The 50,768-nt window shown below is 41.1% G+C and overlaps 1 protein-coding gene across 1 annotated transcript; it reads right to left on the bottom strand.

Annotated features, from left to right (window-relative positions):
- Positions 1-13,002: 13,002 nt before the first annotated feature.
- LOC125917205 (integrin alpha-X-like) lies at positions 13,003-47,152 on the bottom strand. The gene is made up of 16 exons (XM_049623456.1): positions 42,740-47,152; positions 42,451-42,608; positions 42,154-42,308; positions 41,110-41,241; positions 40,947-41,020; positions 40,590-40,731; positions 22,401-22,517; positions 22,233-22,312; positions 22,059-22,142; positions 20,029-20,107; positions 19,811-19,918; positions 19,610-19,693; positions 19,289-19,402; positions 19,024-19,125; positions 18,650-18,760; positions 13,003-16,924 (listed from the first exon to the last, which is right to left on the bottom strand). Exons 1-16 carry the CDS (start codon positions 43,120-43,122, stop codon positions 16,826-16,828), a joined length of 2,022 nt encoding a protein of 673 aa, XP_049479413.1. The 5' UTR covers positions 43,123-47,152; the 3' UTR covers positions 13,003-16,825.
- Positions 47,153-50,768: the final 3,616 nt, after the last annotated feature.

Here is a 50,768-nt window from a genome sequence, read left to right as displayed (position 1 = left end):
AAACAACACTCAGATACCATCTCACGCCAGTCAGAGTGGCTAAAATGAACAAATCAGGAGACTATAGATGCTGGAGAGGATGTGGAGAAACGGGAACCCTCTTGCACTGTTGGTGGAAATGCAAACTGGTGCAGCCGTTCTGGGAAACAGTGTGGAGGTTCCTCAAAAAATTAAAAATAGACCTACCCTATGACCCAGCAATAGCACTGCTAGGAATTTACCCAAGGGATACCGGAGTGCTGATGCATAGGAGCACTTGTACCTCAATGTTTATAGCAGCACTTTCAACAATAGCCAAATTATGGAAAGAGCCTAAATGTCCATCAACCGATGAATGGATAAAGAAATTATGGTTTATATACACAATGGAATACTACGTGGCAATGAGAAAGAATGAAATATGGCCCTTTGTAGCAACGTGGATGGAACTGGAGAGTGTTATGCTAAGTGAAATAAGTCCTACAGAGAAAGACAGATACCATATGTTTTCACTCTTATGTGGATCCTGAGAAACTTACCAGAAGACCATGAGGGAGGGGAAGGAACAACAAAAAAAAGAAAGGTTGGAGAGGGAAGGATCCAAACATAAGAGACTTTTAAAAACTGGGAACAAACTGAGGGTTGATGTGGGGTGGGAGGTTGGGGAGGGTGGGTAGTGGGTGTTGGGGAGGGCACCTGTTGGGATGAGCACTGGGTGTTGTATGGAAACCAATTTGACAATAAATTTCATATTAAAAAAACAATAACTTTTCCTAAGCCTGTTGATCAGAACAAAATTCAGGCTTTCACACCAAAGCTTGATGAATGTGTTAATGATTATTACAATCAACTCCAAATTGTCTTTAAGTAAAATTCTGATCTTCTTTTAGATGTTGAATCCACCTAGGTAGCATTTAACTCTATGTTTATCAGAGGGTTAAGCTTTTCTCTTTTAGTTAAAGAGGAGCAGAATGGAATGGGAAGTAACCCACTCCAAATATACTTAATATGGCAAACCAACTCACGCCCTACATGAGGCAACTAGAAGAAAGGTTGCTAAAATTCTCAATGTTCAACTCCAGAAAATGAAGACCCTTGAACAAAACCAAATAGCCTTTCTGCTATTATTGAATTTAAAAAAAGAGAGAGATTGTTACAAATTTTTTTTTAATTTTTTTTCAACATTTTTTATTTATTTTTGGGACAGAGAGAGACAGAGCATGAACGGGGGAGGGGCAGAGAGAGAGGGAGACACAGAATCGGAAACAGGCTCCAGGCTCCAGGCTCCAGGCTCCAGGCTCCGAGCCATCAGCCCAGAGCCTGATGCGGGGCTCGAACTCACGGACCGCGAGATCGTGACCTGGCTGAAGTCGGACGCTTAACCGACTGCGCCACCCAGGCGCCCCGAGATTGTTACAAATTTAAATGTTCCATGCATCCTCAGCCCTCTGGTCAGTCTTTCCAAAGCCCTCTGAATTGCCAGTGACAAGGCCCAGGGAACTACAAAGGCTCTTCCCAATCCTTCTTCTTAATCAGCTCAGAAAAAACACTTTTCAGATTGGTAATTAATCTCTCCCTGTCCTTATTGACATCAGACCTACACTCTCAGCGCTTAACACCCCTGATATAAAGCAGTCCCTGTCTTGGAGCACTAAAACAGCTCAAATACTGGGGGTGTCTAATAAGCATCAATAGTTTCCTGCCTCTGAGCGTATTTTCTTTTATCTAGGCCCCTTGAGAGACACCCATCCTTTTTTCTCCTTTGTTCTTATGCCCTTGTTCATTTATCGGACCAAGATTTCTTAGAAAAGTATCATAGCAAAATCTCTCCCAAAAGGGGGAAATCATTCCAGAACTTGACAGTTGTAACCAAAATAGCCAACTAGGGGAATTAAATGACCATTCGACATCTTTTGTTTGTTCTGTCTCTGACAGCACTATTGCTGAGTCTGCGGACACTGATTATTTATTCTTATTAGATCTGATACCATCCTCTTTATGCAAGAAAATCCTCAACTTATATGGGCAGAATCTACACTGCATCTCCCATCAGGATTTAAATAGATCCTTTAAAGCCTCCTCCCATAATAATCAATACCTTATAAAGAAGTCCTTCAAGGCATCAGGCCCATTATAAAAGATTATAAAGCTCAGGGTCTAATTACCCCTTCCAATGGTCCCTGCAACACCTCTGTTTTACCTGTGAGAAAACCCCATGGCCACGGATGGAGGTTTCTCCAAGACCTCTGAGCAATAAATACAAATAACCACAGTTATCCCTCAGTACCCTAAAGTTCATAACTCCCGTGTGCTAACATCCATTCCCACTGAGAGCAAACTCTTCACTATAATTGTTTTATGCAGTGCATTTTTAGTATTCCAGTTGATAAAGATAACCAATATATTTTTTGTCTTTTACAGGAAAGAACAGAAATACACCTGGACAATAATGCCCCGGGGATTCACAGAGAGTCCTTCCCACCTTTACAAATCTTAAAAGCTGATTTAGATGATATAAAGTCTTCTACAGTCTCTAATTTATTACGGTATACAGATGATTTGCTTCTCCCTTCCCCTTCCTCAAACCTCTTCACAGAAAAGTTCTTGGCCTTAAAGGACACAAAGTCTCCAAAGAAAGATTACAGTTTACTCAGGCTCAGGTTAGATACTTAGGGAATTGGATCTCAAAACAAGGACTGCATTTGATCCAGAAGAAACTCCTCACAACTGCTTAATACTGACAGGTTACCTTTTCAATCCCAATGAAAATTTACAGATAACTCCTCTAACCAATACAGGTTGTTCATAGTTTCCTGATGGTTCTTATTTAAAGGATAAAAATGGTAAATATTGTCCTGGGTATGCTATTGCAACTCTCTTTGAAGTCATTGCAGTCATTGCAGCACTTTTACCTTTGGCTATTACAGCTGAATTATACACCCTTACTCAAGCTTATACTTTAGCCAAGGATAAAACCACAAATATTTATTTTTTTTAAACTTTTAAAAAATAGCTTTATTGAAAGAGGATTGACAACTAATAAACTACACGTATTTAAAATAAATAACTTGATAAATGTATTTGGTCATCTTACCCATTAAGTGTGCAAACCACAAATATTTATACTGATAGTCAGTATGCCTCTGGAGTAGCTCATGATTTTCAAATATTATAGAAACAATGAGGTTTCTTTACCCCCAATGGGGATAAGATTTAAAATGGCTCCTATGTACAACATTTATTAGATGTCATACTTTCGCATGTGGCTCTAGCTGTTATTAAGGTTCTGGGGTATTCCAGACTCAACTCCATAGATGCCAACAGAAGCCACCTCACTGATATATGTACCAAAAATGCTGCTTATAATGAGACCAATAGCCAAATCTCTGTCACGTTCCAAAGGGATGTTCTCCCAAATGATAAGTTTTGGGAAAATTGACCAGAAAAAAATTGGGGAAACATGACCACAGAAAAGGAGAAGCAATATTGGAAATTTATTAATTTTTGGTTTGATAAAAAGAGAAAGAGAGAGAGAGAGAGAGAGAGAGAGAGAGAACTCTGGTTTCAGCCAAATAACAATCTGGTCATTCCAGTAATTCTAAAATTCTCAATACTTGTAATTGTAACATGCATTAAGCCATTGGTGTACTGACAAAATGACAGCATTCGTGGACCCATATTGGTGGAGAACAGTTAATAAGACCATAAGAAGGGCCTACCTTACTTGTCCCACTTGTCCAAAGTATAATCCAGGAAAAGCTGTTCATACGGATGGATTTCATACAACTTCTCCATCTCGTAGTTTGTATGTTTTCTCACTGGACCAAATCTTTTCCTTCGTGGATAGGCTTGCATCTCTTCCGTGGCTAAAATTCTGTTAGAAGAAATTATCCCTACCTGGGGAACCCCTCTAAAACTTCATGGTGATCAGGGAACCCATTTTACTGGTCAGGGGGTTTGACAAGTTTGTGCTGTTTGGCCAGTTTTACAACACTTTCACTGTGCAGTGATAAAGGTATCTTCTGTTACATTGCTGAGGTGACTTTGAAAATCACCTAAGGGTAGGGGCTAGTTGCCAGTAGGTACAACAATGTGTTCGGAACTTTCAGGTCCACCCTGAAATAACAACATCCCGGGAAGGAAGAGGGGCTAGGGTTAAACCAATCACCAACAGCCAATGATTTGATCATGCCTATGTAACAATGCCTCCAGAAAAACCCAAAGGGGTGGGTTTGGAGAGCTTTTAGTTGGTAAACACACAGAAATTTAGGGAGAGTGATGAAGTTGGAGGTGGTATAGAAGCTCTCACCTTTTCCCAAACCTTACCACATGTATTTCTCCTGTCTCACTATTCTTCTTCATATCTTTTATAATCAATTGGTTACCTGGAAAGTAAAATGTTTTTATGAGTTTTGTGATCTGCTCTAGCAAATTAACCCAATGGGGGCGGGTTGCTGAAACCTCCAGTCTATAGTCTGTTGGTCAGAAGCACAAATGATAAACCGGACCTACAGTTGGCATCTGAAATGGCAGTAGAGGGCAGTCTTGTAGGACTGAATCCTTAATCTGTGGAATCTCCAGGTAGATAGTGTCAAATTGAGTTGAATTGTAGGGCACACAGTTGGTGTTGAAGAATTGCTCATTTGTGGGAAAACATCACACACAAACTTCATTGGGATTGGGATGCTCAGAACCATTATAGCTACACTTAAAAAAAAATTAAGCAACACATTTAATAATTTTTTCAAATCAGTGTGAAGGAGGATGTGTTTCCCATCTTTCACCAGAATGATTTCTGCCTGCCTCAGTAATGGAAATCATGCCCGCAGGTCCACACAACTTAATTTCCACATCTAGTGTGTGTGTGTGTGGGGGGGGGGGGTTGGTCCCTACTTTTTATTTGATTAAACGAGAAAATCCTGATGAAAATTATAAGTCAACAGGATAGTAGCATGTGTTGACAGCTGTGTATATTTCTATATTTTCAGATAAAATGTAAACCCTAAGTTATGGAGAAGTCTCTCAGATCGCTTTCAGAATTTTCTTAGGCTTTAAGTCAATGAGAATTCCAAAGAGAGAAGTTTGGGTGCTGAGATTCAAGGATAGTAGCAAATGGATTCCTAGCCCTGTCTTTGATTGCATTTGATCAAAGATTCTATGCTGTGCTGCACCATTTGGATGTGTGTTAAAATACGTCTAACAATGCATCACTTGTTTCTTTGTCTTTCTTTGATGAGTAAAGAACATCTTAAAGTCAGGGGGAAAGTTTGTAACACAATTTGGTCTTAAGAAATTCCCAAAGCTTTTCCTTAATATTTAAAATTGTGCTGTTTTGGTCCTAGCGGGACAGGTTTAGTCTCTTTAATATGTGGAACAATATATTGCTAAGATGTGAAGCTTGAAAAAACTACTTGAAATTTTAAAACTGGACCTACAAGTTATCTTCTGACTCTGATAAAATGCTTTAAGCCGCATTAATTTTTAAATCCCATATGATTACAATGGAATACTACTCAGCAATAAAAAGGAAAGAAGTATTGATACCGACAACAATATGGACGAATCTCAAAATAAAATCTTGCCTTTTGCAACAACGTGGATGGAACTAGAGTGTATTGTGCTAAGCAAAGTAAGTCAGTCAGAGAAAGACAAATACCATGTGATTTCACTCATATGTGGAATTTAAGAAACAAAACAGATCAACATAAGGGAAGGAAGAAAAAACAAGATGAAACAGAGAGGGAGGCAAACCATAAGAGACTCTTAAATACAGGGAACAAACTCAGGGTTGCTGGAGAGAAGGTGGGGAGGGGGGTATCTGCTAACTGGGTGACAGCATTAAGGAGAGAGGTTGTTGGGACGAGCACTAGGTGTTATATGAGCGGTGAATCACTGGGTTTTACTCCTAAAACCAATACTACACTGTACGTTAACTAATTTCAATATAAATAAATAAACAAACAAATAAATAAATAAAGGTAATTACCTTGAGTGAAAGAAGCCTAATGAAAAATAACAAATTCTATGTGATATGATGTATAGAAAGTCTTTTTAAAATGCAAACTAACATATAGTAACAGAAATAAGATCAGTGGTTGCCTGAGGATGGAAGAGAGAGGATTAAAAAGAGGCACAAGGTTGCAAAACTGGATACCCACATCTAAAAGCTTGAAGCTGGCCCCTTACCATTGCCTAAGTGGCCTTAAAAGGGGTGAACTTGATGGGGAGTGTGCTCTCAGAGCCAAAGATTGGCTGGAATAAATGAAGACCATGGTGCAAGGTCTTTTCCCCTTCTGACATACTATCATCCTTTGATTGTATTATATACTCAAATTTTGTCTGTCTATTGCTTTACAAACTAACCCTACTCAAGAATATTTCTTCAGCTAGCCTTAAGAAGAAAAAATATATTTTATTTAATAAACAAACATGTGCCCAGATGCAATGCCGAGGAGACAATTATTGTATATCTTTATAATTAGCTCAAAATGGCTCAAACATGTACAAAAAATAACTCAAATGGCTCAAAGACCTAAGTGAGTTAGTTAACCTACAACACCCTTTGAAAATAGGAGAAGCTGGATTCCTGAAAAATTCATTACATTGGATTTGGCAATCGTTTCATGGATATGACACCAAAAGAACAGACAACAACAACAAAAAATAGATAAATTGAACTTCATCAAAATTAATTCTGTGCATTGAAGGACACCATCAACAGAGTGAAAAGATGGAATAGGAGAAAATATTTGCAAATCATATATCTGATAAGGGGTTAATATCCAGAATATATAAAGAACTCTTACAGCTCAACAGCAATAACCACAATTTTTTAATGGGCAAAAGACATTAAATAAATATACATATATAATATATTTATAATATATATATTTAATATAATATATAGTATAAATATATTTAAAATTTATAATATATAAATATATATTATATATTTAATAAATTTAAATATATTTAAATACATTAAATTTTATATTATATTATATTATATTATATTATATTATTTGTATATAATATAATATATATTCCAAAGATATACAGATGGCTATAATATATATATTATATTATATTATATTATATTATATTATATCATATCATATTATATTATATTATATATATTCCAAAGATATACAGGTGGCTAACAAACACATGAAAAGATGTTCAACATCACTTAATCATTAGGGAAATGCAAATCAAAGCCACAATGAAAAACCACCTCACAACCATTAGGATGAACATTGTCTTTTTTAAAATAGAAAATAACAAGTTTGGGGAAGGATATGGAAAAGTTACAGCCCATGGGCACTATTAATGAAAATGTAAAGTGGTGTGGCTTCTATGGAAAGCGGTTTGGTGGTTCCTCAAATAATTAAAAATAGAATTGCCATATGACATAGGAATTCTACTTCTGCTATGTACCCAGAAGGTATTGAAAGCAGAATCTTGAAGAGATATTTGTACACTCATGTTCATAGAGATATTATTCACAATAGCCAAAGGATAGAAGCAATCCAAGTGTCCATCAATGGATAAATAAAATCCTAATGAAATCGTGCTTATTCAGCCTGAAAAAGAAAGAAATTCTGACATATGCTATAATGTGGATGAAACTTGAGGACGCTATGCTAAGTGAAATAAGCCAGGCACAGAAAGACAAACACTCTTTGATTCCACTTAGGTGAGGTACCTAAAATAGTCAAATTTATAGCGACACAAAGTAAGATGGTGGTTACTAAGAGCTGGGAGTTGATGGGAATAGGGAGTCATTGTTTGATGGATATAGAGGTTCAGTTTTGCAAGACAAAGAGAGTTCTGGAGAAGGATGGGAGGAATGGTTGCACAAAAATGGGAATGTGCTTGATACTACTGAACTATACACGTAAAAATGATTAAGATGACACATTCCATCTTATGTGTACTTTACCACAATTTAAAATAAAAATAAAAATTCATGGGACTGGGGGCGCCTGGGTGGCTCCGTAGGTTGAGCGTCCGACTTCAGCTCAGGTCATGATCTCATGGTCCGTGAGTTCGAGCCCCGCGTCGGGCTCTGTGCTGACAGCTCAGAGCCTGGAGTCTGCTTCACATTCTGTGTCTCCCTCTCTCTCTGCCCCTCCCCCATTCATGCTCTGTCTCTCTCTGTCTCAAAAATAAATAAACATAAAAAAAAAAATTCAAAGGACTGTATTTCTCCCTAACATTACTTTAGTGTGAAAGGAGTCTCCTACTAACGTATATTTCCATACAGCGCTGCAAAGATGAACACCAAGAGGCCATGATTTTATCAGATTTAAAATTTTCTCTCTCTCCTTCAGCACTTAATCAAGGTTAAAAGGTATATTGTTACAAACTGCACCATCCGCAACAAATAAAGTATATGTAGACCAACCTCTTTAGGGAAATGCTCCATCAGCAGTGATCCCACCCAGTTTTCTGCCACTCACAGGGTGAGCATTAATTGCAAACAAACAACCAAACCTCATTTTCTGTTACTTGGGTTTTCAGCAATAAACAAAAATTCATCAAGCACGTCTCCCTCATATATGCACTGCAAAGAACCTAGGGCTGATTCAGACTTTCAACATCATTGATTTAATCCAAGTATAAAGTGATGTGTCTATTCTGCCACACATGATTTAGTCATTGATATTCCACCATATACTTCTGAGACTATACAATGTCCAAGCTGTTCCTTGGTAAAGGGATTTTGGCCTTACCTTATTCTTCAGGCATAACATTTGCCAAATGCTCAGGGTAGCCTATTCAATAGCCATCAGTCCTGCTATTTCTTCCTGGCTAGCACAATTACTTCTATTATTAGGCTTCTAAAAGGCAGGTGACTACTCTCTCAGCACTCATGTAATCTAGGGATGGAACTTACTTGAATCAAGGTCCACAGGACCTAAGGGGGAATCTGAGGATCTACGGAAAAGATTTATTTCCCTAGTAATAAAGATGAGAGGAGAAACTGCATGGGTTTTCAAACTTGGGAATCGCCAGGATGAACTCTGAAAATTGCCCCTGTGCACAGAGGGTCAGGAGAGACTGAAGAAAGAGGTAGGCTGCTCCAGACTGGTAGGTGGCAGGGTTAATAAGCAAGAGATTGTTTTGGCAGCCACAGGACAAGTATATCTCCACACCCACCTGCCATGATTTAAGAGTTTGTGTACAGAGGAGGGAGTTAAGATGGAGGAGTTGTACAGGGACTCTGAGTTTGTCTTGTCCCTGAAACATGGCTGGATCAGCATCAAACCATTTTGAACACTTAGGAAACTTATCCAAGGATTAACACAACAATCTTGCATAATTTGAGTCACAGAACTTGACAGGTATGTGGTGTGAAGGGTGAGTTGGGGGAGAGAAATGCCACAAAGATGCGGAGGGTAGGGAGCTGTTTTTTTCAGAGAGAGGACGAGACAGAAAGAGAAAGAGGGGGAATGCAGTGTATCAGGATCGTGCAAGAAAATCACTCCACCCAATAGTGCCTGGAGAGAAAGTGAGAAAGTAAGAGTGAAAGCACTTGCAGGGGACTGGACAAGAAGGGTCCAGTGATGGGGATATAGGAGAGGGTTTCAATACCACCAGGTTTTGTTCTATTATTATTGTTCTATAAGCAGTGGAGTGCAGAGTCTTCAGGTTCAGAGCTTAGTGCCTGGCAGTGCTCTGGTAAGGAAATAGGTTGAATCCCCAGGAGCAGGCAGTGTAGTCTGAGGGGTCCAAGTGTCACATGGGAAGTGATTAGAGTGCATTTGATAGAGGCCATACATCCTCCCCTTGGGCAAAATCCTGGCGGACTCCTGAGAAGGACCACGTTTGCTGATATTGGGACAAAGACGTCAGAGTGTGGCAAAACTTGGTGCCAGCTGTGTGTTGCGATTTGCCATGAACTCTGAACCTCTGCCACTGCACGATCATGCAAATATTTTCTGGGACAAGCTGGCACCTGGCCATTGCTCCACAAGACCCTCCCCCAGAGAATCAGCACGGGTCTAAGATGCGGGTGGCTCTAAAGTGTGGGGTTTTGAAACACAGCCCCATCTGAGATAAAATTCTGGAGGGAGGTGCCACTTGGCAGGGAGACAGCTTGGACATGGAGAAGGTAGATGCGGGGAGTGGGTGGCGGTCTGAGACAAGCGAGGGGTGCTTGATCACAGATCAGTGAGAGCACAAAGTTCCTGTACCAGAGACTAGGGGGCTGAGTGAATCAAATTTCACCCTGAGCACATGTGGGCACATGTGCACCCACATGTGTACTAGCACACACAGATGCACCACAGTAGCTAAGCAGTGCCACCAAGTGGAAGATGGAGCTGTTACACCAAGTCCTTCCCAACTTCACCCTCTGAGCACATCCTCAGAAAACCAGCACAAATCCCTCCCACCTGCTTAGTCTAAGACTATAGTGTGCTTCAAAGTTTCAGTCCTAGGGGAAATTGGATGTAACTTCATTCAGGTCTCATTCTGTTTTTTTTTTTTTTAATAAAATTTATTGTGAAATTGGTTTCCATACAATACCCAGTGCTCATCCCAACAAGTGACCTCCTCAATGCCCGTCACCCACTTTCCCTCTCCCTCACCCCCCCATCAACCCTCAGTTTGTTTTCTGTATTTAAGAGTCTCTTATGGTTTGTAAATTCTGTTTGCTGGTTCATTTATTTGTTCATTTTCTTTATTTCTGTTTTTGCTTAAATTGTTTTCTTTTTTCTTTCTCTTCTTTCTTTCTTGGATATGGAAAGAGCAAATTCTTTTTTATTTTTATAAAAATTTTTAAATTTTTAAATTTTATTTTATTTCCTTTATTTTATTTTATTCTTTTCTTTTCTTTTCTTTTTCAATATATGAAATTTATTGTCAAATTGGTTTCCATACAACACCCAGTGCTCATCCCAACAGGTGCCCTCCTCAATACCCATCACGCACCCACCCCTCCCTCCTACCCCCATCCACCCTCAGTTTGTTCTCAGTTTTTAGGAGTCTCTTATGGTTTGGCTCCTTCCCTCTCTCTCTCTTTTTTTTTTTTTTTTCATTCACCTCTCCCATGGTCTTCGGTTAAGTTTCTCAGGATCCACATAAGAGTGAAGACATATGGTATCTGTCTTTCTCTGTATGACTTGTTTCACTTAGCATAACACTCTCCATTTCCATCAACGTTGCTGCAAAAGACCATATTTCATTCTTTCTCATGGCCACGTAGTATTCCATTGTGTATATAAACCACAATGTCTTTATCCATTCATCAGTTGATGGACATTTAGGCTCTTTCCATAATTTGGCTATTGTTGAAAGTACTGCTATAAACATTGGGGTACAAGTGTCCCCTATGCATCAGCAAGCCTGTATCCCTTGGGTAAATTCCTAGCAGTGCTATTGCTGGGTCATAGGGTAGATCTATTTTTAATTTTTTGAGGAACCTCCACACTGTTTTCAAGAGTGGAAACAGTTCCCATTTGTCCACATCCTCGCCAGTATCTGTATTCTCCCGATTTGTTCATTTTAGCCACTTTGACTGGCATGAGATGGTATCTGAGTGTGGTTTTGATTTGTATTTCCCTGATGAGGAGCGACGTTGAGCACCTTTTCATGTGCCTTTTGGCCATCTGGATGTCTTCTTTAGAGAAGTGTCTATTCATGTTTTCTGCCCATTTCTTCACTGCGTTATTTGTTTTTCGGGTGGGGAGTTTGGTGAGCTCTTTATAGATTTTGGATACTAGCCCTTTGTCCGATATGTCATTTGCAAATATCTTTTCTCATTCCGTTGGTTGCCTTTTAGTTTTGCTGATTGTTTCCTTTGTCGTGCAGAAGCTTTTTATCTTCATGAAATCCCAATAGTTCATTTTTGCTTTTAATTCCCTTGCCTTTGGGGATGTGTCAAGTAAGAAATTGCTGCGGTTGAGGTCAGAGAGGTTTTTTTCCTGCTTTCTCCTCTAGGGTTTTGATGGTTTCCTGTGTCACATTCAGGTCCTTTATCCATTTTGAGTTTGTTTTTGTGAATGGTGTAAGAAAGTGGTCTAGTTTCATCCTTCTGCATGTTGCTGTCCAGGAGACCTTCTTGACCATAATGATTTGTCCTCTGTATCCATCAAGGATGCTGAGGTGGGGCAGAAAACTCCTGAAAGTTACCATGTAACAAAATACATTTAGCTCCACTATAACTAGAGCCAACACTTTTTGTTTATTTCTGGGGAGCTATTGTAAGCTCAACATGAGGTCTCCAATTGCCTCCAATGGCTCTGACCTGGAGGCAGTCTTGTCCTGATTCCTATACCTGGAGAATAGGATGCATCAACCCTGAATATGACAATATTCTTGAGGCCTCTACTAGAGTAGACAGGGCTTCAAAGATGGTAGGGGACAGGTCTTAACTGGTGTCCAGGTTTTAAGGCACAGTATGCTGTTTCCTGAGGTTTCCAGTCTCTTTTCAGGTGTGGTCCTAGCAGCAGTGAGATCAAACCACATTTGTTTCTGGGTTATTTTTTGTCAGAGTCACTATGGTTATATTGGGATAGTCTTTTTGCTTTCTGAGTTCCCTCTCTGTCTTGGGTCTTTCCCATAAACTGTACCTGTTCCCAGGATTTGTCAGTTTTCCCCAGATCAGCAATAGATTGTCCAACATCATCAAAATATCTTGTCTTATGACTGGACTCTGCATGGATATCAGTGTCCCATACCAGGTGCACTGAGGGTGGACTGTGTTATCCTGGTTTTAGTTCCTGCAGTGAATGTCACCTAATCAGAGCTTTTAAAAACTGGTCAAAAACAGCCTGTCTCATTCCCAACTCCTTACGAATTTGTTGTAACTCCTCCATAGATCTATAGATTACCAGGATCCCACATGCCTAGGGAGATTCCCTTTCATTGGGCCAAGCCTCCCTGCAGGCTAGAATAATCCAATCTATAAGGGAATGAGTAACTTTAAACCCCTGAGCACCAGGCCAGCACTGCTGGAAGACTGTGTGTGTGTTGTCGTTGCTCATTTTCTCTGTCTCCTACCCGGTCAGAGAAATGCCATCACCCACCATATCCCATAGCTGCAGTAACCATGCCAGGATAGTTTCCCTGGTCTTTTCCTAAACTTAGCAGCTACACCAATAAGCTCAGGGGGAGTATATTCTCTCATCATGAATGTTTCCTGAACTGTGGGCTGCCCCACTGGCTGGGATTGCTGTTGCTCTGCTTTTGCTTTCCTGTGTATTAAGGATCAAACAGCACCAGGTGTTTCATTCATTTCACTGCTAATCACCATAAAATCGTCCTCCTCATTTTCCTCACTTTCCCAGGTATTCCACCTCTTTGTGTCCCAATCAGGCTTTGTCATAAGCACTTGGACCTTACTCCATTGCAGCTTGTCATCTCCTAGTTTGTAAAGAAGAATGCTAGGATCTCCAACTAATTATCCTGCTCTTGCATCCTGTCTTCCAGCCCTCAAAGCCAGCAGAGTAGTGGAAACCTGCCCATCTTTCTCTAACCTCAGCTCTTCTTCCAACTTTATAACACAAGTTTCAGCCTCTAGTTGGGTACTAATGGCCAGCCCACAGTAGAAGCCAGCCAACTACACAGCTGTGCATTTCTCTTCTCTGCTGCACTGCACTCTGCATGGTTCCTCAAACAAAAGTATCAGACCAGTCACCATTTAGGGAACATCCTTGTACTCATGCACTGGTCCACAAGCCTCTGACCTATGTCTCATCCCTCCCCACAAAAAGGTCACGAACAACTCCCAAGACCCATCTTTCAGTCTCTTGGCTGGCTAGCAAGTTGTTGGTTTGCAACCTCAGGTATTCCCAGAATGAAATTTGAAACCAGCCCCCATATGGAAAGCAGACAGAAAGAGGCAGGCTTTAGCAGGGTTAATAAGTGAGGGAAGTAAGAGGCCTGACTTGGGCAGCTTCAAGAAAAGTAGATCTTTACACTGGCCCACTAGAATCTTAAGTTTATATAGAGGCTTTAACTAGGTTCAGGTACATGTACCATCCAGATAGACTCAATAATGCATTGTTCTCTCAGGGCTGTGTCTTTCAAAATGGTTCCCACTTTGGAAATGGTAGGCAGAGTATACATTCCAAGGACAGGGCAGGGAGTGAGAAGCCTCTATATACCCAGAGCCAACCAATGGTCATGTCCTCTCGATGACCTCCTCCAACAAACCGCTCCTCTTGCTTTTAGGTGCTATTATCCAAGGACAAAATGCCTGGAACAATGGCAGTCATCTTGCAACAATGAGGGGCATGGTCTAAGACAAAAGCATCACAAGATGGCTGCATCTTAATGTCATTATCGAGGAACTGAATTAACCAATGACTATATCTGAACTTCATGTGGGAAGACTTTGGATTGTCCCCTGTTACTTATAGCCAAGAGCAACCTTCCAGCATAAACATTAACTTTATTGCTGCTTTTATAAGCTTCTTTGAAATTATGTGACTTGTACATACTTTTGCTGTAAGAGCAACTTTGATTTATGCCACTGTAGTTTTGCTGTCTTCTCTGTATTTAATGATAAAATTATTGCTTTGGGATGGGAAAGCAATATGTTGCAATCATTCTAAGAAGTCTCTGTTGCCTTGTCTGTGAGGTCATTATGTCATGTGTGAAAATGACACAAAAGCTTTGATAGCTTCAAGCCATCTAACAAAGTTTCATAATGGACAACACCCTAGGATAAAAAAGATATGTGATCCAATAAAATACAGTTTCAATGGTATAATATATTCTAGATATATTTAAATTTTGCTCAGAACCACTCATCCCACCATTTACACATCCCGATACTAAATGTGCACTGGAACCTCATTGATTTTGATGATATTATTCTAAGTTGAAGCAATTTACTTTTTTTTTGGAACCTCAACTTTTATGCTTCAAAGAAAAAATTTTAAGCCATTGATCCATTTTTATGATTTGGGGATATAACACAACACAACGGCAACCCTGAAAAATGTTAATAAAATTAATGTAAGCAATAATATGCACAGAAAATATGTGAAAATAACACCTGTTGCCTTCATTTTATTTTTAAAAATTTTTTAAACATTTATTTATTTTTTGAGAGACAGAGAGAGGCAGAGCATGAGCAGGGGAGGGGGAGAGAGAGACACACACACACACACAGAATCCTAAGCAGCCTCCAGGCTCTGAGCTGTTTGTTAGCACAGAGCCCGACACAGGGCTCGAACTCACGAACTGTGAGACCGTGACCTGAGCTGAAGTCGGAAGCTCAACTGACTGAGCGACCCCGGCGCCCCTGTTGCCTTCATTTTAGACAAGAGATTGCTGCAGTCCTTAGAGTCTAGGAACACCTTTAGGAACATAATTACTTAAGTATATGGCAGGATTTCCATGGAAGTCTATTCATGGAAAGGATTTCTATGAAGGGTTATTTTCCGGCTTCCCCTAAATCACTCATCAACTGCTTCACCCTTCTGTGTTTCTAATGCAACCATACACATGGCCCAAACACCTAAGGGGTGGCAGCAGCAGTGGGATCTCTCCAGGCAAGGAATGGCCTGCTATGTGTTGACCCCCAGCTCAGTGCCATGCACCACTTTGTGCTTTATGCTAAGATTGGTGGCATAATAGTAAGAATGGCCTTATTTGGGGCAGCAGGTCTCTGATATAAGACTTCAAAGTGCTCTCCAATCACTTACCATATGCAAACAATGTCCCCTTCACTACATCCTAGGATTTGTAAGAAACACCTGTGTGTTGATCCACTCTAATGACCTTTCCAGGTAAGCCCCTTCTTCATGCCCCTGTCACAGCCCCATCAGCCTCCCATCAGTGACAGCTTTGAGAATCGAGTGAGTAGATGAAGAAGTCAGGTTATCCAACATAAGAACATTAATAATCCTCACTCTATTTAACTTACTTGTCCTGGCCTCAGGCTTCAGGGCTGGCAGGTGTCCACCATGGTTAGGGGACACCATGGACTGACCACTATACATGACTCACATCCCTAAAAGGCCTTAATTTTATACCTTTGACATATTTTCCAATGAAGGTGCATGCATTGTTTTTGTGCAATGTGTTAAATTGTTAATGCAAACTTTAAAATACACAATTTTTAGAATAATGCTTTAGCGTTTCTTCATTCGCTATATTTGGAACCTAAAAAAAATGGAAGTATCCTGGGCATCTTGATCTCTTGAGAGATGCTGGAGCTAGTTGAGCCAGAGTGACATTGGGGCAATACCCCTGCTGGGGTTCTACTTCTCCCTCCAAGCCAGCAATGCTGACAAAGGCTGGAAGCCATGTTTACAAATTTCAATGTGTAGACATTTTATTCCCAATTCAGTTTCAAAATGCGGGCTGAAATTTCTGAGACAAAAAGCTGCTTTGACAGTATTTACTAGGAATGAGGATGATAGGAAGGCACAAAGCAACTCATGGTGTGTACATCAAAGCCCACCTTCTGGAAATTCAACTGGATTCCTAACTTCAAGTTGGAGAGTTCAGGAGTTATCCTATGTTAATAGGGAGCCACCAAAGATAGATGAGGATTGTGGCTTGTTTAGTATTGTATTTTAGAAAGATCATTGGTAGCTAGTGAAGAGAGACTGGAGCCTGAGGCTATTGTTCATGTACTTCTAGGTAAAAATCAAGGGCATGGTGAAAATCCTGTTCTGGGGTTTCCAGTTGCAGACTTGACAAAACAAATAGCCCTTCCCTGGCAAGAACTTTCAGTGAACACAATGCATCCTCCCAAAGGGAGAAAGCTGGCCTCCCTCACATGGAGCATTTCTCTCCCTGCTGGCCTAACTTAGCTGAGAGTAAGAGGGCCAGGAAACCTCTCAGAAGAGAACAGGTTCAAGGGAGAATAGGAGGTAATTTCTTATTGGGAAGCTTGAGGGTCTGGTGTCCCATTTTCTGGGATAGTCTGTCCATTTGCTTCCTCCATCATTTCCTTATACTGACGTTTGAAGAAGCCAACCTGTGGAGAGGAAGGAAAAGAGAATTAGGAAATCCAGTGGAAGAGAGGAAAAGAGATGATTGAGGAGGGAGAGGGATCACCATTGCTGGAGCCCCTACTATGTTCCAGCACTACACTAGAAACATTAGACACACTGTGTCATTTAGCCTTTACCAAAATTCTGTGAGTTGGATGAAATCACCTTCAGAATGAGAAGTCAAGACCCAGCATGGACCAGTCACTGCCTACAGTCACAGAAAGAATCAGTGGTAGTGTCAGCACCCAATCCAGTGCTGTGCTTTATTTTATAATTTGCTGTGAAGAGAAACATGTAGTGATAAAGAGGAGAGTGGAAAAGACAAGGAGAGCAATTAAAGGCAGTCTGACTAGAATTAACAACACAAGAAACAACAGATGTTAGCAACAATGCAGAGAAAGGGAAGCCATCCTAAACTGTTGGTGGGAGTGCAAACTGGTTCAGCCACTCTGGAAAACAGTATGGAGGTTACCCAAAATTTAAAAAAAAAACACACAACTACCCTCTAATCCAGCAATTGTGCTACTAGGTACTCAAGGATACAAAATACAGATTCAAGGGGCGCCTGGGTGGCTCAGTCAGTGAAGCATCTGACTCTTGACTTCGGCTCAGGTCATGATCTCACGGTTCATGAATTTGAGCCCCACATCGGGCTCCATGATGACAGCGTGGAGCCTGCTTGGGAGTCTGTCTTTCCTTCTCTCTCTCTCTCTCTCTCTCTGCCTCTTTCTGCTCTCTCTCTCTCTCTCTCTCTCTCAAAATAAATAAAAAACTTTAAAAAATTAAAATTGAAAGAAAAAACAAAAAGACAAAAAACAAAGGGATACATGCACCCCAATGTTTACAGCAGCATTATCACTAATAGTCAACTATGGAAAGAGCCCAACTGTCCATAGGCTGGTGAATGGATAAAGAAGATTGTAGATATCAAAAGAAATGAAATCTTGCCATTTGCAATGACAAGATGGAGCTAGAGTATATTAATCTAAGAGAAATAAGTCAGCCAGAGAAAGACAAATATCATATGATTTCACTCATATGTGGATTTAGGAAACAAAACAGATAAACATACGAGAAAGGAAAAAAAGGAGAGGGAAGAAAACTATAAGAGACTCAACAATAGAGAACAAACTGAGGGTTGTTGAAGGGTAGGTGAGTGGGAGGTGGGATAAATGGTGATGGGCATTAAGGGGAGGAATTATGATGAGCGCTGGGTATTATATGAAAGTGGTGAATTACTAAATTCTACTCCTGAAACCAATACTACACCATACATCAACTAACCTGAATTTAAATAAAAATTTGGAAGAAAAACACATAAGGAGGCCTGAGAATCAGACAGGAAGGCATGAGGGAGTGTTGGGGACTGGTGATGTCATATGTGGGAGGGGATCTCTCATATGCAGTGCGTTAGCAAGAATGTGTATCTATATCCAAGGTGAGTTCTTCCCTACACTGCAGAAAGAATGGGATCAAAAACTGATGGCTCAGTTAAGCGTCTGACTTCGGCTTAAGTCATGATCCCACAGTTCATGGGTTATAGCCCGCGCAGGGCTCTGTACTAACAGCTCAGAGCCTGGAGCCTACTTCGGATTCTGTGTCTCCCTCTCTCTCTGCCCCTCCCCTGTCTCTGTCTCTCAAAAATAAATAAAAATGTTAAAATAAAAAAAAAAACCTGGTAGTGTCAAGAGCAGGATGAAAATACTCACCTTATACAGAATGACTGTGATGAGAGCCAGCAGCAGCAGTCCTCCCAAAGAGCTGCCCACAATAATGGGGACAGGGTTGTAGACCTCATACTTCTCCAGTACCATCTCCATCTGGAGTGGAGGTGACCTCATCAGAAAGTATCAGAACTCTTGCTGTCCCAGACTCTTCCCAGGTTCCCCAACCTTTAACTCTCTCCCCTCCTTCCTTTACTCCAAGGGGTGACAAAGAGAAAAATTCATAGGCTTGGGGACACCTCTCCTGCTGAGGGACCTTCATCCTTCCTGCCTCCAGGCTTTTGAGCCTCACAGCACCACATATTTTGCAGTAGGAGCCCTCTTACCAGCCTGGCCACTGCCTACCACACAGTCACTACCTGAGCTCTCAAGAATGCCTCCTGTCCTGGAAGCTGGGCATACACAGATGTGTTGAACATGATTTCAGCCACACTCACAATCAATACCTTCTTCTGCAATGTCTACAAAACAGAGGGGGCACAGATGAGGAACTAGCACTGGGAAAGGCACAGAGTTCAAGAAATGTCCTGGCTGGAGGATGGACACAGACATCATCTGGTGGCACCTGAATCCTGTGGTGGGGCGGTGGGGGGGTGGGTGGACTCTGCTGTTGGGCCTACACACCTGGCTGACCCAGCCAAAGCTGAGGTTGCCCTTTAGGATGAAGTCAAGTTCCTCCTGGACGCCAAAGGAAGGCAGGTCACAGTGGAACCTCAGGCAGTCAGCAATTGAGCAGTTCTAGGGACAGAGAAGTAGCATTAGGCCAGAGAAAGGTGGTTTTGAAGGCAGATGACAGCATAAAACTGATTGATGTGAGAGGAGCAGTCACAATTGAATTCAAGAGGGCTGTTCAGTAGACAGCCATCTGAATGTAATACAGGTTCTTGAATTAAACTCTTCTGGCGTGTGGTTTGAAGTGGAAATGGCCCAGAGCCCTCCTTTTACCAGCACGGGATTCTTCTGAATGTGGGTCAGGAAGTCAGACTCTATGGGCACCATTCTCTCTGAAGAACACTGAATGGAGGGGTTCTAGGAAAAAACACAGAGAACAAGCATCTAAGGGGGTTGGGCATCAGGAATTCATGAGGGACAGAGAGATCCAAGTAAAGGGCATTAGCTGGGGAGCTGTACACAGTCCTTGAGTACCTGGGGGTGGAAAACCTCTAACTCTGTCCACACAGGCACCCCATTCAGCTCCACAGGCACAGAGAAGTTGATGCTGACAGGCAGGTCCCTCTGTCCCAGATTGTTCACCTGCACAGAGGGCAGTGAGAGCAAAGACCATGCCAAATGCCATATCCCTCCCTAATTGCTGGCTGCTAGCCCCCTGCCACAGCCCATGCTCTTGAGTCAGTATCACTTGCCTGGTATCTATGCTGAGCCTGGCTGCTTTCCTCCCAGTCCAAGGCTGAGAAGTTGAGGTACTTGGTGGACTGTTCATGGCTGGGGAGAAAAGAGGCACAGATGGATTTGAAGTTCCTTGAGGGACTCCTAAAGAGGCTCAAGTTAGCATCATGACAGGATAGGTAGCCAGTGGGGCCTTGGGGTGGCCTTCAATGAATTCTGTGACTGATCTGAGGTAATGGGAGGATTTAGGGAGCAGGGCTGGGCTTCAAGCTGGGTGCAAGCTTCTTGCAGAAGCTGTCAATGGAGTAAACTGCCAAGGAGGCTGGCAGAGAGCACCGTGAAAGGGACCCAGAGCTATGCCATTGACTCACTAGAGAGCAGGGGCCAAACCATCCCTCTTTGTGTCTCTGTTTTCCTTTCAGGCCTTCATGGGCACAGAGGATACAGGATATGCATGTGAGACCCAGCAAAGTTTTGGGGAGACTTGGACTTATACTATTGGTAAATGTTTACTGGACACTACCACTGTCTGGCCTCCCACAGACCTTCCTTCCTCTCCTGTTTCCTTGGCTTTTCTTGGTCCTGGGACTTAGAGGTGAGGGAAGGCCTAACAGTACTCTTTACTGGATCTCAGCGTAACAATTCCTCCTGAGCCCTACCCAAGCCCATGTGTGGAGACCCAGTGGCCAGCCTGGCTCCTCACACAGGTGGGTGGGCTCACCTCTGGCCCTTCTTGCTCCACTTCTTGGGTACCTGTCCTTTGCCCACACAGTCCTAATTCTAGACCACTTCCACTCTAAACTCTCATCCCTCCTCTGTGAGGAGCTTCCCCAAAATGCCCCAGCCTCATCCTGTGGGCCTCTCTGAATGCTCCCACCCACAGAGTCAAATCAGCTGAGTACAGCTGAACTGTAGGGCCAAATATGCCTAGATATGCCCTGCCCATGGGTTTCCAGTACACACTCCAGCAAACAAGCTCAGAGCATGCACCTGGCTGGGCTGCTGAGACCTCCCAATGTGGAGATGTGAATTAGAATGTGACACTGGGCAGGAGGAGGGTGTCCAATGAGGCACAAGGGCAGAACTAGCACAGGGAAAGGTACCCAGGCTAAGCCACACAGACTTGTTGCATATCATGGATGTATACATCCCACAAGGGCAGGAGATTGTGTCTAGTTTTGATTATACAATACAGACTCAATAAATTTTTGTTGAATTTCAAATGAATTTATGGAAAGCAGCCAGAGCACTGTGCTTAGAACACAGGAAATGCTAGGAAGCTATTTACTGAAAGAAGGTGTCTGCTCCAACACATGACTTGACTCCTGAGTTTTAAACACCTCATCTATTACCCTTCCTGGAGCAGCATTTTAAGCTTTTTTTCTTTTATCTAACTTCTCCCTGAAATTTGACCTCTACAGCAAGCAGGTCATTTGTCTCTATACCTCCCAAAAGGGACTGGGAAGAGGAGGAGTAGCAGGTCTAACGCCCTGCAGGTGTAAATCTCTTCCTTTCAATGAAGAATTGTCTCACCCAAATGTCAATGACTCCTTTGAGAACCACTGCTGGCTAATCCCAATGCCATGGACTCTCACATTTAGCAGAGGCCTCCCCTGACAGAAGGCTCTAGCTGCTCTTGGAAACTCAGCCTCAGAGTACAGAACCATGGAGAGGTCCTTGATGAGATTCTGTCTTGGATCAGAGTAACCTCACTTCCAAATAAAGCTGTAGGAATCTTGAGACATGGAAATGTCTCATATTTCTCAGGAAACCCAGGAAAATCTTGGTGTTTCTAAAAAAGCCTTCTGAGAACTGTAACCTCTATTAAATGTATAACAATAATAATATTACAATTATTATTATCATAGCTATCCCGCAATAAACACTCGATATTTAATTAGTAAGTGCTAGCAGTATCATCTACCAATTGAAAAGGTGGTGATAAAACCTGAATGTTCCAGATGTTGAAATGCTGCAGGGGATAAAATCCTTTCCTAGCCCCATCAGAGTGATAGAGAAGAACGCTTTTGAGCTGGTGGTATGGTACCTGCTGATCACAGTGTAGATGGCATACTTCACCATGAGCTCCATCTGAAAGGTGGTCTTGCTGGTCCTGGGAGTAGTATTTTCACTGGAGAAAGAGGAGGAGCCTAATTGGCAAGGACCCCAGAGGAGGAGGCTAGGGGCAAGGAGGCACTGCCCCCGGCCTGGCCCAGCTCACCTGCTCACATTAGCTGTCAGAAGCAACCTATCACCCAGTATGGCCTTGGGGGAGACGTCAAAGGTGACCATGAAGGTCATCTGAGGAAGAGGCAAGAATGAGGGAGTCACCAAGAAATGAGACAGGGTAGGGGCAGGTAAGCAGTGGGTGGGCAGAAGCAAGGCTGACCTTAGCACCCTCACGGAAGATGAGGTGGTTGATGCTGCAACGGGTGCTCTGAGTACTCTGGCCCTGGGCTGGGGTGCCATCACAGGTCAGGCTTGGGGAGTGTGCCTGCAGCTGGTTCTAGGCAAGGGCAAGTAAAGAAAAGGCAGGTGAGCATTGTTTAATATTCTAAAGAGACTCCATGAAGTAGTGAGTTTCCTGGTATGTATCTTAAGGTTATGTTTTTTAAAATATCTTCAGACACTGTCTGGTCAAATTTCTTCCTAATGTAGAAATGCCAGATTTATTAGAGTTTACCCTCTTTATTTTTTGTTCTTTTAAAAGAGCTTTTTATTATGGAAATTTTCAAACATACTCAAAAGTAGAAAGACAGACTAGATAAGTCAACCCTCTTTGTTTCCATCACTCAATTTAAATTTCTACTCTTGTTTTATTCAGCTGCTTGACAATTTTTTCTGAATAATTTAAAGCACATTCTGGATATCACATCATTGTATCCAGAAACACTTCAGTGTATGCCACTAACAGATAAGGGTATTTTTTAACATAACCACAAGACTTAAGAAATCACACTCAATAAAATAACTCCTTAATACTAGCTAATATCCAGGTCATGTTCAGTCTTCACATTTTCTCCAATAATGTTATTTTGCAGCTCATTTTTATTTATTTTTTACAGCTATTTTTAAAATCAATATCCAACGAAGGTTCACATATTGCATTTGGTTGACACATCTAGTAGTACATTCAATGATAGGGTGCTCAACCCTCACACAGCCAGAATTTGCCATTCCTAGTGCATTCCTTCATACATAAATCAAAATATGCTCCCATTGGGAATATCACTAGCCTAAGAGAGACATCGGAGACCAACCAATGAAATGGAAAGTATAGACCTAAGTTTAGATGTTTGTTCAAATAAACCAGCTGTAAAAAAGATATTTTTGAGACAATTAAGGAAATTAGACTATGGTCTAAATACAAAGGAATCATTCATTTTGTTGGATGTGATCATGAGATTGGGGTCATGTAAGATGTGTGGGAGGAATGCAATGACATGTTGTCTGGGACTTGTTTTAAAATACATCAGCAAAGGGAAAAAACCCAGATGAAATAAATGTGGTCAAATGTTAATAATTGTTGAATTTGGGGGGCGCCTGGGTGGCGCAGTCGGTTAAGCGTCCGACTTCAGCCAGGTCACGATCTCGCGGTCCGTGAGTTCGAGCCCCGCGTCAGGCTCTGGGCTGATGGCTCGGAGCCTGGAGCCTGTTTCCGATTCTGTGTCTCCCTCTCTCTCTGCCCCTCCCCCGTTCATGCTCTGTCTCTCTCTGTCCCAAAAAAAAAAAAAAAAATTGTTGAATTTGGATGATAAATTGTGGGGAGGTTTGTTGAACTACGTCCTATTTTTGTAAATGTTTAACATTTCATAATAAAATTTTCATTAAACAACCTGTTTCTCTTTGACTCCCTGTTGTCCTAGTTCTATCTTCTAGAATAGAGATTGCCAAATGACAGCTCACCATCAATTTTTATAAATAATTTTTTATTGGAAAACAGCTATGCTCATTCATATACATACTTTCATTGTCAATGGCTACTTTCATTCTACAACAGCAGAGGTGAATAGATGTGACAGACACTGTGTGACCCACAAAGCTGAAATATTTATCATCTAGTCCTTCATAGAAAAAGTGAAATCAGTAACCAAATGGTTAACAAGACTAATATGTGCAACTACAACTTTTTACCCAAATTTGCTTGTTCTCAGAATGTGGCCTACCACCACATTTCTGTAGAAACAGTCTTGCCTAAAACCATGATAACAAAACACTTGATTTAGGTGTTTTGCAGAGACTCAGGCCTCATCAAGAAACTGGCCAGAACTGATCAGGACCACTGACTGCCTCTTTGACCATGCACAAATGCACAAGGGGTGAACTTTTGGCATAGAAGGGCCTAAAACTCCACTCTTGAATCATGCTAAGAAAACCATCTTCTGGTAATACGTAACATGCATGACAGCTTATGCAAAAGCTTCTCACGGTGCAGATAACAAAATGACCGCAATCCTCCCCTACTTATTAACTTCCTTTATCTGATTCTAAAGTCATATCACTCTTCTCCCCTATAACCAGACCTTGTTTTATTTGCCTTTAAATATCCCTGACTCTCCCTTTCCTTATGCAATGTCTCAATGATTGGCTTTACTGCACATTGAGGGTATGGACTTGGATTTGGTTACAAATTTGGCAAACCAGCCAGGAACTCTGCCTATGATTTGTCTACTCTCCAGCCAGTAAAAGTAACAGGAGGTTGGTGATAAGTCCAAGGAGTGTCCTAGGCTCTTTTGTTCTCGAGACCATCCCAGGGGCACCACCCCAACTTGGCACCACTGACTTTCTATGTTTAATTTAACTCTGTGGCAAGGAAACATCTTTTGGTTTGGACAGACATCTTTTCAAGAGTATTTTGGTATGATAGCATGTGAGCTTATTTCTTATTCTCATTCAGTTGCCTCAAAATAGGTAGGGGCATTTGGTTTGGTTCTCTTAGCCTCCTTTTCTTGCTTAACTAAGAAAAGTTTCCTAGGGTGCTAAGTGAAATAAGTCAGTCAGAGAAAGACAATACCATATGATTTAACTCATATGTGGTACTTAAGGAACAAAACAGATGAACACAGGGGAAGGGAAGGAAAAATAAAATAAGATAAAGACAGAGGGGGAGGCAAACCATAAGAGACTCTTAAGTAATAGAGAACAAACTGAGGGTTGCTGGAGGGGAAGTAGATGGGGGGGATGGGATAAATGGGTAATGGGAATTAAGGAGGGCACTTGTTGGAATGAGCACAGGGTGCTATATGTAAGTGATGAATCACTAAATTCTACTCTTGAAACCAATATTACGCTATATGCTCTATATTAAGTAACTTGAATTTAAATAAAATCTTGGAAGAAAAAAATAAAATAAACATAAAAAGAAAAGGTTGACTAGAAAACTTTTTGGTTCAGTCAGTGAAGACCCAACTTTCAGAGAGGAACTAGAGACTAGGAAGCCATTTGGTTCAGTAGGTGAAGCCCCAACTTTTAGTGAGGAACTAAATGCTCACAGTAGTACTCTCTGAGCTTCATCTGGTATGTTTGTTGCTGCAGCTTTTGGCATCTTTGCATAATACCAGCCATGTTCTAATTAGAAAATGAGAAATGACTATTTGATTTCTGCATGTAGCCCTTTGGGCTATACTCTCCAAAATTGGGCAGTGTTTAGTTATGAAACTATGAAAAAATTATCTTTTTTTGCAACACTGCTTGGCCAAGATATGTTACATTCTGGAGAAAAATGGCCATTAATTAATGGATTCATAAATTATAATACCATTTTACAGTTAGATATTTGTAAAAGGGAAGGTAAATGGGATGAAATACCTTCTGTTCAGTCTTTTATGATTTTGTATCAGAATAAGCTGGCTCAGAAAAGATGTAAAATTTTACTTCAACAGCATAGTGACACTAAAAAATCTGTGTTGCCTGAATCCAACTGGAGAAAAGAGGATAATTTACTGATTATTGAATTAAACCCCCAAAGGGGGTGCCAGAGCAGCTGCCCCTCCACAGCAGCTCCATTCCAACAACTTGAGCACCAAAGGGACCCTGAACCAGGTCCCCTTACCTTCGGGGGGGGGGGCAGAGTTTGGAAAGATGTCCCCTTCTCATATGCAGCAGGGTGTTTAATTCATCCAGGGAATCACTGATTCCTGAGGATGGCAATATCTGCTAACACAGGTCCCAATTGGATGTTCAGACGCTGGAAGAATGATTTGGGTCCACTCTCCATTCTCTACCTCAGATTTGTTTAATTGAAAAAACAATATGCTTACTTATAGAGATGACCCCAAGAGGATGGAAAATTTGTTTTCATCTATTTTTGCCACTCACAACCCACTTAGGTAGAGGTACAAAATCTGTTAAATACTTTCCTCACTTCTAAGGAATGCTGCATGTGGCCAGGAAAAGGCTAGAGAAGAAGCTAATCAGCTACATGCTGAAACCCCAGTAACCCCTTAAGAGCTGATTCCATGATGGCCATTGCTGCTGTGGATCCCAACTGGAGTGTCAACGTTGGAGACTGCAGTTAGCTTGAACACTATCAGGATTGCATTTTAGCTGGATTAAGAAAAGGAGTCCCTAAGCAAAGGAGTGTAAATAAGAGTCAAGAAGTTAAAACTGAATGAGAACCCTTCAGAATTTCCTGAAAGAATTTTTGAGACACATCAGAAATAAACTGATATTGATCCTGAGGCACCAGAAATTTTTAAGATGATCAATATGATGTTTATCAAACAAAACGTATCTGAAAATTCAAAAAAAAAAAAACCTCCAAACCTGCATTGGTAATGCCCTTCACAATTGTTTGAAACTGTCTTTGAAGTTTTTAACAGTATCAACAGAGACCAAGCACAAGAAATAAAAGAGCACCAGAAAATGAAACAGCATGTTGCCTTGTTAACTGCGGCCTTAACTCAAGGAAATCCAAGACCAGGCCAGGGACCCCTAGAGGGTGAGATCGACAACAGATAAGAAATTCAGGTGCCCCAATTTGGGTCTTGTCAATATGCCTATTGTAAAGAAGAGGGCCATTGGAAAAGAGAATGCCCTAGGCTCATGAGTTCTCTTAAGGGGACAGAGTCCCAAAATGCCCACCAGATACCTTAACTGGCTGATAGTGACTAAGAATGAAGGGGATCAGGGGTTCCTTTAAATCTTGTAAAGCCTATCATCATATACCACAAGGAACCCCAAATAACAATGGCAATGGGAAATAGACTCATTCATGGACTTTTTACTGATGTGAGGGCCACATATTCAGTACTCTGGGTTCTCTCTGCTATAGCTGTACCAAGAGTTTTGGGAGAAGTATTGACTAAAACCTTCCCACAACCACTAAACTGCCAAATGGGACAAATTCACCTTAAACGCAGATTTCTGAATATGCCCGAATGTCCCATCCCTTTACTGGGCTTTGATCTATTAACTAAACTGAATGCTAAAGTTAATTTTGCTATTGGATCCATAGATATAAAGGTACCACCAGAACAAGCTTCATCAAGGTAAAGAAGTTCTATTAGAGCTGCCTGAAGAAGTCATCTGAAAAGTAAGATCAGATGTTTGGATGGATAGAAAGCCAGGACAAGCAAAAGCAGGGACACTTGTACATATTAAGTTTTGTGATGGGAATTCCAAACTTCAGATAGTACCCATTAAAGAAACAAACTAAAAGGGGGAATTCAGCCTGTCCTCTCTGCCTTCTTAGAATTTGGCCTTCTCCACTGTTGCCAGTCCACATACAATGCACCTATTTTTTTCTGTTTATTTATTCATTTTGAGAGAGAGAGAGCATGCAAGCACATGTGAGTGTGGAGGAGTGGCATAGAGAGAGGAAGAGAGAAAATCCCAAGCAGGCTCCACACTCAGTGCAGAGCTCAACACAGGGCTCTATCCCACGATCATAAGATCATGACCTTAGATGAAATCAAGAGTTGGATGCTCAACCAACTGAGCCACCCAGGCACCCCTACAATACACCTATTTTGCCTGTACAAATTTAAGAGCCATTAACCAAACTGTAGAAGATATCCACCTGGTGGTAACTAATTCATATACTCTCTTAACAACCTTGCCGGAGACTTTCAATGGTTTACTTTTCTAGATTTAAAAGATGCATTCTCTTACATCCCTCTCAGTTCAGACTCCCAAAAACTGTTTGCATTTGGAAAGAACCTGAGACTAAGAATAAGCAGCAATATTGCTGGATGGTCCTTCCCTAAGGTTTTAAGAACTCTCTCTGCATTTTGAGGAAAGTCTTAGCCACAGACTTAAGGGACCTCCAATTATAAGGGGGAACCTTCCTTCAATATGTAGTTGATATTTTGGTTGCAAGCAAGACTAGAGAAACCTCAGACCAAAATATGATTTTGACCCTAAACTTCCTGAATTAGCAAGTCTATAAAACCTCAAAGAAAAAGTCCCAAATCTCTCAAACATGTGTTAAATATCAAACTGTCAAAGGGACAAAGGAATCTGCTCCAGACCGAAGGGAAGCATTAGCAAAGGTTCACAGTGCTCATTACCAAAAGACAGTTGCATGGATTCCTAGGCATCACTGGATTTTTCCACATTTGGATTCCTGATTTTTTTAAATATAATTTATTGTCAAATTGGTTTCCATACAACACCCAGTGCTCATCCCAACAAGTGCTCCCCTCCATGCCCATCACCCACTTTCCCCTTTCTCCCACCGCCATCTACCCTTAGTTTTTTCTCAGTCCTTAAGATTCATCACTAAACCTCTCTATGAAATTCTTAAAGGAAGAAATAATGAACTTCTTGATTGGACTGGAGAATGTCATTAGGCATTCCAAGTTGTTAAAGAAAAGCTACTCACAGCTCCTGCTTTGAGCCTTCCATATATCAGGAAGCCTTTTGATTTGTCTGTCCATGAGAGTCAGGGGATCAGTCTTGGGAGTGCTAACTCAGAATTTGGGCAACATAGAAAGATCTGTTGCTATTTTTTCTAAATAATTAGATCTAACAACCAAGGGATGGCCAATGTGTGTGAGAGCAATAACAGCCACTTGTAATCTATTACAAGTAGAAAAATTTGCTTTGGGGTATCCTACCACACTGCATACTCCACATTTATGTACTCTTCCTACTGGAACAAAAGGGTGGCTACTGGCTCACCTCTAGAAGATTAGGCAAATATCAGGTTGTCCTATTGTACAACCCCAATGTTACTTAGAAAGCGGTCTCCACCTTGAACCCAGCCACATTGCTCTCCAACAACACTGAGGGACACATACATGACTGTATACAGATAATTAACAAGTTTATTCCAGCCATCCTGATTTTATGGATCTGACACTGGAAAATCCAGACTTTGAGATGTTTGTGGACTGGAGCAGTATATCATGGATCACGGACAATAAAGAGCTGGATATGCAGTGATGACCCATCAGTAGAAGCTCTCTCACCAGGTACCTCCACTCAGAAAGCTGAAGCCATAGCTCTCATACGAGTCCTCCATTTAGGTATGACAAGACAGTGACTATTTTTACTTATTCTAAATACACCTTTTTACCAGTCCATGCACATGCAGAGCCATTTTGAAGGAAAGAGGTTTGTTAAATTCAGTAAATAGGGAAATTGAACATGACAAAGAGACTTTACAAGTACTAGAAGCTGTTTTGGAACTCAAGGAGGTAGCTATTGTCCCCTGCTGAGGACACCAGAAATTGGACTGTTTTCTTGCCAAAGGTAACAATCAGGCATGATCATACAAAGACTTCAAAAACCCTCTATAACAGCTTTAGTACCAGACATAGACTTAACTAAATACCAACTCTAACCTTCCTCTGAAGACCTAAGAAGAGCTAAGAAATGGATATTTGGACATATTTCTGGCATTGAAACTGGCTGGAAATATAACAAATAAGGAATAAACCTTAACCTAGAACATCTTATGGAAGAGATAATTAGTGATATTCACAAAGCACCTGTTATGGACATAATGCTGCTCTTTAATGGATCCAATCATATATTATGGATCCCAATATTTAGAAAACTGTTCAAAAATAGTTGAAAAATGTGACATTTGTGCTAAAAAAAAAAATCCTAGGACCGAACCCCCACCAGTCCTAAAAGATATAGAACTTAGAGACACCAAACCTGGAGAAAATTGGTAGGAAGATTTTACCATGATGCCGAAAACAACAGGTAACTTTCAATATTTGCTAGAATTTACAGACACCTCTACAAGTTGGGTTGAGTTTTTTTCATGCCATTCAGAGAAGTTTTCAGAAGTTTTCAAAACACTTTAAAACCAATCCTAGATTTGGATTGCCACTAACAATTCAGAGAGACAATTAAGCAGCATTTGTGGCTAAGGTCACACAAGCAGTATCTAATGCCTTGGGCACTTGATGGAGACTACATACTTCCTAGAGACACCAATATTCTGGGAAAACAGGAAAAAAAATGAACCATATGCTTAAAAAACTTTGGTAAAAATCTGCCAAGAAACCAACTTAACTGGGAAAAAAGGTCTTGTCAGTTGCCCTGCTTCAGTAAGAGTGGCTTCTAGAAGTAGGCTTGGTTTAATCCCCTATGAAATGTTTTATGAAAGACACTTTCTGTATTCTTTTCATGACTTAGGAGTTCCAGGTGGGGCTCGTGTTAGGGATTTGGATACTATCGGGTACATTGATTCTTTGGGAAATATTCTAAGTGCTATACATACATTTGCTTCTATCAGGTTGATGCATTTCACAGATGTATTCTTACACCGCTTGAATCTTGGAGACTTGGTGTTATTAAACACCTTGAATAAGAAGCACCTGGAGGATCAATTCCAACCTCAGTTGACAGGACCTTATGAGGTGCTGTTGACCACCATTCTTCAGTGAAACTGAAGGGAATTAAGCCATAGATTTACCACACTCAAGCTGGTTCCACAAGAATCCATTGGTTCCCTATGTCCTGTCAACAAGAACATAGGGAAAAACTCTGCTTGGACCAGAAAGCCTGAGATGGACCTGAAACTGCTACTTGAGAGAACTGGTCTAAAGAAACCAATAGATAAGTAACAAATGACCTATTAATAGTTTATACACTATGAATGTTATTCCATTTTCTATTTGCATTTTCCTGTTACATTTCCTATTTATATTTCCTATTTACATTTCCTAAGTAATTTCCTATTACAATCTCTCGAGTTTGGAAAGATAACTCCATGATTAGGATTTCTCAAATGTCATATACCTATTGGATATGTCACCCTAAACCACACTCAGTGTACAACCACAATGACCCAATAGTAATGCCTGTAACCAACTTTTCTCTGATCCCTAATTTTTCAATACATCTAAATCAATGCACTCCATTAGCTTAGAGTCAGGTTAATCAACTTGGCCTCCCTCATTTTCCTTATCCTTTATTTTTCTCCCAACTATCCCAAAATATGGGCCTCTCACATTCAATGGTTGGAATACACCCCAGAAGCTTGTATTTCTCCTTTTGTTTACAATATAATCATAACAGTTAATAATTTCACCTCTTGTTAAATTAATTGACCCTTTTTCCTTTCATCACCTTTTAGAGATTTTTGAGAAACATGCTGTTTTAAAAGTTACTCATCTTGAGCACTGAGTGTTGTGTGTAAATGATGAACCACTGGAATTTACCCCCAAAACCAAGAGCACACTGTACACACTGTATGTTAGCCAATTTGATGATAAATTATATTTAAAAAACAATAATAAAATAAAATGTGTACTTAAAACAAAAACAAATAAACTTTTAAAAATTGAAAAAAAAAAAGTTACTCATCTTGTCCTGCTCCTCTCTGTACAATACTGAAAACTAAAAGAACTTGACAACATAGGACCCCCACACCCTTCTGTGTTACTCTCTTACCAATTACACCAAACTTAACTATACTTGTTCTTGGTTTCAAATAATACAATGATTCTGCAAAATGAAAGTATTGACCCCAATAAACTAAGAGAAGTGCTATGTGAACCCCAGGTTACATTTTTGTTTGTGGATATCAACACTTCCCTTGGCAATATGAATGTTTATGTGGCTAGCACATGGGAGGTACTTGTCTCCTAGGACATTTGGTCACCCCTTTTTTCATATATAATTCTAATAAAAGCAGACGTTTGACAAGTCCTCTCAACTGTTCTACAGGTTAAAGAGAGAAATCACAAAATATTCTGATTATTTTCCCAGAAGTCAGGAAGATGGAATTTGGTACATGTTTGGGAGACCATTATTGCCAAGGTGTTGAAATGACATCACATGAACATACGATAAGAAATTCTTCAGTAACTTTAGGAATTATTAAATAAAATAAAACTTCCCAAGCCATAGCGGCCCAACAAAAGGCCTTGGGCAGCAATAGTTTTATATAATATAATTTAATATTAATATAATTTGTAAAATATATAATTTTATATAATATATAATAGTTTTATATAACATAATTTAGATTATATTTTAGCAGAGCAAGGAGGTGTTTGTGTAAAAGCTAATTCATCATGCAGCATATATATTAGCACTTCCTCAGAAATTGAAGCTTGTATTTACAAAATAAGACAACAAGCTACTTGGTTACAACAAGTCTCCCCTAATGTCCCAGACTCAGATTTGGACTCGTTTTCCAGGTTATTTTCTTGGATCCTCCAAGAAATTAGATCAATTTCCCTAGGATTATTCATATTCCTACTTCTCCTTTGCTACTTAATCATAAAATGTGGTATAAAATGTACAAAAATTATTAACCAAAGTACAAAAATTTTGGTAATGCAAAATGCTAGCTTACAACATGGAACAAAGGATATTTCCAAATAAGTGCGAAAAGTTTCCATTCCTCTAACCCTGATCTACACACTATTTCAGCAGGAAGTAGCTAGAGTAGTCATCATCCCAGTTCCCTCAAGAATGAGGAATAATCAAAAGACAGTGGGCATTGGGGCGCCTGGGTGGCGCAGTGGGTTAAGCGTCCGACTTCAGCCAGGTCACGATCTCACGGTCCGTGAGTTCGAGCCCCACGTCAGGCTCTGGGCTGATGGCTCGGAGCCTGGAGCCTGTTTCAGATTCTGTGTCTCCCTCTCTCTCTGCCCCTCCCCCGTTCATGCTCTGTCTCTGTCTCAAAAATAAATAAAAAACGTTGAAAAAAAAAAAAAAAAAAAAGACAGTGGGCATGGAAACCAGTAACCAAAGAGTTAACAGGACTAATAAGTGCAACTGCAACTTTTTACCCAAATCTGCTTGTTCTCAGAATGCAACCTGCCACCATGTCTCTGTAGATAACAGTCTTGCCTGATGCCATGATAACAGAAGGTTGATTTAGTTGTCCTGCAGAGACTCAAGCCTTCACTAAGAAACTGACCAGAACCAGGGAATACACATGGCAGAGAGGTAGGGGGACCCAAAGCTTCCTAGTCCCTCAAACACAGCAGTGTTGAGGCCAAAGGACTTTGAATTCCAAGAGTCCGGGCCACAGAGTGACAGAGACATCTCCAGGGGCCCACAAGGACAAACTGGTGGGCCATAGGTGTATGATTGTGAACTGGGAGAGATAAAATGGGTGGCATAGGCATGAAGGGGAGGGATCCCCTTCTGTGGAGAGACAAAGGGGAGAGAAAGAGAGGCTGTGGAAGTGTAAGACTATATTTGGACAAGAGAGAAACCACAGACCTGAGATCAAAAAAAAAAAAAAAAAGAAATATCCAATTTCTAACTTCGAGGCTTTCTCTGGACTGGAGTCAGCTGCCCTGTTCTCGCACCTGGAAAGGAGGGGAGCCCACCCAGGGCTCAGTAACTAGTTCAGCGACACAGTCCACAGTGGGAGAAAGCAATCCCCTCCCTCATGTGCTGTGGGAAGAATGTATACAGCCATTCAAAGGAAAAAGCACCCTGCCTGTGCCCACCAGCCAGAAACCATTTATCGGTGGGGTGGAGCAGCACTTCTCCCGGAACTGAGGTGCACAGAGTGGGACCCTTTAAGACATCAGGGTTTGAATCCCAGCTGAGCACTAGGGAGGCATAGGAGTCGAGTCAGTGGAGCAAAGAAAAAAAAATAGGCCTGCTTATGCCCACACAGTGCTGCGAGGACTACCTGAGCAGAGTGGTTTGGAACACCTGGTCTGGGGAGGAGAGACTGGGGTGTCACCATTTTTCTCCCCATCACCAACAAGGTGGGGCTTCAGAGAAGGGACAGCAGGCCCACAGTGGAGGCGGGACTCACCTACACCAAACCATACCCTTCAACACCAGATAACTACATATCTACCAGAGATTGACATTGACCAACCAGGCACCCCCTCTTCCAGATGAGTGCTGCCACCGGTTCCAAGGCACCCAGAGGTTTTGCCTTTCCAAATTTAATTCTTGGACAATTCTTAGTTTATATATTTTTTCTTCCTTTTCTCCTTATTTCTTCCCTTCCCTAGTCTGGGTATTCAGGTTGTTGGTTTGTTTAAGCAGACATATTTAATCTATTTTCTTTATACCTGTTCTATATCTCCCTCTTTATTTCCCCCTCTCTCTTTCTCTCTCTCTCTCTCTCACTCTCTCTCTGAATTAAGCCATATAGTTCTCTGCCTGGTCAATTTTCTTTTCTTTTCTTTTTCCCTTCCACGGTCATTTTTCTCTTTGTATGGGATAAGGCCTGTTCCACCACTCCCACCACCCCCTTTTTTAAAAATTTTTTTTCCAGGGTTACTTTAATGAACAAATCAAAGCACACCTGGTACAGAGCCCAAAACATCACTACGAGGAGGGAAATAAAGAAGCTAGAGTCACAACAACAGAGAGTACATAACACACTCCAAAAAACACCTCCTGAAGGTCCAGGTCCTGGACAGTGTATAGTAGTGCTCGCAGGTGCAGGACACAAAAGTTTCTAAAACACAGAAGGGACAGAAAACTAGCCAAAATGATGAAACAGAAGGATTCTCCTCAAAATAAATTCCAGGAAGAAATGACAGCTAAAGAATTGATCACAACAGATATAAACAATATAACTGAACAAGAATTTAGAATAATAGTCATAAGATTAATCACTGGGCTTGAAAAAAAAAAACATAGAAGACAGCAGAGAATCTATTGCTGCAGAGATCAAGGAACTAAAAAATAGTCATGATGAATTTAAAAATGCTGTAAATGAGGTGCAAAATAAACTAAAGGTGCTGACACTGAACACTGAAGAGGCAGAGGGGAGATTAGGTGAAATAGAGGATACAATTATGGAAAAAGATGAAGCTGAGAAAAAGAGAGATAAAAAAAAATTCTCGACCATAAGGGGAGAGTTAGAGAACTAAGTGATTCAATGAAATGGAATAATATCCATATCATAGGAGTTTCAGGATAAGAAGGGAGAGAGATAGGAGCAATTTGAACAAATCATAGCTGAGAACTTCCCCAATCTGGGGAAAGAAACAAACATTGAAATCCAGGAGGCACAGAAAGCTCCCTTCAGATGCAACAGGAATCGATCTTCTGCATAACATATCATAGTGAAACTGTCAAAATGAAAAGATAAAGAGAGAATTCTAAAAGCAAGAGATCTTAAAGGGGACTCTGTGAGGAATGTTGCAAAGACTACAAAGGACCAGAGACATCACCAAAAAGATGAAACCTACAGATAACAAATTAACATTAAATCCACATCTTTCAATAATAACACTGAATGTAAATGGACTAAATGCTCCAATCAAAAGACATAGGGTATCAGAATGGATTAAAAAAAAAAAAAGACCCATCAATTTTCTGTCTACCTTTAGACCTGAGGACACCTTCAGATTGAAAGTGAGGGGATGGAGAACCATCTATCATGCTACTGTAAGTCAAAAGAAAACTGGAGTAGCCATACTTGTATCAGACAAACTAGATTTTAAACTAAAGGCTGTAACAAGAAATGAAGAAGGGCATTATGTCATAATTACAGGGTCTATCCATCAAGAAGAGCTAACAATTATAAATGTTTATGCGCCCAATTTGAGAGCTCCCAAATATATAAAACAATCACAAACATAAGCAATCTTGTTATAAGAATATGGTAATTGCAGGTGACTTTAATATTCCACTTACAACAATGGACAGATCATATAGGCAGAAGATCAATAAAGAAACAATGGCCCTGAATGATATACTGGACCAGATGGACTTGACAGATATTTTCAGAACTTTTCATCCAAAAGCAGCAGAATACACATTCTTCTCGAGTGCACATGGAATGTTCTCCAAGATAGATCATATACTGGGTCACAAAACATCCATCAATAAATATAAAAGAATTTAGATCATACCATGAACATTTTCAGATCACAATGCCATGAAACTTGAAATCAACCACAGGAAAAAGTTTGGAAAACCTCCAAATGCGTGGAGGTTAAAGAACATCCTAGTAAAGAATGAATGGGTCAACCAGGCAATTAAAGAAGAAATTTAAAAATTTATGGAAACAAATGAAAATGAAAACACGACAGTCAAAACCATTTGGGATGCAGTAAAGGTTGTCTTAAGGGGAAAACACATTGCAATCCAGGCCTATCTCAAAAAACAAGAAAAATCCCAAATACAAAATCTAACAGCAAACTTAAAGGAACTAGAAGCAGAACAACAAAGAAACCCCAAGGCCAGGAGAAAAAGAGAAATAATAAAGATCAGAGCAGAAATAAACAATATAGAATTAAAAAAAAAAAAAAAACCAGTAGAACAGATCAATGAAACTAAGAGCTGATTTTTTGAAAAAATAAGTAAAATTGATAAACTCCTAGCCAGACTTCTTAAAAAGAAAAGAGAGAGGACCCAAATAGATAAAATCACGAATGAAAATGGATTTATCACAACCAATCCCTCAGAAATACAAGCAGTTATCAGAGAATACTATGAAAAATTATATGCCAACAAATTGGACAACCTGGAAGAAATGGACAAATTCCTAAACAACCACACGCTTCCAAAACTCAATCAGGAGGAAATAGAAAGCTTGAACAGACCCATAACCAGCGAAGAAATTGAATCAGTCATCAAAAATGCCCCAACAAACAAGAGTCCTGGGCCAGATGGCTTCCCAGTGGAATTCTACCAGACATTTAAATCAGACTTAATACCTATCCTTCTCAAGCTGTTCCAAAAATAGAAATGGAAGGAAAAGTTCTGGACTCATTCCATGAAGCCAGCATTACACTGATTCCCAAACCAGAGACCCCACAAAAAAGGAGAACTACAGGCCAATATCCCTGATGAATATGGATGCAAAAATTCTCAACAAGATACTAGCAAATCGAATTCAACAGCATATAAAAACAATTATTCACCATGATCAAGTGGGATTCATTCCTGGGATGCAGGGCTGGTTCAATATTTGCAAAGCAATCAATGTGATACATCACATTAATTAAAGAAAGGCTAAGAACCATATGATCCTGTCAACAGATGCAGAAAAAGCATTTGACAAATTACAGCATCCTTTCTTAATAAAAAAACTCTCAAGAAAGTCGGGATAGAAAGAACATACCGGAACATCATAAAAGCCATATATGAAAAGCCCACAGCTAATATCATCCTCAATGGGGAAAAACTGAGACCTTTCCCCCTGAGATCAAGAACAGGACAAGGATGTCTACTCTCACCACTGTTGTTTAACATAGTGTTGGAAGTCCTAGCATCACCTATCAGATGACAAAATGAAATAGAAAGCATCAAAATTGGCAAAGAAGTTGAGCTTTCACTTTTCGCAGATGACTTGATATTCCACATGGAAAACCGGAAAGACTCCACCAAAAAGCTGCTAGAACTGATACATTAATTCAGCAAAGTCACAGGGTACAAAATCAATGTACAGAAGTCTGTTGCATTTCTATACACCAATAATGAAGCAACAGAAAGAGAAATCAAGACTTCGATCCCACTTACAATTGCACCAAGAACCATAAAATACCTAGGAATAAACGTAACCAAAGATGTAAAAGATCTGTATGCTGAAAACTATAGAAAACTTATGAAGGAAATTGAAGAAGACACAAAGAAATGGAAAAACATTCCGTGCTCATGGATTGGAAGAATAAATATTGTTAAACTGTCAATACAACCAAAGCTATCTACACATTCACTGCAGTCCCAATCAAAATTGCACCAGCATTCTTCTCAAAGCTAGAACAAACAATCCCAAAATTTGTATGGAATCAGAAAAGACCCTAAATAGCCAAAGTAATGTTGAAAAAGAAAACCAAAGCGGGGGGCATCACAATCCCAGACTTAGGCTCTACTACAAAGCTGTAATCATCAAGACAGTATGGTACTGGCACAAAAAACAGACACATAGACCAATGGAATAAATAGAGACCCCAGAATTGGACCCATAAATGTATGGCCAACTAATTTTTGACAAAGCGGGAAAGAGTATCCAATGGAAAAAAGATAGTATCTTTAACAAATGGTGCTGGAAGAACTGGACAGCAAGCAACATGCAGAAGAATGAAACTGGACCACTTTCTTACACCATACACAAAAATAAACTCAAAATGAATGAAAGACCTAAATGTGAGACAGGAAACTATCAAAACTCTAGAGGAGAAAACAGGCAACAACCTCTTTGACCTCAGCCGCAGTAATTTCTTGCTTGACACATCTCCAAAGGCAAGAGAATTAAAAGCAAAAGTGAAGTATTGGGACCTCATCAAGATAAATAGCTCTGCACTGCAAAGGAAACAATCAACCAAACTAAAAGGCAACTGACAGAATGGGAAAAGATATTTGCAAATGACATACCAGATAAGGACTTAGCATCCAAAATCTGTAAAGAACTTACCAAATTCAACACCCAAAAAATAAATAATCCAATCAAGAAATGGGCAGAAGACATGAATAGAGACTTTTCCATAGAAGACATCCAGATGGCAAAAAGACACATGAAAAGATGCTCAACACACTCATCATCAGGGAAATACAAATCAAAACCACACTGAGATACCACCTCACACTGGTCAGAGTGGCTAAAATTAACAACTCAGGAAACAACAGATGCTGGCGAGGATGTGGAGAAACGGGAACCCTCTTGTACTGTTGGTGGGAATGCAAACTGGTGCAGCCACTCTGGAAAACAGTGTGGAGGTTCCTCAAAAAATTAAAAATAGAACTGCCCTACAACCCAGGAACAGAACTACTAGGAATTTATCCAAAGGAAACAGGAGCGCTGATGCATAGGGGCACATGTACCCGTATAGCAGCTCTTATGGGTGCTATATAGCCAAATTATGGAAACAATAGCCAAATTATGGAAAGATCCTAAATGCCCATCAAGTGACGGATGGATAAAGAAGATGTGGTTTATATGTACAATGGAATGCTGCTTGGCATTGAGAAGGAATGAAATCTGGCCATTTGCAGCAACGTGGATGGAACTGAAGGGTATTATGCTAAGTGAAATAAGTCAGTCAGAGAAAGACAGATACCATATGTTTTCACTCATATGTGGATCCTGAGAAACTTAACAGAAGGCCATGGGGGAGGGGAAGGGAAAAAAAAGTTACAGAGAGGGAGGGAGGCAAACCATAAGAGCCTCTTAAATACTGAGAACAAACTGAGGGTTGATGGGGGTTGGGGGAGAGGGGAAAGTGGGTGATGGGCATTAAGGAGGGCACCTGTTGGGATGAGCACTGGGTGTTGTATGGAAACCAATTTGACAATAAATTATATTTAATAAAAAATAAATAATAAAAATAAATAAATAAACATTTAAATTTTTTTAATTAATAAATAAAAGGTTTAAAAAGAAAAAGAAACTGACCAGAACCAGTCATGACCACTGACTGTCTCTGAGAATGCACATATGTCCAATGTATGAACTTTTGACATAGAAGGGCCTAAAACCCTACTCTCAGATCATATTATGGACACCAATCTCTGGTTGTGGATTGCATGAAAACATATGTAGAAGCTTCTCGCAGGCACAGATGACAAAATGACTTCAACCTTCCCCTACTTATTAATTTCCTTTATCTGATTTTGAAGTCATGTAGCTCCTCTCCCCTATAGCCAGACTCTTTTTTTGTTTGTTGCCTTAAAAATCTCTGACTCTCCCCCTTAGAGAAGGTGGATTTGAGGCTGGATTTCCCATCTCCTGGTTGGGCTGCCTCTCGAATAAACCCTTCCCATGCTGCGTATTCAATGTCTCAGTGACTGGCTTTGCTGTGCACTAGGCATACAGACTGAGGTTTGATTACCAAAGTATCCAAAGCCCTGATCTATAGAAACCAATAAATTCAACTCTTTCTTCTACAGAACAGTGTTTTAAACTATTTGAGGGCCAAGATGTTTTATTTAAAGAGGAATACTTATATGGTGTGGAAAACAAAGAAATTTAAGGCAGGGTCCCCTTTCTCTCCACATTTGCAGCCTTGTGGGAATTAATTTCTGATAGTATCTCTAAAATACAATACCCAGAGTTGAACACAGCATGAGCCAAGGCAAGCTCCAGCAATATAACCATATTCATCCAACTATGATCACCCCAGTCCTCTTGGCTTACAAGAGGCTGCTAAGCAATGGTGGCACCTGCCTGAGCTCTAAACCAAGCACAGGAGTCTCTGCTGACCCCCAGCCATCAGCTGCTTTCTTCCCCAGATACCTGGCTCCCTGCCACACGACGATAAGACAGCCCTGGAGGGTAGAAGAAGGTGATTGTGGTTCCATAGGAGTCTTCACCATCATTCCACACTGTCACTTTCATATTCAGCTCCAGGGTACTCCCCACCACCAGAGTCTTCAAGCTAGTTGTTGGGGTAGAGGGCAGGAGATAATTCTGGGACTGGGGCTAGAAATGGTCTGGGGATAAAACACAGAGTGAGGAAGTAGGGAAGAAATGGGGTACAGGTTGTCTGTTTCTGAGCACAGGGTAGAAATGTTAGGGAGAGCCAGAGCAGGAGCTCCAGGTTCAAGAAGAGGGGTTGGGGAACCAGGGCAGGTCTAAGGAGTGGTAGCTCACCCTGAGAAGTCAAAGGAGATGCCAAGGTCATCCTGACAGACATGGTCAGTTCCACAATTCTTCTCAAAGGGAAGCTGAAAGGGAAGGCAAAGTGAGGTTTTCCCCAAGTTCTGGAGTCCACACCCTCCACTCCTTTCTGGAAGATTCCAGTACCAGGACTCACAGAGGCCACGAAGTATCGCTGAGCATCCACAGCCAAGACAGGCTGGAGGTTTCCAAAGGAAGGGATAGGTTTGCCCACCAGAGAGAAGTTGAGACGCAAGGTGATGGGGGTCACTGAGTCCTCCACACAGGCCTAGAGAATGGACATTGAAAACAGCAGTGGCTAAAGAATGCATCCTCACAGTCACTAGCTGTGTCCTGTTCCCTCATCTGTAAAATGTAAAATCTGTGTGCAATGACTATAATTCCACCATGCAGAACCTCTGCTTTGCCTATTTTCTGCCTTGAATTCCTTACCCCCAGCCTCCTACACAGCTCATTCATTCTATTCAGGATCTTCCCAAACTCTACCTGCTCAAGAGGTCTCCCCAATACCTTCTCTGCTCTCCTCCCTGACTTTATCCTTTTTTTTAATTTTTAAATGTTTATTCTCTTTTTTTTTTTGAAAGAGAGAGAGAGAGAGCAAGTGGGAGAGGGGCAGAGAGAGGGAGACACAGCATCCAAAGCAGGATCTAGGCTCTGAGCTGTCAGCACAGAGCCTGACACAGGGCTCGAACTTATGAACCACAAGATCATGACCTGAGCTGAAGTCAGATGCTCAACCGACTGAGCCACCCAGGTGCCCCGACTTTATCTTTCTTCATAGCATTCATCACTATCTGACATCTATTATCTAGGAACTTGATTGCTTTTGGCCTTCCCCTAGAGTTTCCCATGATCATGCTGTGTCCCCAGTGCCTCAGACAAGGCCTGTCTCAGAGAAGCAGTTCCTAAAAGAATCCCAGTACATCAACCCATAGCTCTCTAAACCAGTGGTTCTATCCTAAAATCCAGCTATGTAGCCTCAGCAATTACAGGTGACCCATCCATTTATTCGTTTGCTCACTCACTCATTCAGCTAACAATGTTATGCACCTCCTGTATGCCAGGTGCTGTGCTGGGGCTGAACCACAGTGAGAATCAGAACACACTCTGTTCTTTCCCTGCCCAGCCCACTGCCAGCCTCAGAATCTCTGCCATCCCCAGGACTTCAAAGTCCCCTTACCAGGAGGAGCAACCTCACGGTCTCACAGTACTGTCTCAGCCCAAGGACTCGGATATGAGTCAGATTCCGGGCTTTTGTCTCCTCAAAGATGGCACGGGGATTCTGGCGGCCAGGGTCGAGGGTCAGGTCAAAGGTCACAGAGCTTTGGAGGTCACCTGCAGGGGAAAGGAGGGGATAAGGAGAGATGAGAGAGCCAGAAATGCCTCAGGTGGACAAGGTTCAAGGTAGGAGACAGGAGTCCTGAGCTGAGGGATTCCAAGTGTCAGGGTATCTTGGGTCAAAGAGGAGAGGACTCACCCAGCCGATTCTTGGGACTTTCATAAATACGAAGGCAGACGTTGGCATCACCCAGTGCCTTGACAGAGGCTGTCTCTTCCCGACATTCAAACACAGACCTGGCAATCTCTGCAGATGTGAATTGGATATTCATCCACACCCTGAGCACAGGTCTGGTCCTATGAGTGGAAAACTGAGCTGATGGCAGGCCCTTGATCCCAGGAAGACAACGTGGGATGGGGATTGGGAGGCTGGAGTCCTACGTGGACTTAGGATACCATCTGGAAGTGTCTGAGAAAGGCTTTCTCACCTTAGCAACACCACCTGCCCCTGGGCCCCCACAGCCAGGTCCACCAGTCCATCCAGGGTAAGGTCCTGACCCCCACTCAGTGACTGCCCAAAATACTGGAGGCTGGGGGAGAGCTGGGAGCCTGAGATCCGCTGGCGAGAAAGGGAACGGCAAGTCAAGTTGAGGGTGAGGGAAACGAGTTGGAAATTAGCAACAAGAGGAACAGGAAGGTATGAATGTGGGAGACAGAAAGAAGAGGTGAGTAGTGAAAAGATGTCACCAGAAGTGCTTAAAAAGAGGAGGTGGGGTGGGGCAATGATGACTAAAGAAAAGGAAAGATCCCTAAGACATAAGTGAAGACATGGTGATTGAAAGGCTGGCCTGGCGACCTGGGTCTCATTCATTCATTAATTTACTTAGTCTCAGGTTCAATTATGGAGCCTCCACTCATGAGCATGAGGACTTGGGCCAGGATCTGATCTTACTGTGCCTCAGTTTCCTCATGCTTCATATGGGGATAATAATACCTCAGAGTTTAGCTGTGAGTAGTAAATGAATTAATGCATATAGTTCTTTGAACAGCACCTGGAAAAGTCACTAGTCAGTTACTGATTATGATGAGTATTAGGGCTAAATGGGACCTCAGAGCTCATCTGACCCCACCTCCTACTTTTCAGACAGTGCCAAGGCCACATGACCTTTAAGAGATCAGCTCCATATCTGAAATCAGATCCTCTGACACCATGCCCAAGGCCCCTTTTTGCTCCCAAGGGCGACCATATCTCTTCAGAGGACAAGGGATGGGAAGTGGCTGTACCCATAATAAAATGCTCTGGAAACTTGCCTCCCCTGTGCATTCCTTCTCTTTTATTTCCATTGCCCCTGTAATGACAAATCCCTTGAAGAATGTGTCCTTTAAAATCTCTGGACACTGCTGGGACTGGAAGACATTAAGCATAGTCATATTAAATAAAGAGTAATTTACCAATTACTAAGGGTGTCTAGAAAGGAAGAGGCAGGAAGTGATATACAAACCCAGTCAAATGGCTTCATGCTCAAGAAAACTGATCTTACCACCATATCCTCAGGTTTGTGTGGGGCCCAGTGGGAACAGGGTAAGTCCTTCCCAGTCAAGTATGTTGTGGGATACATCATGGTGGGAAGGAGGAAAATCATGGTGGGCCAGCAAATCTGGAAAGGTCTCCTCTTAGAGTCCTTATACCCTCTTGGGTATAACTCAAGTGATATTTGCAATTGAGATTTTTCATAGATATGCTTCTAAGCAGCTGTAGCAACGTGAAGTTAAACAGGTGGTGTGGAATGAATGCAGTTTCTTGACATCTGGTGTTATTGTCAACAAAGCCTTTCACCCTCTTCTTAAACTTCCAAGTTCTTTAGTGGCGCCTGGGTGGGTCAGTAGATTAAGCGTCTGACTCCTGATTTCAGCTCAGGTCATGATCTGCTAGCTTGTAGCAGTGCAGAACCTGCTTGGGATTATCTCTCTACCTCTCTCTGTCTGCCCCTCTACTACTAGCACACCCTCACTCTTGCTCTCTCTCAAAATGAATAAGTAAACTTAAAAAAAATTTCCAAGTTATTTAGAACCCCTCCCATTGTTAAACTGTATTAACAATAGTTGATTATAATACTGTAACACCAATTATATGCCAGGCACATGTGTATATTTATACTATGTATGTACTCTATATGTACTAACTCATTTATCCTCACAGAAGCAGCCAAGTGAGGTTGGTTCTCTTATTATCACCATTTTACAGATGAGGAAACTGAACACAGAGAGATTGTAATGACTAAGACCATGTAGCTGGGAAGTAACAGAACTGTAGAGACCTTCTTTGACATTTTTGTTGTGACAACTTTTTGAGATATAGTTCACACACCATACAATTTACTCTTTTAAAGCATACAAGTCAGTGGTTTTAGGATGTTCTCAGAGTTATGCTACCATCACCAAATCAATGTTAGAACATTTTGATCACCCCCCAAGAAAACCCATACCCCTTATCACCCACACCCATGTTCCTCATTTTCCTCCATTGCCAGTCCCTGACAACCCCCAATCTACTTTCTATCTCTGTGGATTTACCTATTCTGGACATTTCATATAAATGGAATCATACAATATGTGCCCTTTTGTTTCTGGCTTCTTTTTACTTAGCATTATGTTTTCAAGCTTCATCCATGTTGTAGCAAATACCAGTATTTCATTCCTTTCATGGCCAAGTAATGTTCCATCATATAGGTATTTATTTACAACAGAATTTATCTGCTCATCAGTTAATGGATATTTGGATTATTTCCATATTTTGGATATTATGAATAATGCCCCTATGAACATTGATGTATAACTTTTTGTGTGGACATAAGGTTTCAATTCTCTTGGGTGGAATTGCTGAGTCATACAGTAACTCTACGTACAACCTTTTGAGGAACTGCCAGATGTGTTCCAAAGTAGCTGCAGCATTTTACATTCACACCAGCAGTGTTTACGGATACCAAACATTCAACATTCTCACCAACACTACTTATGATCTATCTTTTTATTCTAGCCATGCCAGTGGCTGTGAAATGGTATCTCACAGTGGTTTTGATTTGCTGATGACTGATGACTAATGATGTTTGACATCTTTTCATGTGCATATTGGTCCTTTGTATATCATCTTTGGAGACATGTCTATTCAAATCCTTTGCCTATTTTTTAATTGAGGCTTTCTTTAACTTTTGCCATGAGAAGAAACCCTCCCTTTTCAGGAGAACCTGCCCCATGGATGAAGTACTCCTGCCTAGACAGATATTTGGCAGGATTACTAATGACATGAGGAAATAGTCATAAAGCATCAAAGGAGAAGGGGTGAATAGACAGGCACACAGAGGCAGCCCAACCTAAACTGGCAACAGGGAGCCACCAAGAGAGCCAGCACTGGGTTAGAAGTCAGGAAATTGAAGCCTCCCTCATCACCATTCCTAATCCACAATAAACCTTGGGCAAATCACTGATTTTCTCCATGCCCCAGATTTCATCTCTAACATAGGTTTGCTAATGCCTGGCTTATGTACCTTGTAAAGCTGCTGGGGGATTAACAGGTCTGGATAGAGAGCTCACTCAAGAATCAAGTCCTAGATTTACAGAGGAGAAGATGGTGGCATAGGAGGACACTGGGCTCACTGCGTCCTGCTGGTCACTTGAATTCCACCCACATCTGCCTAAATAACCCAGAAAACCGCCAGAAGACTAGCAGAACGGACTCCCCAGAGCCAAGCATAGACAAGAGGTCCACGGAAGAGGGTAGGAAGGGTAGAGAGGCGGTGTGTGCTACACGAACTGGTGGGAGGGAGCCAGGACGGTGGAGGGGCAGCCTGCCTGGCAAGGTGGAATCCCCTAGTCTGGCTTGAAAAAGCGGAGGGGCCAGACTGCGTGAGTTCTGACAGCCAGTGGGACTTAACATCTGGAATGTTATAAGTCACCAGCTCGGCTCAGAGAGCAGGAGGGCGAGAGGACACCAGGAGGGAGAGGTGTTGAGCCCTGGAAGACAGAGCTCAGCTCAGCAGGGAACAAAGGCACTGGCCAGCGCCATCTCTCCCTCCCATCCCCCAGCCGAAATTCCAAAGGGAACCATTTCCTGTCACTGAAATTGCTTGCACCACGCAAACACCCAATGCTGTGCCTCTGTGGATCCATCCCTTCGACGGGTCTGCCTGCCTCCCTCCCAGTGCTGCAGGGCCCCTTGTGCAGGGGAACACTGATAGCAAAGTGAGCTAAGCCTGCCCCTCCCACCCCTGTACACCTAGGGGATCCACCCCAGCTAATATGCCAGATCCCATCAAAGCAGCACCACAAGCCTGGCAGTGTGCAAGTAGCCCAGACAGGGGCCACACCACTCCACAGTGAGTCCTGCCCCTGGGAGAGCGGAACATAAAGTACACACCAGTCTCACTGTGGCCCCAGCGGTGGGCTGGGGACAGACATGAGGTCTGACTGTGGCCCCACCCACCAACTCAAGTTACTCCAGACAGCACAGGGGAAGTGCCCTGCAGTTCTGCGCCACTCCAGGGACTATCCAAAATGACAAAATGGAAGAATTCTCCTCAAAAGAAACTCCAGGAAATAGCAACATCTAATGAATTGACCAAAAATGATTTAAGCAATATAACAGAACAAGAATTTAGAATAATCATCATAAAATTAATCGCTGGGTTTGTAAAAAGTATAAAGGACAACAGAGAATCTATTGCTACAGAGATCAAGGGACTAAGAAACAGTCATGAGAGCTAAAAAAAAAAAAAATGCTATAAATGAGGTGCAAAATAAAATGGAGGCGACCACAGCTCGGATTGAAGAGGCAGAGGAGAGAATAGGTGAATTAGAAGATAAAACTATGGAAAAAGAAGAAGCTGAGAAAAAGGGAAATTAAAAAATCCATGACTATGAGGTGAAAATTAGAGAACTAAGTGATGCAATGAAACGGAACAATACCCGTATAATAGGAATTCCAGAAGAGAGAGAGAAAGGGGCTGAAGGTGTACTTGAACAAATCATAGCTGGGAACTTCCCTGATCTGGGGAAGGAAAAAGGCATTGAAATCTAAGAGGCACAGAGAACTCCCTTCAGACATAACTTAAATCGATCTTCTGCATGACATATCATGGTGAAACTGGCAAAATACAAGGATAAAGAGAAAATTCTGAAAGCAGCTAATGCTAAATAGGCTCTAACTTACAAAGGTAGACAGATGAGAATAGTAGCAGACCTATCTACTGAAATTTGGCAGGCCAGAAAGGAATGGCAGGAAATCTTCAATGTGATGAACAGAAAAAAATATGCAGCTGAGAATCCTTTATCCAGCAAGTCTGTCATTCAGAACAAAAGGAGAGATAAAGGTTTTCCCAAACAAACAAAAACTGAAGGAATTCATCACCACTAAACCATCCTTACAAGAGATCCTAAGGGGGAATCTGTGAGTGAAATGATGCAAGAACCACAAAAGACCAGAAAAATTACTACAAGCATAAAACCTACAAACATCACAATGACTCTGAACCTATATGTTTCAATAATAACACTGAATGTAAATGGACTAAATGCTCCAACCAAAAGACATAGGGTATCAGAATGGATAAAAAAACAAGACCCATCTATTTGCTGTCTACAAGAGACTCATTTTAGACCTGAGGAGGTCAGGTCCATTCATGCTACTGGAAGTCAAAAGAAAGCTGGAGTAGCCATACTTATATCAGACAAACTAGAATTAAATTAAAGGCTGTAACAAGAGATGAAGAAGGGCATTATATAATAACTACAGGGTCTATCCATCAGGAAGAGCTAACAATTATAAATGTCTATGCACCAAATACGGGAACCCCCAAATATATAAAACAATTAATCACAAACATAAGCAAACTTATTGATAATAATGTGGTAATTGCAGGGAACTTTAATACTCCACTTACAGAAATGGATAGATCATCTAGACACAGGATCAATAAGGAAACAAGGGCCCTGAGTGATACATTGGATCAGATGGACTTGACAGATATATTTAGAACTCTGCATCCCAAAGCAACACAACATACTTTCTTCTTGAGTGCACATGGAACATTCTCCAAGAGAGATCACATACTGGGTCACAAAACAGCCCTTCATAAGTATACAAGAATTGAAAGCATACCATGCATACTTTCAGACCACAATGCTATGAAGCTTGAAATCAACCACAGGAAAAAGTCTGGAAAACCTCCAAAAGCATGGAGGTTAAAGAACACCCTACTAAAGAAAGAATGGGTCAACCAGGCAATTAGAGAAGAAATTAAAAAATATATGGAAACAAATGAAAATGAAAATACAACGATACTAATGCTTTGGGATGCAGCGAAGGCAGTCCTGAGAGGAAAATGCATTGCAATCCTGGCCTATCTCAAGAAACAAGAAAAATCCCAAATACAAAATCTAACAGCACACCTAAAAGAAATACAAGCAGAACAGCAAAGACACCCCAAACCCAGCAGAAGTAGAGAAATAATAAAGATCAGAGCAGAAATAAACAATATAGAATCTAAAAAAAACTGTAGAGCAGATCGACGAAACCAAGAGTTGGTTTTTTGAAAAAATAAACAAAATTGACAAACTTCTAGCCAGGCTTCTCAAAAAGAAAAGGGAGATGACCCAAATAGATAAAATCACGAATGAAAATGGAATTATTACAACCAATCCCTCAGAAATACAAGCAATTATCAGGGAATACTATGAAAAATTATATGCCAACAAACTGGACAACCTGGAAGAAATGGACAAATTCCTAAGCACCCACACACTTCCAAAACTCAAACAGGAAGAAATAGAAAACTTGAACAGACCCATAACCGGTGAAGACACTGAATCAGTTATCAAAAATCTCCCAACAAATAAGAGTCCAGGACCAGATGGCTTCCCAGGGGAATTCTACCAGACGTTTAAAGCAGAGATAATACCTATCCTTCTCAAGCAGTTCCAAAAAATAGAAAGGGAAGGAAAACTTCCAGACTCATTCTATGAAGCCAGCATTACTTTGATTCCCAAACCAGACAGAGACCCAGCAAAAAAAGAGAACTACAGGCCAATATCCCTGATGAATATGGATGCAAAAATTCTCATCAAGATACTAGCAAATCGAATTCAACAGCATATAAAAAGAATTATTCACCATGATCAAGTGGGATTCATTCCTGGGCTGCAGAGCTGGTTCAACATTCCTGAATCAATCAATGTGATACATCACATTAATGAAAGAAAAGATAAGAACCATATTATCCTGTCAATCAATGCAGACAAAGCATTTGACAAAATTCTGCATCATTTCTTAATAAAAACCCTCTAGAAAGTCAGGATACAAGGAATATACTTAAACATCATAAAACCATTTATGAAAAGCCCACAGCTAATATCATCCTCAATGGGGAAAAACTGAGAGCTTTCCCCCTGAGATCAGGAACACGACAGGGATGTCCACTCTCACCGCTGTCGTTTAACACAGTGTTGGGAGTGCTAGCATCAGCAATCAGACAACAAAAGGAAATCAAAGGCATCAAAATTGGCAATGATGAAGTCAAGCTTTCACTTTTTGCAGATGACATGATAGTATGCATGGAAAACCTGATAGATGCAACCAAAAGTCTGCTACAACTGATACATGAATTCAGCAAAGTCGCAGGATACAAAATCAATGTACAGAAATCAGTTGCATTCTTATACACTAATAATGAAGCAACAGAAAGACAAATAAAGAAACTGATCCCATTCACAATTGCACCAAGAACCATAAAATACCTAGGAATAAACTTAACCAAAGATGTAAAAGATCTGTATGCTGAAAACTTTAGAAAGCTTATGAAGGAAATTGAAGAAGATATAAAGGAATGGAAAAAGATTCCGTGCTCATGGATTGCAAGAATAAATATTGTTAAAATGTCAATACTACCCAAAGCTATCTACACATTCAATGCAATCCCAATCAAAATTGCACCAGCATTCTTCTCGAAGCTAGAACAAGCAATCCTAAAATTTGTATGGAACTACAAAAGGCCCCGAGTAGCCAAAGTAATTTTGAAGAAGACCAAAGCGGCAGGCATCACAATCCCAGAATTCAGCCTCTACTACAAATCTGTAATCATCAAGACAGCATGGTATTGGCTCAAAAACAGACACATAGACCAATGAAATAGAATAGAAACCCCAGAATTAGACCCACAAACGTATGGCCAACTAATCTTTGACAAAGCAGGAAAGAATATCCAATGGAAAAAAGACAGTCTCTTTAACAAATGGTACTGGGAGAACTGGACAGCAACATACAGAAGGATGAAACTAGACCACTTTCTTACACCATTCACAAAAATAAACTCAAAATGGACAAAGGACCTGAATGTGAGACAGGAAACCATCAAAACCCTAGAGGAGAAAGCAGGAAAAAAACCTCTCTGGCCTCAGCAGCAGCAATTTCTTACTTGAAACATCTCCAAAGTCAAGGGAATTAAAAGCAAAAATGAACTATTGGGA

The sequence above is a fragment of the Panthera uncia genome, unplaced genomic scaffold, assembly GCF_023721935.1.
Source record: "Panthera uncia isolate 11264 unplaced genomic scaffold, Puncia_PCG_1.0 HiC_scaffold_1581, whole genome shotgun sequence".
Taxonomy (NCBI): domain Eukaryota; kingdom Metazoa; phylum Chordata; class Mammalia; order Carnivora; family Felidae; genus Panthera; species Panthera uncia.
This window is presented reverse-complemented; position numbering and strand designations above follow the sequence as displayed.

Excerpts from the sequence above, each read along its gene's own strand:
- LOC125917205 (XM_049623456.1), bottom strand. The coding sequence starts at position 43,122 with ATGAATGAGACCCAGGTCGCCAGGCCAGCCTTTCAATCACCATGTCTT. Across the intron at positions 20,108-22,058 it reads ATCTACACTGTGATCAGCAG|CCATGAACAGTCCACCAAGT; the intron begins GTACCATACCAC and ends TTTTCTCCCCAG. Across the intron at positions 19,694-19,810 it reads TAGAGGTTTTCCACCCCCAG|AACCCCTCCATTCAGTGTTC; the intron begins GTACTCAAGGAC and ends GTTTTTTCCTAG.